The sequence below is a fragment of the Papaver somniferum genome, chromosome 2, assembly GCF_003573695.1.
Source record: "Papaver somniferum cultivar HN1 chromosome 2, ASM357369v1, whole genome shotgun sequence".
NCBI lineage: Eukaryota > Viridiplantae > Streptophyta > Magnoliopsida > Ranunculales > Papaveraceae > Papaver > Papaver somniferum.
Window position 1 is genome coordinate 90360981 of NC_039359.1, and position 72089 is coordinate 90433069.

At 34.7% G+C, this 72089-nt stretch overlaps 3 protein-coding genes and 3 long non-coding RNA genes across 10 annotated transcripts in view; all 6 read left to right on the forward strand.

Annotated features, from left to right (window-relative positions):
- The first annotated feature begins 10643 nt into the window (after positions 1-10643).
- LOC113353701 lies at positions 10644-12419 on the forward strand. The gene is made up of 5 exons (XR_003361469.1): positions 10644-10772; positions 10890-11051; positions 11669-11776; positions 11882-11985; positions 12107-12419. It is a non-coding gene; the product is annotated as an uncharacterized LOC113353701 (long non-coding RNA).
- Positions 12420-21886: 9467 nt separating this feature from the next.
- LOC113353702 lies at positions 21887-24440 on the forward strand. Of its 2 annotated transcripts, XR_003361471.1 has the most exons (7): positions 21887-22103; positions 22390-22462; positions 22666-22794; positions 22912-23073; positions 23691-23798; positions 23903-24006; positions 24128-24438. It is a non-coding gene; the product is annotated as an uncharacterized LOC113353702 (long non-coding RNA). The 2 variants fall into 2 exon arrangements; XR_003361470.1 differs by lacking the exons at positions 21887-22103; positions 22390-22462 and having other exon boundaries at positions 22473-22794; positions 24128-24440.
- Positions 24441-28085: 3645 nt separating this feature from the next.
- Positions 28086-30129, forward strand: LOC113351597. Its single transcript, XM_026595550.1, has 3 exons — positions 28086-28585; positions 29013-29279; positions 29550-30129. The coding sequence occupies exons 1-3, from the start codon at positions 28086-28088 to the stop codon at positions 30127-30129; spliced, it is 1347 nt and encodes a 448-aa protein (XP_026451335.1).
- A 4352-nt stretch (positions 30130-34481) lies between these two features.
- Positions 34482-36186, forward strand: LOC113353703. The gene is made up of 4 exons (XR_003361472.1): positions 34482-34803; positions 35695-35802; positions 35908-36011; positions 36132-36186. It is a non-coding gene; the product is annotated as an uncharacterized LOC113353703 (long non-coding RNA).
- Positions 36187-40713: 4527 nt separating this feature from the next.
- On the forward strand, positions 40714-44821 carry LOC113348369 (histone acetyltransferase of the MYST family 2-like). 4 transcript variants are annotated; one of them, XR_003359597.1, is made up of 7 exons: positions 40714-41261; positions 41497-42857; positions 42958-43026; positions 43114-43275; positions 43359-43452; positions 43555-44252; positions 44407-44821. XR_003359597.1 is itself a non-coding variant. In XM_026592094.1 (7 exons), the coding sequence occupies exons 2-6, from the start codon at positions 42510-42512 to the stop codon at positions 43683-43685; spliced, it is 804 nt and encodes a 267-aa protein (XP_026447879.1). In that variant the 5' UTR covers positions 40714-41261; positions 41497-42509; the 3' UTR covers positions 43686-43727; positions 44407-44821. The 4 variants fall into 4 exon arrangements, 3 of the variants coding, with proteins under 3 accessions (XP_026447879.1, XP_026447880.1, XP_026447878.1); XM_026592094.1 differs by having other exon boundaries at positions 43555-43727; XM_026592095.1 differs by having other exon boundaries at positions 41497-41694; positions 42604-42857; positions 43555-44821.
- A 21017-nt stretch (positions 44822-65838) lies between these two features.
- The window catches only part of LOC113348370 (protein TOPLESS-like), an 8318-nt gene continuing 2067 nt past the window's right edge, over positions 65839-72089 (forward strand). The window contains exons 1-20 of the mRNA XM_026592096.1: positions 65839-66224; positions 66316-66495; positions 66646-66759; positions 66875-67033; positions 67499-67676; positions 67763-67886; positions 68410-68516; positions 68665-68833; positions 68959-69068; positions 69155-69224; positions 69373-69446; positions 69626-69721; positions 69823-69918; positions 70024-70151; positions 70284-70518; positions 70616-70762; positions 70837-70935; positions 71055-71201; positions 71748-71858; positions 71938-72089. The exon at positions 71938-72089 is cut by the window's right edge and continues 28 nt beyond it. Coding sequence (XP_026447881.1) covers positions 66145-66224; positions 66316-66495; positions 66646-66759; positions 66875-67033; positions 67499-67676; positions 67763-67886; positions 68410-68516; positions 68665-68833; positions 68959-69068; positions 69155-69224; positions 69373-69446; positions 69626-69721; positions 69823-69918; positions 70024-70151; positions 70284-70518; positions 70616-70762; positions 70837-70935; positions 71055-71201; positions 71748-71858; positions 71938-72089 — 2576 coding nt within the window. The 5' untranslated portion in view covers positions 65839-66144. The remainder of the gene's footprint in view (positions 66225-66315; positions 66496-66645; positions 66760-66874; positions 67034-67498; positions 67677-67762; positions 67887-68409; positions 68517-68664; positions 68834-68958; positions 69069-69154; positions 69225-69372; positions 69447-69625; positions 69722-69822; positions 69919-70023; positions 70152-70283; positions 70519-70615; positions 70763-70836; positions 70936-71054; positions 71202-71747; positions 71859-71937) is intronic.

Here is a 72089-nt window from a genome sequence, read left to right on the forward strand (position 1 = left end):
TTAAATTCGAGATAAATATCATATGATTATCTCACTTCTAATGGGACGATGAAAATTAGTTTAATATAAGGATTAAGTAACAAATAAAATTAAATTTTGGGATTTAGAAAGATAATAAAAAAGTTAAAATAATTTGAAAAAATTACATTGGGATACGTGCATCTCTAAGATATAATATCTAATTGTGAGAAAGTGCACCCTTACGGATGTTGCCACGAGGGTGACCCCGTCATAATAGGACTCTTTACCATTTGGTGAGTTACCTAGATTAAGGGATATAAAAGGATTTTCAATGAAAAATATCAAATTTTGGAGATACTAATTGATGATGTCAAAATATTCATCTATAATTGGTGTGTAGCTAATGACGTCTTTAAATATGATTTAAACTGTGTACACCAACTGCATATCGGTGTTATTTTATCGGGAAAGTACACTTTGCGAATCGGAGAAAATTGAGTTAACTCAGTTTTTCCAAAAGTTTCAATTTCCTCGTTCCCAAATGCAACAGTGCCATTCCAATCTTTTATGTTACTTCACTTCTTTAGACATTGATTTGATTTAGTTTTTTGATCTGTTTTAAGAATTTTCTCTTCTTGATTTTGCTAATGTCTAACTAAATCTAATTTCTCCTCTTTATGTTTACAGATTGTCTTGTCCTAAAATATGGGGTTTGCCGGGTATCCGGTGTTGATTATAGTGTTTGATGCTGTTGTTTTGATGCTTGTTAAAGCAAAAGTTTCTCTTGTGATTCTCATTGCTGTTGGTTTCTTCAAAGGAAAAGTTGTGTTCTTAGCCGATTCAATTAAGAAGGAATTAACACATAGATTCTGCACGTGTGGTAAAACAAAAGTCCGCTACAAAATTAAACTGTTTGTATTCCTAGTCTTTCTTTGGTCAATTACAGCTCATTTTCTTGCCATTTCTGTTTCAACCAATCCCAAATATCTCATATCCAATCTATTCAGGGTAACCCTAATTCGTATGATTATAAGATAAACCCTAAATTTTCAAAAGTCATTCAACCTAAAAACTTTGAGAAGAAGAGAAATCAGATGGCGGAAAATCATACAAACAATGAGATTGTCCAGCAAACTAGCAGTGCAGTTTCTGAGTTGGCAATGAGGTTTAGAAAAGCAACTTTGGAACTACAATCCGGTGATGATCTACTGATTCTTAATCATGAGGAAACTGAAGCTAATGAAAATACCAGTGATGGAGAATGAGATTTTTTCTTGATTGGGAAGATAATAATGGAAGGAAAAATGTCATATGGGATGGTGGAAAGCAATATCCAATTTATTTGGCCTTTCATCCCTACAAAGGAAGGAAGTTAGGATTGTTGAAATTGATATTAATGTAATGATTTTAAAGTTCAAGAATCAATACTTACTAGATAAAATCATTGAATAAGGACCATGGAACATTGATGGGAAGTTATACATTCTGTATGACTATTATCAAGGTTTGATTCATCAAAACCTTGACTGGAACAATCAGGTGTATTGGATTGAGCTTAAGCATCTACAACTAGAGCATATGAATGCCAAAGTTGTGGAGGAGATAGGGAAACTGTTAGGAGAAGTCTTGGATATTCAACCAGTTAATGTCATTCCAGTGGATGGAGTTCCAGTAAAGATCTGTGTCAAAATCGAGCTCACTACACCACTAAGAAGAGGCGTCTTAGCAATCACTGTTGTTGGATCCATAAAATGGGTTAGGTTTTTCTATGAAAAGAAACCAAATAAAATATGTAGAGAATGTTATATCATAAACTACTGTAAGGATGCTTGTAAAGATGCAGTTGTGTACCTGAAGGCAGCTCATGACAAACCTCTCCCCTTTGGAGGTGTTGGAAGGCTTAAAAAGAGTATCATTATTAGATCAACTACAAGTACTACTACTAAGCCAATTAGTAGGAAGAGCATCAAGCCTGCACCATTTGTTCCTCCTAAAGATGGAAAATTGTGAAGATGCAAACTGCAGATGAAACAGAGGATGTGGCAGCCAGACTGGGCAAGAGACAAATATTCTTGAAGGAAAGAGAAACCCATGACAGCAATGATGTTGAAGCAGAGAAACTAACAACAGCTAGAATCACACCAAAGGGAAAGAAATCTGGAGGCACTACTGGGGAGAATGAGGTAAAGTTTGATCAAAAAATTCTTTATTTTTACATATATAATCTGCATTGCAAACTGTTTTACAATTCTTTCTTTCTTGCCTATTGTTGGTTTGATTTCTCTAAGATGAAGATTTTTTCTTGGAATGTGTGTGGTTTTGGGAATAAAGACACTAGACAACATCTGAGAGACTTGGTTAGATCCCATGATCTTGACATAATTTTCTTAATAGAAACAAAAAAACAAATCCAGAAAAATGATCCAATACATTAATCCTCTTTGTTTCCCAAATTACTCTCTTATTGAACCTACTGGGCTTTCTGGGGGTTTATGTCTCTTATGGAAAGATGGTATTGATATTACGATTACTGAAGCCAAGTTTAATACTTTTCAATGCAAAATTAGACTTGATGCCAGAACAGGTTACTCTCTTGTCAGTTATATCTATGGTTCTTTAGATGATTTTGCTAGAAAAATCAATGGGATTTTATGCATAATATTGATATCCAGCTGAATCTACCATGGCTTGTGGTTGGAGATTTGAATTTTATCTTATCTCAAGATGAAAAACAGGGAGGTAATCTCGTCTCTCAGTCTCAATTAGATACTTTTCAAGGATATTGTGGATAGTAATAATTTACACACCATAAATTTCATTGGAAATCCCTATACTTGGACTAATAGAAGACAAGGTCAAGAGCTTATTCTGGAGAGACTTGATAGAGATGTAGCTGACTTAGAATGGTTAAATAGCTATCCATCTGCCATTACTTATCACTTAATTCCTTTGGCTAGTGATCACTGTCCCATCCTATTATCTACTGCTAGAATGGATTCCAAGACTCAAAAACCTTTTAGGGTGAATAAAATGTGGTTTAGAGATCCATCTTGTAGGGACTTAATTGCTTATAACTGGAATGATAATATTCAAGGTTCTGCTGCTTTTAGGTTTACAAAAACCCTGTTTTATACTAAGCAAATTCTAAGAGATTGGAACTATAACCACTTTGGAGTTATAAGTACTGAAATCAACAAGATTAAAGCTCAAATTGATATTTTGAACTCTCAAAATACTAATCCTATGGTTTCTGAATTTGTTAGCTTGAATTACTGGTATGATGTGGAAGCTGACTACTGGAAACAAAGAGGTAAGGATGATGAACTTATGCTAGGAAATAGAAATACTGCCTATTTTCATCATAAAGCTAATTTTTGGAGGAAAAGATCTCAAATAGACTCCTTGCAAAATGAAATGGGTATTTGGCTTACTGAGAGAAGTGAAATCGCAAATAATTTAAAATCCCATTTCTTTAACATGAGTAGAACTTCCATACCTCCTTCCCCTAATGGTTATCATAGCTCTATTACTCCTTGAATTAACCATGATGATAATAAGGATATGATTGATATTCCTACTTTAGATGAAATAGAAAATATTGTTTTTGGTATGAAACCTTGAACTTCCCCTGGTCCAGATGGTTTGCCTCCTGGGTTTTATCAAACCATGTGGGATACTGTTGGAGAATACTTAGTTAAAATGGTTCAATCCTTATTTTATTCTAAACATCTTTTGAAGCAAATGAATCATAATTTTATCTCCCTCATACCAAAAAACAATTGTCCTAAGCATGCAGTTGACTTTAGACATATATCTTTGTGTAACACTTCTTATAAAGTGATATCTAAAGTTTTAGCTTCCAGAGTTAAAAAAGTTCGTGAGAAAACCATAACCCCTTACCAGACAGCTTTTGTTACTGGAAGATGTATCACTGATAATATAGTTATATCTCATGAACTTGTAGATTCCATGAAGAAAATTAAAGCTAAAAAAGGTTGGATGGCTATCAAACTAGACATGTCAAAAGCTTTTGACAAAATAGAATGACCTTTCTTAATTAGTACTTTGCAAAATCTTGGTTTATGTAATGAGTTTTTTCAGATGATTGAGCAATGTGTTGGTACTATCTCTACTTGTATCATGCTAAATGGTTCTCCAGGTGATGTTTTCTCTCCTCAAAGAGGACTCAGACAAGGATATCCCTTGTCTCCTTATCTGTTTATTCTTTGTATGAAAACTTTCTCTAGGTCCTTACTTCAAGCTGAACATAATAATCTGATTCATGATATCAAAATAAATGAGTATTGTCCTGCAATTTCTCACTTGTTTTTTGCAGATGACTGTCTGATATTTGCAAAAGCATATAATAAAGAAGCTAGGAACCTTATGAACATCATTGATAAATTTAGCACCTTCTCTGGTCAGTCTATCAATTATCAAAAATCAGGTATTGCATTTAGCAAGGGTGTGCCTAATCAGCTAAAAAATGAGATCTCTAACATCCTTAATATTAAGAAATTAGCTATAAATGATAACTACTTGGGTGTTCCCTTACTGTTACAGAGAAACAAAACCCAGTCTTTTAGGCCTCTTTTAGACATGTATGGAGATAGATTATCTTGTTGGCAAACCAAATTCCTAAATTATCCTGGTAGAACTGTCCTGGTCCAATCTGTGCTTAGTAGTCTCCCCTCTCACCATTTGTCTGTGTTCCCTATTCCTAAAACCATTACAGATAAGATGGATTTTATCCAAATGAGATTTTGGTGGAACAAGAAGCAAGGAAAAAAAGGTTGTTATTTCAAAAAAATGGAAAGGAATAGCTCAGCCTAGAGATTTGGGTGTTTTGAACATTAAACAATCTGAGATTATGAACTTAACTTTACTTGCTAAACTGGCTTGGAGATTACTCCACTCTCTATGCTTTATGGTTTAAAATTATGAAAAGGAAATATTTTCCTCTGTCTAATACTCTTAATGATTCTCTTTCTGTGCATGGTTCTTGGATTTGGAATGGTATTTGTAGGGGTATAAAAATCATTAAGAAATATGTTGTGTGGGATGTTGGAGATGGCTCTGATATTCAAATATGGAAACATATATGGATACCCTCTATTTCTAGCAATGTTCCAAGTCATTTTAGCTCCACTAATATGATAACTGTTTCCCAACTTATTGATGATGATACTAAGTCCTGGAATTTACAGACTCTAAATGCTCTATTTGATAATCATACTGTGAATGCCATTATTAGTATCAGGATTCCATTTAGTGGAAAGGACTGTCTTAGATGGTAACCTAATGGGAGTTTTTCTGTGAAATCAACTTATAGTAGAAATCAAGAAGAAGGAATTAGTAACACTGTCCCTATCTCCTGGAAACATTTCTGGAAAACAAGACTCCCTAAAAATGTCCTCCATTTCCTGTGGAGATGTTTACAGCACTGTCTCCCCCTAGGAGTAAATCTGTCTAGACACTGTAACAATGTGAAATCTAGTTGTCCTTTCTGTAGCCAACACATTGAAAGCATGAAACATTTATTCATTGATTGTACTTTCTCTAGGATTGTGTGGAGTTCTGCTAACCCTGCTCTCATGAGTACTATCAGTAATGTGGTTTCGTTTCAGGATTGGATAATCTCTCTATTCCAGGTAAGTAATACAACTAATAATGATATTGTTCTTCAATTGTCTGCTTTTATTATGTGGCACATCTGGAAATGTAGGTGTAAGAAGGTTTTTGAGGCCTATCAAGAAACCCAAAGTGAAGTAGTTTACTTGATCAAGTCAGAATATAGTACATGGAACAATTTTCTTAGTACTAATTCTACTCCTGTTGTTTCAAATATAAGACCAGCTATGTCAAGATGGAAAAAGCCTGATAATCCCTATATGAAAATCAATTGGGATGCCGCATTTGATGAAGTAACTAAAAATGTAGGCATTGGACTAATCAGTAGGTCTTTTGCAAGTGTCACAGATGGAGCTAGATACTGCAGGGATAAAGCATTAGACCCAGAACAGGCTGAAGCAAAGGCGCAACTCGATGCTGCATTGTGGGGTGGATCAAAAGGATACCAGAATGTGCACTTGGAGGGAGTCTGCTTAAATGTTGTTAATGCTTTAAATGGTAGTTTAGATTAGGGCTGAACAACGGGTAGGGTGGGTAGGATATGGCCCATTTCTCCACCCTACCCGTTGAATGGCGGGTAAGAAAAAGTTACCCGCCACCCTACCCGCCATTAAACAGGTAAGACCCTACCCTGCCCATTTAATAGCGGGTCGGATGACGGGTATAATCGTCTTTTTTTCCTTTTTGGTCTGGCTTGATTATGTACAATAAAACTTCAAAATGAAGAAAAATCTTGCACGAAAGCTAGTCTAGCTAAATATGTACCCAATGGTACTGCCAATCTAACTAGGTAAAAATGAATAAACAAAAGCATCCTGCTAGGCACAAAGCCATTTGTACTCTCAAGAAACAAGAGTTCTATTCTGTTCAGAAGCGACCATGAATCCCATCATAACTCCATGTTCTTCACGTAACTTTGTTCTTCATATAACAGTATCATCACCAAAAGCTCTTCATATGAAATTCTTCTTCAATCATCATCTACGATGATGGAATCACCAAATAAATCTGCATAACAACAAATAAAGTGAGAACAATAAACAGAAAAAAGACATTAAATTGGAAAATTAGGAGAAAGGGAATGATTTTCTTGTAAAATGTAGATTTATTCTCATTACAAAAATAGCAAGTTGACATCATTACTTAATATTCTTATTGTCCTACAGAGTCATATTTAACTAATATAATTAGAGAACTAAACCAAGTAAGTGTTATGCAGTGAGCATGAAGCTAGTAGAACTGGACCATAGTAGATGTTGACATCATTACTATAGTCAATGGTTCTAATTATACTTCAAGTCCTTGATGAAACTTCCTCTTGGCAGAGAATAACATATTGAATACTGGAAGTTGACTTCATTTCTTCCTCCTCGGGACTAATCTATTTTACTATGTAGGATGTCCCGATCTAATAGTGGGTCATCCAAATCGGTATCAAAGATATACAATGAGAACAACTACTGATCTTGATTTGTGTTTTTCTTATATATAATTTGTCTTTCTTTCTTTCTTTCTTTCTTTCTTACACTAAGCCTGCACAACTAAACCATGTTTAGTGACTTTTCCTGATGTGAAGACCAGTCTCAAAAGAAATAGAATGACATCAATATTCTTCAAACATGGAAGCTATCATAGCAGGACTTTGTAAATAAATGTACTCATGGGAATGAAGATTAAAAAGGTAAGAAGAACAAGACAACTTTACATTTTCAAGAAGAAACAAAAACAAAAAAATCACAGATGATTAATTAAAATACTAATGCCCCATGGACAAGCACTACATTGGATAAGGTACACGAAAACAATGTGCTTAAACAGTGTAAATGGGGGGGGGGGAGTTTTACTACTCGCAAAGGACAGCAGAACGACGCTACCTAAAATTCTAAGTCAAAAACTGATTCCAATTCATTGCTACTACAAAACTAAGTTAAAAGCATATCCTGATCATAGACCATGTTTTCTAATTACTACAACTTTCTGGCTTCTACATTGCAATTAAATGACTTTCCCAAAAAAACACGCCATCAAATTGAATATCAAAATGGAAACTCTGGGTAAATATCAATCATTCAGTTGTCTATACCAATTCATCAGTTCATTCGTATGAGCAAGCCAAAGCAATTATTTATAAAACTTAAACTTGTGCTTATGTACGTTGCAGGGAAATCGAGTTCATGTGTCATCTAGGGTGGTGAGTGACATACCTCTATTGTCTTTATATACCTCTACTCCTTCAAAAGACAACAACCTACAAATACAAACTACTTGTAACACATTCAGTCTTACAACATATTTTTCCCTTGCAGAATTATAACAAGTTATCATGCGTTGCATTAGGAGGATTGACAGCAGAGTGCCTTTCATTCTGATACTCTGAAGGAATCTTTAACGATGTGGAACAGATAGAAACATTATTCAAATCTTTGGGTTTCACATGGGCTGAAACGGATCTTCAAATTAAATGGTATGTATTGAATACTCTTTCAATGTTAAGTCGGCATTACAATAAAACACTAAAACTAGCATCTGCTATGCCTTATGGAAATGATATTTACCTCAGCAGTCAATTTTCTTCCATTCTTCTTTTCGCTTTGTTCTTCCAGATAAGTTCTTTTTGCTGCTGCTGCTGCTGCGATCAACAATTGAATGAAAAAAATTCTTAGTTCTTTCTAGAAACCACTAAAAATTGCAAGACAACTCTTAATTAGTTTTATCTGAAACGAAACAGAATTCAATCTACTCTTTCAAATCCTAAACAAAGAAGTAGCTGATAATTGAAACAAACCTTAAAATAGGGTGTATGAACAAAGAGTAAAATCATGAGAACGAGTTAATGATTCAAAATACTCCGTCTTCCCTTTCGAAAATCAAACATGCAGATTATGAAATTAGTAGATAAATCAATCGAAATTCTCACAAGTTCACAACAAAATCAAACCTCAATTTACTCGTTAGGTGGAGACGGAGCTGAGTTTTAAGACGACTTTTGATGAAGATGGTATTGTTAGAAGAAAGAGTTTCGTTGAAAATTTCAATTGAGTGATTCTCCTGCTATATTTGGAGCAGAGTTTGATTTGGTAACAGGGAGAAAGGATTTCGACTTTGCTTCGATTTGGTTTTGAATCTTTTGATTTGGAAAAGAAAAGAGATATGGAAGTGAAAAAACCAACCTCACTTTTTACTCATGATATGTTTCAAAATTACGAACAAAATAGGCATGAGATGAAAACAATGCGAGGGTTACTCGGTCATTTGAGTATATTCGCGGGTAGGCGGGTAGGAAAGGATAATTTCGGGTTTCACCCGTCACCCTATCTATTTAATAGCGGGTAAGAAATCTCTAACCGTCGCCCTACCCGTTCAATGGCGGGTAGGATATGATACGGTTAAATCAGTGATAAGTAGGATAGAAATAACAGATATGGGTAGGGTATGTGCATCCCTAGTTTAGATGGAATAAAGTGGACCACAAGAACCTTAATTACTGACTGTGGCATTATTTTGAACTCTTTTCTCAGTTAGAAACAGGACCGTCGCTGAGCATAGGCCAACTAGGCGACATCCTAGGGCCCCCAAATCATAGGGGCCCCAAAATCCTATCTGTTTCCCATTAAGTAATCGACTTTTTTGTTCATTCTTTCCCTTTTTTATCTTTATGATATGATTTCCCATCTAGTTCACTATAATGTTTCTATGTCCTTATACTCAGGGGCGGAGCTGAGTGAGGACTAGGGAGGACAACTACAATGTGACTATTTTAGGCTTAGAAATTTTAGGATTTTCATAATTGTCTCTCTGGATTTTACAAATTTACTATAATATGCTTCATTTGTGTAACTATTTGCATACATTTTAAAGTTTCCTATAATAAATTCTAGCACTAGGCTTACATACTATAAGGTTCTATGAAGTATTGATTATATTTTGTGGAGTCTTGAAGTAAGTTTTGTTCCTTTTATCGCAAAAGACCCTAAAGTTTTCGGGCGGCTTCCGACCGCCATTAGTGTTATCTTCCCTTTTATATTTGTCCCCCCAAGTTGGAAAGTCTGGATCCGCCACTGCTTATCTATCTTACAAAAACAAATAATTTTTGTCAAATCCGACGGTTACAATTGGGATTTTTATTGCGACACAGCCCCATTTGCTCTCAAAGTCTCCCGGATTCGAAAGACAAATCATGGCCGAAATGAAGCCGCCTTTTAAGCCCTCATCCAACGTTCCATAATTTTTCATGCGCTTAAATTTCTCTTCCGTTACAAATCCTCATCGCACCAATAAATTAGGGTTTTCTTCTCAAACCCATTTCGCTCTTTGGACTTTATCTCCTCATGCAGCCAAGCTAACGAAATTTCAGGGCGAATATTCTCTAATCGTTTGGCCGTTATAGAAACCATTAACAACAACATTATTATTTGCTCTATTCAATCCTATTTACCCGGCTAATTAATAAATTTGATGCGTTACGTTTCTCTATTTCTTCAAGACTACTAAGTGAGTAGTAGCTTAGTTTGAATTAATTTATCTTTAATTTTTTATTTGATCAGTTTTTATTTTTTTTTTATCGGAATTCTGCTTCTTCCATATTTTCAAATTCTTGAACCTGCCTATATTTGGATTCGTATCATTTTGATATTTCATTGTGGCCGACTTTTTCGATGCATATCATCTGTATATGTTCTTTCAGTTGTAGATCAATTGTATTGTAATCATTTTTATTTAGATTCCTGCCTATGTTTTGACCACTGAAAGAACATATACAAATGATGTTGTACCATAGAAAATCATCTGGAAGTTCGATCTGTCGCTAAGCCTTGGTGGAATATTCCCCGAACAAGTTCACAATTCTTGGTGAGAAAATATCTTTAGCCCTGCTATCACTTCTCTGTTATTCCAATTGCGAATCCTAAGCATTTTGATGGCATCGGTTTCAATTTAGTCTCTTGGTTAACTTGATGTCACAGCAGTTTCATTTTCTTGGGGATCAATGATTCAATAAAAATGAAGCTCTAATTTCTTCTTAACCCAGGTATATGACTCTGTGTATTTTTCAGTTGAGAGAATATTTCTAGATTTGAAAGCACGTGTGATCCCGAAGCAAGTTCATCATAGATTTATGATCTTTAAAAACTGAGCTTGATAGCATTACAGTTCCATGGTGGGAAGAGCTTCCTACACATTGGGTAATCGGATTTATGTTTCTTAGCTTATTTTTGTGTAATATGTATTGATTTAGTAAATAGAATTTGTGATTTGAGAAATGAATTTTTTTTTTTTTTTGTTTTCTTGGGGATTGGCAGGTAAATGTAAGCATTGCTATCTTTCCCATGTCGACGAAGTATAATGACGGGTTCTCTTCCACTGTTGTATTAACTAATTCAATCTTCTTTTTTCCGAGTTCACCTTTTCACATAGGTTAAATCTAAGTTTGTGGGCATCTAATTCTATATCAATCAATTGTAGTAAGTAGAATGGCTCTTCACTGGGAATTGTATTTACGAAGCGCAAAATTTCAAATTTGTACTAAGCTGTTAATGTCTTTTTGGTGCTATCATTTTACATATGGAGAATGGTAGACTGGTAGTATGACCATTGCCGTATTTGGAAATGTAATTTGCGTCTTCCAAAAGGAATTAAATTTGTAGGGTAATTTTGTTACGGTAGATTGTCTTGCAAAAAACCTTGAAACTAATGCTTATGGTAAAGAAATTTTCTTAGAGTTTTGTTTTTTTGGATCTTTAAATTTGTAGCTCTGCTAAAACAGCTCAGAATCTGCCAAAAATATGAATGCATACACTCAAATTAGGATCACAGTTCACATATTATTATGTGAAGTATATGTTTATTGTCGGCTTGATCTCCCGTAAAATGGCATGGAGCATATATCAGTTATAATTGATCACTGTCCTAATTTAATTCAATAACAATTTAATGAAGATTTTTGATGACTTTGTGCGACTTCATGCCCTGTGAAAAATTAGAGAATCATATTCAAGAGAAAGTTCTTCATGCATTGGTTGCTTTTCATTTGAAACTACTTCTGTTTTACCATTTCACTGATGAGCTATTTTGCATGTAGGAGGATCCTACTTCGAACCACTTTTGTGGAATTTGTATTTCTTCACGGTACAGAGACACAAGTTATTTATTAAGACTTTATAAAAATTGAAATATCCTGCTTGACTCGGTATGTAACTCCTCAATAATGTAAAGTCAACTGTCACACCTATGGTGATACTTTTGTGTTTTGATTCGTATTATGATTTCTCTATGTCAATGTTAAAATTCACAGACTTACAACGCAAAGCGTTTTGATTTTGGATTAGCAAAAGGTGGTCCTATTGCCAATTTCTCTACAGCAAGAGAGAGTACTGGCTTTGACAAACAATTTTGAAGGTCCGTCGGACAAAAAATACGACATATAAGTATTCATACATAATCCCAATGCCATCCATGATTTTTAAGTACACTTGCATATAAATAATCTAAAACTACTATATTCCGTTTGGTTATGCAGCACTGAGTTGCTATGATGAAGCAGAATTACAACAGCACGTGACAAATCTGCTGCAGTAGAAGCTACAACAATTAGATATGTCCTCGGTTCCTCTTGCTACCGGGCATTCGAATGAAATTTCTAACAACGATACACCTTTAAGATTTTGACAATGGCATACAACAATATATGACAAGTATCATGTTAAGATGAAAGCTAGATCTTATATTGTATCGATTCATCCCACAATTCTGTTGTAGAATTGTGGGAACACTGTGATTAACAATTCACAATCTAAAGGACCTGAGATGTTATGTGTGAATCTACTGTTGTCTTGAATTGGTGCCGGAAGTTATAGACTTTGTTTGAGGTGGCATTTTCAACTCGATAAATAAGACTTAGCCCTTCCTGTGCATTTTCTGTGAAATACTCCAGTATTAGTATGGCACTACAAACCTATGATCACACGAAAATGCTCGGGCTAAATTTTAAAATAGAATCGACCTTTAGTCATGGTAACTATGATAATATCTAATAGAGTATATAAAATGTGCAGTATGTCGTGGATCAGTTTTAGTATGTAATTTACCATTTTGTATAATCAAATGAAGCCCACTTTCCCAAGGCTGCTAACGAGGGTATCATTTTTCTTGGATGTACCAATCCAAAGGCAAATGCTTTTCCATCCTATATGCATATCGGTATACCCAAACAAAACGGTACCCCATTAGCAGTCTTGATAATTATTTTCCCGTCATGAATCATGACTAAAACTTATCAATTTGAAAATTTTACAACCATAACTGTTACCGATCGTTCGGTTTCACCATTTTCGATTCACCTAGGGCACCTTAAAAGCCCACATACACTACCAACAAGAAACCCCAGAACTTTGGTATTGATGAGAAGAGCAGAAAAAAGATACTTGATTACGACAATATACCAAGTTTTGAAGGGAATCCAAGATGAATTGGATACCCTCATATTTTGTTCCCAAAGGAAAGCCACTGATTAAGCTAAACAAAAAAACAAAAATCAGAACACGGGGATTTTAAATAAAGTATAGGTGGGACGACAAAGTTACAAAATCGGAGAATAAACACATTGTGAAACAGGCTGGAGATACCAGTTTGCATGAACAAAAAGTGATGTAAGTTTTCAAAACCCTTCTTTGATTTAAATAGCTGTAATCATCTTCAGTGAAATCAAAGCGTATGTAATATCAGCAGTGCCGGAAGCAGGATTGAAAATCTAGGTGGGCTAAATCAATATATTAGGCTAAAAATCAAATTTTAGAGTGGGCTAAAAAAAATTCCAACCAAATTTGCCTTTCAAAATATAAAAAATGGGTTGTATTTAGAATTTTTGGGATGGCTGGAGCACCCCCAATTCCGTCACTGAATATCAGTAACAACCAATGACTATTTTATCGCGTGGTATATGCAATGACCATTACTATAAAATGTGTGTCTCAGCTAAGGAAAGGACAATGAATGGCAGTGGATGTTCTGAAACTCATACAACCCAAATGTCCAAAAGGTGAGAAGGAAGTTAGCAGAAAACAAATAAGAAATCGCCGCGACGACAAATATACAACCCTAATTTATGCAATGAACTACGATACTTACTCACACTTGGAAACCATCAACTGCTATGAGTGCAAACACAAAAATCTCTTGCCGAAATTTTGACCGGGACACCCTCCGGGAAGGTCTAAGTCAAAAGCCGACAAATCTATAGCCATACTGATCAAGGACGTTGAAGAATATAGTGAAGAAATGAGATGACGATGTCCTCGAGAGAATATCCACGTTCCCGTGAGGATGAAAATGATGGAAAAGCCATGTTTCGTACATCACCTATATGCGTAACTAGTGATAATTCTTGGGGAAAAAAATATGAAAGAATGAATTTGAGGCTTCAACAAAATCTTGCGACGAAAATGACATGGAAAATTATTGGAATGGATCACTGGATCATATGGATAATGAACACAAGACGATAATATCAGCGATCAAGGAAGAATTTTGGGAGCGTATAATACATATATTGCTCATCTGGTGAAGATTCATGATAGTAGCGTGACTACAACATATATTACTATAAAAGACTATAAATCTTTTGAAACCACCAAAAAAAAAAAATTAGATGGCATTAGGTTCAGTAATTACTCTCTTTATTACTTCTAATTTAAAATAAGTTTCTAATTATTTTACTTCGTACTGTGTATCAACAAGTTATTGATCGGCAACATTTTCATAATAGTGTTGCATGGACATATTGTATTACCAACAGATTAAATTTTTGGTCCCCATCTAAACTTAGGTGTGTTATCAATGCACAACACAGGAAAAAAATTACCGGACCAATTAATACATGCAACGAACAAACACCCGGGCCGTTACGGCACGGGTCATATCCTAATACTTACTACAATTTACAAGTGTTAGGGTTTCTCCTTCTATAATTAAAAAACAAGAACAAAGATTTTCGCCAATGAAATCAAAGTAAATTTTATCATTTGACTTTTGAATTCTTCTATCTGGATTCCACTTCCAAACTTTTAATTCAAAAATCCGCTGCCTCAAAAAAGAAAGAAATCAACAATTCAATTTAGTTGTTGTGTATGAATATGGTGCAAGTGCTTCAGAAAAAACAAAAGTTAAGTTAGGTGATCGGCAAACAACCAATTTTACAGTTTCTTATATCAACTTGAAAATTATCTAAGGCATAATATGGGTCCTGATATATTAACGGGCATGACTTATATGCAGAATAGAAACCTTTTGAAGAAATGTAAAAAAATTGTTGATTACTTAAAAGATATGGAAAACTGCTATCTCAATGTATGTCATGCAAAATTTTATTGAACATTCTAGCAACAATTGGCTTGTCCAAACACAGTTTTGAAATTGATAGTGGATAAAGTTATTTTGTATGATTTCGATTCGAAAAGGACAGGAATATCGATCTTTGTAAGATAAGGTGTTTTTCGATTTTTTTAGACATCTTTTCGGGGCCAATTTTATCATTTAATTATCAAAGGAGAGAAAAAAAAATTTGTCTTACAGAGGCCCCGTTTCTCTAACTTCCCCTAGAACTTCCATATAGTTTGCTACGACCCTGGATGGAAATTCACTCATGTGCCTAGGAGTGTAAACCATGTTGCACACAAACTTGCAAAACATGGAATAGAGTCTCATTCTCTAGAGGAATGGTCTTCCCCTCTCCCTGCTTGGGTATTACCGTGTACCCAAATGGATGAATCTCTGTAATTCTCCTCTTTTTTAATAAAATTTTCACCTTTCGTATTAGAAAAAAAAACTGCATACCGGTAAATTAATACTTTTCTAAAGTATCTTGTTATAAGGGCGGTATGGTTTATTAGAGGGACGGCAGTGTGATAATAGTGTCCCTCTAGTTGGTTAGGAGGTGTCCAAATGGTTTTGTAATTTGTCTAGATTATTTTTCCCATGTTTTAACCTAAATCAATGCTAAATTGAAAATCTGTTTTCTTTCTTCTTCTCTTCTCCTCCCATCAACCGTAACCTCCATTAAAACTCAAAATTTCATCGTCCTCGATTAATCAGCGATTCAAAAATTAATCAAGTATAATGACTTATATGAGGTATGTTATGAAAAACCCAGTTAGGGTTTAGTTTATTTTGTTCGGTTTAAGTTTAATTTCTATCAGAAATTAGGGTTTTAGGTGAAAATTGAAATTTAAATTTCTGGGTTTATGTGAGTTACGGTTGATTTTAACTCTGTTACGAACCGTAACTGGAGAATTTGATGTTGTTACGGTTGGTAATAGTTCAATTACCAACCATATGTTCTTATATCTGAGAATTTTTTCAGTTACGGTTGGTAACCATTTTTATTTACCAACCGTAACTGGTTTTACAATTGGGTTTTCCCCAAATTTAACCAGTTACGGTTGGTAGTTCATCTTTACGAACCGTAACTATGAATTACGGTTGGTAATTTTTTCAGATGATTGAGCAATGTGTTGGTACTATCTCTACTTGTATCATGCTAAATGGTTCTCCAGGTGATGTTTTCTCTCCTCAAAGAGGACTCAGACAAGGATATCCCTTGTCTCCTTATCTGTTTATTCTTTGTATGAAAACTTTCTCTAGGTCCTTACTTCAAGCTGAACATAATAATCTGATTCATATATCAAAATAAATGAGTATTGTCCTGCAATTTCTCACTTGTTTTTTGCAGATGACTGTCTGATATTTGCAAAAGCATATAATAAAGAAGCTAGGAACCTTATGAACATCATTGATAAATTTAGCACCTTCTCTGGTCAGTCTATCAATTATCAAAAATCAGGTATTGCATTTAGCAAGGGTGTGCCTAATCAGCTAAAAAATGAGATCTCTAACATCCTTAATATTAAGAAATTAGCTATAAATGATAACTACTTGGGTGTTCCCTTACTGTTACAGAGAAACAAAACCCAGTCTTTTAGGCCTCTTTTAGACATGTATGGAGATAGATTATCTTGTTGGCAAACCAAATTCCTAAATTATCCTGGTAGAACTGTCCTGGTCCAATCTGTGCTTAGTAGTCTCCCCTCTCACCATTTGTCTGTGTTCCCTATTCCTAAAACCATTACAGATAAGATGGATTTTATCCAAATGAGATTTTGGTGGAACAAGAACAAGGAAAAAAAGGTTGTTATTTCAAAAAAATGGAAAGGAATAGCTCAGCCTAGAGATTTGGGTGTTTTGAACATTAAACAATCTGAGATTATGAACTTAACTTTACTTGCTAAACTGGCTTGGAGATTACTCCACTCTCAATATGCTTTATGGTTTAAAATTATGAAAAGGAAATATTTTCCTCTGTCTAATACTCTTAATGATTCTCTTTCTGTGCATGGTTCTTGGATTTGGAATGGTATTTGTAGGGGTATAAAAATCATTAAGAAATATGTTGTGTGGGATGTTGGAGATGGCTCTGATATTCAAATATGGAAACATATATGGATACCCTCTATTTCTAGCAATGTTCCAAGTCATTTTAGCTCCACTAATATGATAACTGTTTCCCAACTTATTGATGATGATACTAAGTCCTGGAATTTACAGACTCTAAATGCTCTATTTGATAATCATACTGTGAATGCCATTATTAGTATCAGGATTCCATTTAGTGGAAAGGACTGTCTTAGATGGTAACCTAATGGGAGTTTTTCTGTGAAATCAACTTATAGTAGAAATCAAGAAGAAGGAATTAGTAACACTGTCCCTATCTCCTGGAAACATTTCTGGAAAACAAGACTCCCTAAAAATGTCCTCCATTTCCTGTGGAGATGTTTACAGCACTGTCTCCCCCTAGGAGTAAATCTGTCTAGACACTGTAACAATGTGAAATCTAGTTGTCCTTTCTGTAGCCAACACATTGAAAGCATGAAACATTTATTCATTGATTGTACTTTCTCTAGGATTGTGTGGAGTTCTGCTAACCCTCTCTCATGAGTACTATCAGTAATGTGGTTTCGTTTCAGGATTGGATAATCTCTCTATTCCAGGTAAGTAATACAACTAATAATGATATTGTTCTTCAATTGTCTGCTTTTATTATGTGGCACATCTGGAAATGTAGGTGTAAGAAGGTTTTTGAGGCCTATCAAGAAACCCAAAGTGAAGTAGTTTACTTGATCAAGTCAGAATATAGTACATGGAACAATTTTCTAGTACTAATTCTACTCCTGTTGTTTCAAATATAAGACCAGCTATGTCAAGATGGAAAAAGCCTGATAATCCCTATATGAAAATCAATTGGGATGCCGCATTTGATGAAGTAACTAAAAATGTAGGCATTGGACTAATCAGTAGGTCTTTTGCAAGTGTCACAGATGGAGCTAGATACTGCAGGGATAAAGCATTAGACCCAGAACAGGCTGAAGCAAAGGCGCAACTCGATGCTGCATTGTGGGGTGGATCAAAAGGATACCAGAATGTGCACTTGGAGGGAGTCTGCTTAAATGTTGTTAATGCTTTAAATGGTAGTTTAGATTAGGGCTGAACAACGGGTAGGGTGGGTAGGATATGGCCCATTTCTCCACCCTACCCGTTGAATGGCGGGTAAGAAAAAGTTACCCGCCACCCTACCCGCCATTAAACAGGTAAGACCCTACCCTGCCCATTTAATAGCGGGTCGGATGACGGGTATAATCGTCTTTTTTTCCTTTTTGGTCTGGCTTGATTATGTACAATAAAACTTCAAAATGAAGAAAAATCTTGCACGAAAGCTAGTCTAGCTAAATATGTACCCAATGGTACTGCCAATCTAACTAGGTAAAAATGAATAAACAAAAGCATCCTGCTAGGCACAAAGCCATTTGTACTCTCAAGAAACAAGAGTTCTATTCTGTTCAGAAGCGACCATGAATCCCATCATAACTCCATGTTCTTCACGTAACTTTGTTCTTCATATAACAGTATCATCACCAAAAGCTCTTCATATGAAATTCTTCTTCAATCATCATCTACGATGATGGAATCACCAAATAAATCTGCATAACAACAAATAAAGTGAGAACAATAAACAGAAAAAAAGACATTAAATTGGAAAATTAGGAGAAAGGGAATGATTTTCTTGTAAAATGTAGATTTATTCTCATTACAAAAATAGCAAGTTGACATCATTACTTAATATTCTTATTGTCCTACAGAGTCATATTTAACTAATATAATTAGAGAACTAAACCAAGTAAGTGTTATGCAGTGAGCATGAAGCTAGTAGAACTGGACCATAGTAGATGTTGACATCATTACTATAGTCAATGGTTCTAATTATACTTCAAGTCCTTGATGAAACTTCCTCTTGGCAGAGAATAACATATTGAATACTGGAAGTTGACTTCATTTCTTCCTCCTCGGGACTAATCTATTTTACTATGTAGGATGTCCCGATCTAATAGTGGGTCATCCAAATCGGTATCAAAGATATACAATGAGAACAACTACTGATCTTGATTTGTGTTTTTCTTTATATAATTTGTCTTTCTTTCTTTCTTTCTTTCTTTCTTACACTAAGCCTGCACAACTAAACCATGTTTAGTGACTTTTCCTGATGTGAAGACCAGTCTCAAAAGAAATAGAATGACATCAATATTCTTCAAACATGGAAGCTATCATAGCAGGACTTTGTAAATAAATGTACTCATGGGAATGAAGATTAAAAAGGTAAGAAGAACAGAAGACAACTTTACATTTTCAAGAAGAAACAAAAACAAAAAAATCACAGATGATTAATTAAAATACTAATGCCCCATGGACAAGCACTACATTGGATAAGGTACACGAAGAACAATGTGCTTAAACAGTGTAAATGGGGGGGGGGAGTTTTACTACTCGCAAAGGACAGCAGAACGACGCTACCTAAAATTCTAAGTCAAAAACTGATTCCAATTCATTGCTACTACAAAACTAAGTTAAAAGCATATCCTGATCATAGACCATGTTTTCTAATTACTCAAACTTTCTGGCTTCTACATTGCAATTAAATGACTTTCCCAAAAAAACACGCCATCAAATTGAATATCAAAATGGAAACTCTGGGTAAATATCAATCATTCAGTTGTCTATACCAATTCATCAGTTCATTCGTATGAGCAAGCCAAAGCAATTATTTATAAAACTTAAACTTGTGCTTATGTACGTTGCAGGGAAATCGAGTTCATGTGTCATCTAGGGTGGTGAGTGACATACCTCTATTGTCTTTATATACCTCTACTCCTTCAAAAGACAACAACCTACAAATACAAACTACTTGTAACACATTCAGTCTTACAACATATTTTTCCCTTGCAGAATTATAACAAGTTATCATGCGTTGCATTAGGAGGATTGACAGCAGAGTGCCTTTCATTCTGATACTCTGAAGGAATCTTTAACGATGTGGAACAGATAGAAACATTATTCAAATCTTTGGGTTTCACATGGGCTGAAACGGATCTTCAAATTAAATGGTATGTATTGAATACTCTTTCAATGTTAAGTCGGCATTACAATAAAACACTAAAACTAGCATCTGCTATGCCTTATGGAAATGATATTTACCTCAGCAGTCAATTTTCTTCCATTCTTCTTTTCGCTTTGTTCTTCCAGATAAGTTCTTTTTGCTGCTGCTGCTGCTGCGATCAACAATTGAATGAAAAAAATTCTTAGTTCTTTCTAGAAACCACTAAAAATTGCAAGACAACTCTTAATTAGTTTTATCTGAAACGAAACAGAATTCAATCTACTCTTTCAAATCCTAAACAAAGAAGTAGCTGATAATTGAAACAAACCTTAAAATAGGGTGTATGAACAAAGAGTAAAATCATGAGAACGAGTTAATGATTCAAAATACTCCGTCTTCCCTTTCGAAAATCAAACATGCAGATTATGAAATTAGTAGATAAATCAATCGAAATTCTCACAAGTTCACAACAAAATCAAACCTCAATTTACTCGTTAGGTGGAGACGGAGCTGAGTTTTAAGACGACTTTTGATGAAGATGGTATTGTTAGAAGAAAGAGTTTCGTTGAAAATTTCAATTGAGTGATTCTCCTGCTATATTTGGAGCAGAGTTTGATTTGGTAACAGGGAGAAAGGATTTCGACTTTGCTTCGATTTGGTTTTGAATCTTTTGATTTGGAAAAGAAAAGAGATATGGAAGTGAAAAAACCAACCTCACTTTTTACTCATGATATGTTTCAAAATTACGAACAAAATAGGCATGAGATGAAAACAATGCGAGGGTTACTCGGTCATTTGAGTATATTCGCGGGTAGGCGGGTAGGAAAGGATAATTTCGGGTTTCACCCGTCACCCTATCTATTTAATAGCGGGTAAGAAATCTCTAACCGTCGCCCTACCCGTTCAATGGCGGGTAGGATATGATACGGTTAAATCAGTGATAAGTAGGATAGAAATAACAGATATGGGTAGGGTATGTGCATCCCTAGTTTAGATGGAATAAAGTGGACCACAAGAACCTTAATTACTGACTGTGGCATTATTTTGAACTCTTTTCTCAGTTAGAAACAGGACCGTCGCTGAGCATAGGCCAACTAGGCGACATCCTAGGGCCCCCAAATCATAGGGGCCCCAAAATCCTATCTGTTTCCCATTAAGTAATCGACTTTTTTGTTCATTCTTTCCCTTTTTTATCTTTATGATATGATTTCCCATCTAGTTCACTATAATGTTTCTATGTCCTTATACTCAGGGGCGGAGCTGAGTGAGGACTAGGGAGGACAACTACAATGTGACTATTTTAGGCTTAGAAATTTTAGGATTTTCATAATTGTCTCTCTGGATTTTACAAATTTACTATAATATGCTTCATTTGTGTAACTATTTGCATACATTTTAAAGTTTCCTATAATAAATTCTAGCACTAGGCTTACATACTATAAGGTTCTATGAAGTATTGATTATATTTTGTGGAGTCTTGAAGTAAGTTTTGTTCCTTTTATCGCAAAAGACCCTAAAGTTTTCGGGCGGCTTCCGACCGCCATTAGTGTTATCTTCCCTTTTATATATTTGTCCCCCCAAGTTGGAAAGTCTGGATCCGCCACTGCTTATCTATCTTACAAAAACAAATAATTTTTGTCAAATCCGACGGTTACAATTGGGATTTTTATTGCGACACAGCCACCATTTGCTCTCAAAGTCTCCCGGATTCGAAAGACAAATCATGGCCGAAAATGAAGCCGCCTTTTAAGCCCTCATCCAACGTTCCATAATTTTTCATGCGCTTAAATTTCTCTTCCGTTACAAATCCTCATCGCACCAATAAATTAGGGTTTTCTTCTCAAACCCATTTCGCTCTTTGGACTTTATCTCCTCATGCAGCCAAGCTAACGAAATTTCAGGGCGAATATTCTCTAATCGTTTGGCCGTTATAGAAACCATTAACAACAACATTATTATTTGCTCTATTCAATCCTATTTACCCGGCTAATTAATAAATTTGATGCGTTACGTTTCTCTATTTCTTCAAGACTACTAAGTGAGTAGTAGCTTAGTTTGAATTAATTTATCTTTAATTTTTATTTGATCAGTTTTTATTTTTATTTTTATCGGAATTCTGCTTCTTCCATATTTTCAAATTCTTGAACCTGCCTATATTTGGATTCGTATCATTTTGATATTTCATTGTGGCCGACTTTTTCGATGCATATCATCTGTATATGTTCTTTCAGTTGTAGATCAATTGTATTGTAATCATTTTTATTTAGATTCCTGCCTATGTTTTGACCACTGAAAGAACATATACAAATGATGTTGTACCATAGAAAATCATCTGGAAGTTCGATCTGTCGCTAAGCCTTGGTGGAATATATTCCCCGAACAAGTTCACAATTCTTGGTGAGAAAATATCTTTAGCCCTGCTATCACTTCTCTGTTATTCCAATTGCGAATCCTAAGCATTTTGATGGCATCGGTTTCAATTTAGTCTCTTGGTTAACTTGATGTCACAGCAGTTTCATTTTCTTGGGGATCAATGATTCAATAAAAATGAAGCTCTAATTTCTTCTTAACCCAGGTATATATGACTCTGTATTTTTCAGTTGAGAGAATATTTCTAGATTTGAAAGCACGTGTGATCCCGAAGCAAGTTCATCATAGATTTATGATCTTTAAAAACTGAGCTTGATAGCATTACAGTTCCATGGTGGGAAGAGCTTCCTACACATTGGGTAATCGGATTTATGTTTCTTAGCTTATTTTTGTGTAATATGTATTGATTTAGTAAATAGAATTTGTGATTTGAGAAATGAATTTTTTTTTTTTTTTGTTTTCTTGGGGATTGGCAGGTAAATGTAAGCATTGCTATCTTTCCCATGTCGACGAAGTATAATGACGGGTTCTCTTCCACTGTTGTATTAACTAATTCAATCTTCTTTTTTCCGAGTTCACCTTTTCACATAGGTTAAATCTAAGTTTGTGGGCATCTAATTCTATATCAATCAATTGTAGTAAGTAGAATGGCTCTTCACTGGGAATTGTATTTACGAAGCGCAAAATTTCAAATTTGTACTAAGCTGTTAATGTCTTTTTGGTGCTATCATTTTACATATGGAGAATGGTAGACTGGTAGTATGACCATTGCCGTATTTGGAAATGTAATTTGCGTCTTCCAAAAGGAATTAAATTTGTAGGGTAATTTTGTTACGGTAGATTGTCTTGCAAAAAACCTTGAAACTAATGCTTATGGTAAAGAAATTTTCTTAGAGTTTTGTTTTTTTGGATCTTTAAATTTGTAGCTCTGCTAAAACAGCTCAGAATCTGCCAAAAATATGAATGCATACACTCAAATTAGGATCACAGTTCACATATTATTATGTGAAGTATATGTTTATTGTCGGCTTGATCTCCCGTAAAATGGCATGGAGCATATATCAGTTATAATTGATCACTGTCCTAATTTAATTCAATAACAATTTAATGAAGATTTTTGATGACTTTGTGCGACTTCATGCCCTGTGAAAAATTAGAGAATCATATTCAAGAGAAAGTTCTTCATGCATTGGTTGCTTTTCATTTGAAACTACTTCTGTTTTACCATTTCACTGATGAGCTATTTTGCATGTAGGAGGATCCTACTTCGAACCACTTTTGTGGAATTTGTATTTCTTCACGGTACAGAGACACAAGTTATTTATTAAGACTTTATAAAAATTGAAATATCCTGCTTGACTCGGTATGTAACTCCTCAATAATGTAAAGTCAACTGTCACACCTATGGTGATACTTTTTGTTTTGATTCGTATTATGATTTCTCTATGTCAATGTTAAAATTCACAGACTTACAACGCAAAGCGTTTTGATTTTGGATTAGCAAAAGGTGGTCCTATTGCCAATTTCTCTACAGCAAGAGAGAGTACTGGCTTTGACAAACAATTTTGAAGGTCCGTCGGACAAAAAATACGACATATAAGTATTCATACATAATCCCAATGCCATCCATGATTTTTAAGTACACTTGCATATAAATAATCTAAAACTACTATATTCCGTTTGGTTATGCAGCACTGAGTTGCTATGATGAAGCAGAATTACAACAGCACGTGACAAATCTGCTGCAGTAGAAGCTACAACAATTAGATATGTCCTCGGTTCCTCTTGCTACCGGGCATTCGAATGAAATTTCTAACAACGATACACCTTTAAGATTTTGACAATGGCATACAACAATATATGACAAGTATCATGTTAAGATGAAAGCTAGATCTTATATTGTATCGATTCATCCCACAATTCTGTTGTAGAATTGTGGGAACACTGTGATTAACAATTCACAATCTAAAGGACCTGAGATGTTATGTGTGAATCTACTGTTGTCTTGAATTGGTGCCGGAAGTTATAGACTTTGTTTGAGGTGGCATTTTCAACTCGATAAATAAGACTTAGCCCTTCCTGTGCATTTTCTGTGAAATACTCCAGTATTAGTATGGCACTACAAACCTATGATCACACGAAAATGCTCGGGCTAAATTTTAAAATAGAATCGACCTTTAGTCATGGTAACTATGATAATATCTAATAGAGTATATAAATGTGCAGTATGTCGTGGATCAGTTTTAGTATGTTTTACCATTTTGTATAATCAAATGAAGCCCACTTTCCCAAGGCTGCTAACGAGGGTATCATTTTTCTTGGATGTACCAATCCAAAGGCAAATGCTTTTCCATCCTATATGCATATCGGTATACCCAAACAAAACGGTACCCCATTAGCAGTCTTGATAATTATTTTCCCGTCATGAATCATGACTAAAACTTATCAATTTGAAAATTTTACAACCATAACTGTTACCGATCGTTCGGTTTCACCATTTTCGATTCACCTAGGGCACCTTAAAAGCCCACATACACTACCAACAAGAAACCCCAGAACTTTGGTATTGATGAGAAGAGCAGAAAAAAGATACTTGATTACGACAATATACCAAGTTTTGAAGGGAATCCAAGATGAATTGGATACCCTCATATTTTGTTCCCAAAGGAAAGCCACTGATTAAGCTAAACAAAAAAACAAAAATCAGAACACGGGGATTTTAAATAAAGTATAGGTGGGACGACAAAGTTACAAAATCGGAGAATAAACACATTGTGAAACAGGCTGGAGATACCAGTTTGCATGAACAAAAAGTGATGTAAGTTTTCAAAACCCTTCTTTGATTTAAATAGCTGTAATCATCTTCAGTGAAATCAAAGCGTATGTAATATCAGCAGTGCCGGAAGCAGGATTGAAAATCTAGGTGGGCTAAATAAATATTAGGCTAAAATCAAATTTTAGAGTGGGCTAAAAAAAATTCCAACCAAATTTGCCTTTCAAAATAAAAAATGGGTTGTATTTAGAATTTTTGGGATGGCTGGAGCACCCCCAATTCCGTCACTGAATATCAGTAACAACCAATGACTATTTATCGCGTGGTATATGCAATGACCATTACTATAAAATGTGTGTCTCAGCTAAGGAAAGGACAATGAATGGCAGTGGATGTTCTGAAACTCATACAACCCAAATGTCCAAAAGGTGAGAAGGAAGTTAGCAGAAAAAAATAAGAAATCGCCGCGACGACAAATATACAACCCTAATTTATGCAATGAACTACGATACTTACTCACACTTGGAAACCATCAACTGCTATGAGTGCAAACACAAAATCTCTTGCCGAAATTTTGACCGGGACACCCTCCGGGAAGGTCTAAGTCAAAAGCCGACAAATCTATAGCCATACTGATCAAGGACGTTGAAGAATATAGTGAAGAAATGAGATGACGATGTCCTCGAGAGAATATCCACGTTCCCGTGAGGATGAAAATGATGGAAAAGCCATGTTTCGTACATCACCTATATGCGTAACTAGTGATAATTCTTGGGGAAAAAAATATGAAAGAATGAATTTGAGGCTTCAACAAAATCTTGCGACGAAAATGACATGGAAAATTATTGGAATGGATCACTGGATCATATGGATAATGAACACAAGACGATAATATCAGCGATCAAGGAAGAATTTTGGGAGCGTATAATACATATATTGCTCATCTGGTGAAGATTCATGATAGTAGCGTGACTACAACATATATTACTATAAAAGACTATAAATCTTTTGAAACCACCAAAAAAAAAAATTAGATGGCATTAGGTTCAGTAATTACTCTTTATTACTTCTAATTTAAAATAAGTTTCTAATTATTTTACTTCGTACTGTGTATCAACAAGTTATTGATCGGCAACATTTTCATAATAGTGTTGCATGGACATATTGTATTACCAACAGATTAAATTTTTGGTCCCCATCTAAACTTAGGTGTGTTATCAATGCACAACACAGGAAAAAAATTACCGGACCAATTAATACATGCAACGAACAAACACCCGGGCCGTTACGGCACGGGTCATATCCTAATACTTACTACAATTTACAAGTGTTAGGGTTTCTCCTTCTATAATTAAAAAACAAGAACAAAGATTTTCGCCAATGAAATCAAAGTAAATTTTATCATTTGACTTTTGAATTCTTCTATCTGGATTCCACTTCCAAACTTTTAATTCAAAAATCCGCTGCCTCAAAAAGAAAGAAATCAACAATTCAATTTAGTTGTTGTGTATGAATATGGTGCAAGTGCTTCAGAAAAAACAAAAGTTAAGTTAGGTGATCGGCAAACAACCAATTTTACAGTTTCTTATATCAACTTGAAAATTATCTAAGGCATAATATGGGTCCTGATATATTAACGGGCATGACTTATATGCAGAATAGAAACCTTTTGAAGAAATGTAAAAAAAATTGTTGATTACTTAAAAGATATGGAAAACTGCTATCTCAATGTATGTCATGCAAAATTTTATTGAACATTCTAGCAACAATTGGCTTGTCCAAACACAGTTTTGAAATTGATAGTGGATAAAGTTATTTTGTATGATTTCGATTCGAAAAGGACAGGAATATCGATCTTTGTAAGATAAGGTGTTTTTTCGATTTTTTTAGACATCTTTTCGGGGCCAATTTTATCATTTAATTATCAAAGGAGAGAAAAAAAAATTTGTCTTACAGAGGCCCCGTTTCTCTAACTTCCCCTAGAACTTCCATATAGTTTGCTACGACCCTGGATGGAAATTCACTCATGTGCCTAGGAGTGTAAACCATGTTGCACACAAACTTGCAAAACATGGAATAGAGTCTCATTCTCTAGAGGAATGGTCTTCCCCTCTCCCTGCTTGGGTATTACCGTGTACCCAAATGGATGAATCTCTGTAATTCTCCTCTTTTTTAATAAAATTTTCACCTTTCGTATTAGAAAAAAAACTGCATACCGGTAAATTAATACTTTTCTAAAGTATCTTGTTATAAGGGCGGTATGGTTTATTAGAGGGACGGCAGTGTGATAATAGTGTCCCTCTAGTTGGTTAGGAGGTGTCCAAATGGTTTTGTAATTTGTCTAGATTATTTTTCCCATGTTTTAACCTAAATCAATGCTAAATTGAAAATCTGTTTTCTTTCTTCTTCTCTTCTCCTCCCATCAACCGTAACCTCCATTAAAACTCAAAATTTCATCGTCCTCGATTAATCAGCGATTCAAAAATTAATCAAGTATAATGACTTTATGAGGTATGTTATGAAAAACCCAGTTAGGGTTTAGTTTATTTTGTTCGGTTTAAGTTTAATTTCTATCAGAAATTAGGGTTTTAGGTGAAAATTGAAATTTAAATTTCTGGGTTTATGTGAGTTACGGTTGATTTTAACTCTGTTACGAACCGTAACTGGAGAATTTGATGTTGTTACGGTTGGTAATAGTTCAATTACCAACCATATGTTCTTATATCTGAGAATTTTTTCAGTTACGGTTGGTAACCATTTTTATTTACCAACCGTAACTGGTTTTACAATTGGGTTTTCCCCAAATTTAACCAGTTACGGTTGGTAGTTCATCTTTTACGAACCGTAACTATGAATTACGGTTGGTAATTTTTTCAGATGATTGAGCAATGTGTTGGTACTATCTCTACTTGTATCATGCTAAATGGTTCTCCAGGTGATGTTTTCTCTCCTCAAAGAGGACTCAGACAAGGATATCCCTTGTCTCCTTATCTGTTTATTCTTTGTATGAAAACTTTCTCTAGGTCCTTACTTCAAGCTGAACATAATAATCTGATTCATTATATCAAAATAAATGAGTATTGTCCTGCAATTTCTCACTTGTTTTTTGCAGATGACTGTCTGATATTTGCAAAAGCATATAATAAAGAAGCTAGGAACCTTATGAACATCATTGATAAATTTAGCACCTTCTCTGGTCAGTCTATCAATTATCAAAAATCAGGTATTGCATTTAGCAAGGGTGTGCCTAATCAGCTAAAAAATGAGATCTCTAACATCCTTAATATTAAGAAATTAGCTATAAATGATAACTACTTGGGTGTTCCCTTACTGTTACAGAGAAACAAAACCCAGTCTTTTAGGCCTCTTTTAGACATGTATGGAGATAGATTATCTTGTTGGCAAACCAAATTCCTAAATTATCCTGGTAGAACTGTCCTGGTCCAATCTGTGCTTAGTAGTCTCCCCTCTCACCATTTGTCTGTGTTCCCTATTCCTAAAACCATTACAGATAAGATGGATTTTATCCAAATGAGATTTTGGTGGAACAAGAAACAAGGAAAAAAAGGTTGTTATTTCAAAAAAATGGAAAGGAATAGCTCAGCCTAGAGATTTGGGTGTTTTGAACATTAAACAATCTGAGATTATGAACTTAACTTTACTTGCTAAACTGGCTTGGAGATTACTCCACTCTCAATATGCTTTATGGTTTAAAATTATGAAAAGGAAATATTTTCCTCTGTCTAATACTCTTAATGATTCTCTTTCTGTGCATGGTTCTTGGATTTGGAATGGTATTTGTAGGGGTATAAAAATCATTAAGAAATATGTTGTGTGGGATGTTGGAGATGGCTCTGATATTCAAATATGGAAACATATATGGATACCCTCTATTTCTAGCAATGTTCCAAGTCATTTTAGCTCCACTAATATGATAACTGTTTCCCAACTTATTGATGATGATACTAAGTCCTGGAATTTACAGACTCTAAATGCTCTATTTGATAATCATACTGTGAATGCCATTATTAGTATCAGGATTCCATTTAGTGGAAAGGACTGTCTTAGATGGTAACCTAATGGGAGTTTTTCTGTGAAATCAACTTATAGTAGAAATCAAGAAGAAGGAATTAGTAACACTGTCCCTATCTCCTGGAAACATTTCTGGAAAACAAGACTCCCTAAAAATGTCCTCCATTTCCTGTGGAGATGTTTACAGCACTGTCTCCCCCTAGGAGTAAATCTGTCTAGACACTGTAACAATGTGAAATCTAGTTGTCCTTTCTGTAGCCAACACATTGAAAGCATGAAACATTTATTCATTGATTGTACTTTCTCTAGGATTGTGTGGAGTTCTGCTAACCCTTCTCTCATGAGTACTATCAGTAATGTGGTTTCGTTTCAGGATTGGATAATCTCTCTATTCCAGGTAAGTAATACAACTAATAATGATATTGTTCTTCAATTGTCTGCTTTTATTATGTGGCACATCTGGAAATGTAGGTGTAAGAAGGTTTTTGAGGCCTATCAAGAAACCCAAAGTGAAGTAGTTTACTTGATCAAGTCAGAATATAGTACATGGAACAATTTTCTTAGTACTAATTCTACTCCTGTTGTTTCAAATATAAGACCAGCTATGTCAAGATGGAAAAAGCCTGATAATCCCTATATGAAAATCAATTGGGATGCCGCATTTGATGAAGTAACTAAAAATGTAGGCATTGGACTAATCAGTAGGTCTTTTGCAGGTGTCACAGATGGAGCTAGATACTGCAGGGATAAAGCATTAGACCCAGAACAGGCTGAAGCAAAGGCGCAACTCGATGCTGCATTGTGGGGTGGATCAAAAGGATACCAGAATGTGCACTTGGAGGGAGTCTGCTTAAATGTTGTTAATGCTTTAAATGGTAGTTTAGATTAGGGCTGAACAACGGGTAGGGTGGGTAGGATATGGCCCATTTCTCCACCCTACCCGTTGAATGGCGGGTAAGAAAAAGTTACCCGCCACCCTACCCGCCATTAAACAGGTAAGACCCTACCCTGCCCATTTAATAGCGGGTCGGATGACGGGTATAATCGTCTTTTTTTCCTTTTTGGTCTGGCTTGATTATGTACAATAAAACTTCAAAATGAAGAAAAATCTTGCACGAAAGCTAGTCTAGCTAAATATGTACCCAATGGTACTGCCAATCTAACTAGGTAAAAATGAATAAACAAAAGCATCCTGCTAGGCACAAAGCCATTTGTACTCTCAAGAAACAAGAGTTCTATTCTGTTCAGAAGCGACCATGAATCCCATCATAACTCCATGTTCTTCACGTAACTTTGTTCTTCATATAACAGTATCATCACCAAAAGCTCTTCATATGAAATTCTTCTTCAATCATCATCTACGATGATGGAATCACCAAATAAATCTGCATAACAACAAATAAAGTGAGAACAATAAACAGAAAAAAGACATTAAATTGGAAAATTAGGAGAAAGGGAATGATTTTCTTGTAAAATGTAGATTTATTCTCATTACAAAAATAGCAAGTTGACATCATTACTTAATATTCTTATTGTCCTACAGAGTCATATTTAACTAATATAATTAGAGAACTAAACCAAGTAAGTGTTATGCAGTGAGCATGAAGCTAGTAGAACTGGACCATAGTAGATGTTGACATCATTACTATAGTCAATGGTTCTAATTATACTTCAAGTCCTTGATGAAACTTCCTCTTGGCAGAGAATAACATATTGAATACTGGAAGTTGACTTCATTTCTTCCTCCTCGGGACTAATCTATTTTACTATGTAGGATGTCCCGATCTAATAGTGGGTCATCCAAATCGGTATCAAAGATATACAATGAGAACAACTACTGATCTTGATTTGTGTTTTTCTTATATATAATTTGTCTTTCTTTCTTTCTTTCTTTCTTTCTTTCTTTCTTACACTAAGCCTGCACAACTAAACCATGTTTAGTGACTTTTCCTGATGTGAAGACCAGTCTCAAAAGAAATAGAATGACATCAATATTCTTCAAACATGGAAGCTATCATAGCAGGACTTTGTAAATAAATGTACTCATGGGAATGAAGATTAAAAAGGTAAGAAGAACAAGACAACTTTACATTTTCAAGAAGAAACAAAAACAAAAAAATCACAGATGATTAATTAAAATACTAATGCCCCATGGACAAGCACTACATTGGATAAGGTACACAAAGAACAATGTGCTTAAACAGTGTAAATGGGGGGGGGGGAGTTTTACTACTCGCAAAGGACAGCAGAACGACGCTACCTAAAATTCTAAGTCAAAAACTGATTCCAATTCGTTGCTACTACAAAACTAAGTTAAAAGCATATCCTGATCATAGACCATGTTTTCTAATTACTCAAACTTTCTGGCTTCTACATTGCAATTAAATGACTTTCCCAAAAAAACACGCCATCAAATTGAATATCAAAATGGAAACTCTGGGTAAATATCAATCATTCAGTTGTCTATACCAATTCATCAGTTCATTCGTATGAGCAAGCCAAAGCAATTATTTATAAAACTTAAACTTGTGCTTATGTACGTTGCAGGGAAATCGAGTTCATGTGTCATCTAGGGTGGTGAGTGACATACCTCTATTGTCTTTATATACCTCTACTCCTTCAAAAGACAACAACCTACAAATACAAACTACTTGTAACACATTCAGTCTTACAACATATTTTTCCCTTGCAGAATTATAACAAGTTATCATGCGTTGCATTAGGAGGATTGACAGCAGAGTGCCTTTCATTCTGATACTCTGAAGGAATCTTTAACGATGTGGAACAGATAGAAACATTATTCAAATCTTTGGGTTTCACATGGGCTGAAACGGATCTTCAAATTAAATGGTATGTATTGAATACTCTTTCAATGTTAAGTCGGCATTACAATAAAACACTAAAAACTAGCATCTGCTATGCCTTATGGAAATGATATTTACCTCAGCAGTCAATTTTCTTCCATTCTTCTTTTCGCTTTGTTCTTCCAGATAAGTTCTTTTTGCTGCTGCTGCTGCTGCGATCAACAATTGAATGAAAAAAATTCTTAGTTCTTTCTAGAAACCACTAAAAATTGCAAGACAACTCTTAATTAGTTTTAGCTGAAACGAAACGACATCTACTCTTTCAATCTAAACAAGAAGTAGCTGATAATTGAACAAACCTTAAAATAGGGTGTATGAACAAAGAGTAAAATCATGAGAACGAGTTAATGATTCAAAATACTCCGTCTTCCCTTTCGAAAATCAAACATGCAGATTATGAAATTAGTAGATAAATCAATCGAAATTCTCACAAGTTCACAACAAAATCAAACCTCAATTTACTCGTTAGGTGGAGACGGAGCTGAGTTTTAAGACGACTTTTGATGAAGATGGTATTGTTAGAAGAAAGAGTTTCGTTGAAAATTTCAATTGAGTGATTCTCCTGCTATATTTGGAGCAGAGTTTGATTTGGTAACAGGGAGAAAGGATTTCGACTTTGCTTCGATTTGGTTTTGAATCTTTTGATTTGGAAAAGAAAAGAGATATGGAAGTGAAAAAACCAACCTCACTTTTTACTCATGATATGTTTCAAAATTACGAACAAAATAGGCATGAGATGAAAACAATGCGAGGGTTACTCGGTCATTTGAGTATATTCGCGGGTAGGCGGGTAGGAAAGGATAATTTCGGGTTTCACCCGTCACCCTATCTATTTAATAGCGGGTAAGAAATCTCTAACCGTCGCCCTACCCGTTCAATGGCGGGTAGGATATGATACGGTTAAATCAGTGATAAGTAGGATAGAAATAACAGATATGGGTAGGGTATGTGCATCCCTAGTTTAGATGGAATAAAGTGGACCACAAGAACCTTAATTACTGACTGTGGCATTATTTTGAACTCTTTTCTCAGTTAGAAACAGGACCGTCGCTGAGCATAGGCCAACTAGGCGACATCCTAGGGCCCCCAAATCATAGGGGCCCCAAAATCCTATCTGTTTCCCATTAAGTAATCGACTTTTTTGTTCATTCTTTCCCTTTTTTATCTTTATGATATGATTTCCCATCTAGTTCACTATAATGTTTCTATGTCCTTATACTCAGGGGCGGAGCTGAGTGAGGACTAGGGAGGACAACTACAATGTGACTATTTTAGGCTTAGAAATTTTAGGATTTTCATAATTGTCTCTCTGGATTTTACAAATTTACTATAATATGCTTCATTTGTGTAACTATTTGCATACATTTTAAAGTTTCCTATAATAAATTCTAGCACTAGGCTTACATACTATAAGGTTCTATGAAGTATTGATTATATTTTGTGGAGTCTTGAAGTAAGTTTTGTTCCTTTTATCGCAAAAGACCCTAAAGTTTTCGGGCGGCTTCCGACCGCCATTAGTGTTATCTTCCCTTTTATATATTTGTCCCCCCAAGTTGGAAAGTCTGGATCCGCCACTGCTTATCTATCTTACAAAAACAAATAATTTTTGTCAAATCCGACGGTTACAATTGGGATTTTTATTGCGACACAGCCACCATTTGCTCTCAAAGTCTCCCGGATTCGAAAGACAAATCATGGCCGAAAATGAAGCCGCCTTTTAAGCCCTCATCCAACGTTCCATAATTTTTCATGCGCTTAAATTTCTCTTCCGTTACAAATCCTCATCGCACCAATAAATTAGGGTTTTCTTCTCAAACCCATTTCGCTCTTTGGACTTTATCTCCTCATGCAGCCAAGCTAACGAAATTTCAGGGCGAATATTCTCTAATCGTTTGGCCGTTATAGAAACCATTAACAACAACATTATTATTTGCTCTATTCAATCCTATTTACCCCTAATTAATAAATTTGATGCGTTACGTTTCTCTATTTCTTCAAGACTACTAAGTGAGTAGTAGCTTAGTTTGAATTAATTTATCTTTAATTTTTTATTTGATCAGTTTTTATTTTTATTTTTATCGGAATTCTGCTTCTTCCATATTTTCAAATTCTTGAACCTGCCTATATTTGGATTCGTATCATTTTGATATTTCATTGTGGCCGACTTTTTCGATGCATATCATCTGTATATGTTCTTTCAGTTGTAGATCAATTGTATTGTAATCATTTTTATTTAGATTCCTGCCTATGTTTTGACCACTGAAAGAACATATACAAATGATGTTGTACCATAGAAAATCATCTGGAAGTTCGATCTGTCGCTAAGCCTTGGTGGAATATATTCCCCGAACAAGTTCACAATTCTTGGTGAGAAAATATCTTTAGCCCTGCTATCACTTCTCTGTTATTCCAATTGCGAATCCTAAGCATTTTGATGGCATCGGTTTCAATTTAGTCTCTTGGTTAACTTGATGTCACAGCAGTTTCATTTTCTTGGGGATCAATGATTCAATAAAAATGAAGCTCTAATTTCTTCTTAACCCAGGTATATATGACTCTGTATTTTTCAGTTGAGAGAATATTTCTAGATTTGAAAGCACGTGTGATCCCGAAGCAAGTTCATCATAGATTTATGATCTTTAAAAACTGAGCTTGATAGCATTACAGTTCCATGGTGGGAAGAGCTTCCTACACATTGGGTAATCGGATTTATGTTTCTTAGCTTATTTTTGTGTAATATGTATTGATTTAGTAAATAGAATTTGTGATTTGAGAAATGAATTTTTTTTTTTTTTTGTTTCTTGGGGATTGGCAGGTAAATGTAAGCATTGCTATCTTTCCCATGTCGACGAAGTATAATGACGGTTCTCTTCCACTGTTGTATTAACTAATTCATCTTTTTTTCCGAGTTCACCTTTTCACATAGGTTAAATCTAAGTTTGTGGGCATCTAATTCTATATCAATCAATTGTAGTAAGTAGAATGGCTCTTCACTGGGAATTGTATTTACGAAGCGCAAAATTTCAAATTTGTACTAAGCTGTTAATGTCTTTTTGGTGCTATCATTTTACATATGGAGAATGGTAGACTGGTAGTATGACCATTGCCGTATTTGGAAATGTAATTTGCGTCTTCCAAAAGGAATTAAATTTGTAGGGTAATTTTGTTACGGTAGATTGTCTTGCAAAAAACCTTGAAACTAATGCTTATGGTAAAGAAATTTTCTTAGAGTTTTGTTTTTTTGGATCTTTAAATTTGTAGCTCTGCTAAAACAGCTCAGAATCTGCCAAAAATATGAATGCATACACTCAAATTAGGATCACAGTTCACATATTATTATGTGAAGTATATGTTTATTGTCGGCTTGATCTCCCGTAAAATGGCATGGAGCATATATCAGTTATAATTGATCACTGTCCTAATTTAATTCAATAACAATTTAATGAAGATTTTTGATGACTTTGTGCGACTTCATGCCCTGTGAAAAATTAGAGAATCATATTCAAGAGAAAGTTCTTCATGCATTGGTTGCTTTTCATTTGAAACTACTTCTGTTTTACCATTTCACTGATGAGCTATTTTGCATGTAGGAGGATCCTACTTCGAACCACTTTTGTGGAATTTGTATTTCTTCACGGTACAGAGACACAAGTTATTTATTAAGACTTTATAAAAATTGAAATATCCTGCTTGACTCGGTATGTAACTCCTCAATAATGTAAAGTCAACTGTCACACCTATGGTGATACTTTTGTGTTTTGATTCGTATTATGATTTCTCTATGTCAATGTTAAAATTCACAGACTTACAACGCAAAGCGTTTTGATTTTGGATTAGCAAAAGGTGGTCCTATTGCCAATTTCTCTACAGCAAGAGAGAGTACTGGCTTTGACAAACAATTTTGAAGGTCCGTCGGACAAAAAATACGACATATAAGTATTCATACATAATCCCAATGCCATCCATGATTTTAAGTACACTTGCATATAAATAATCTAAAACTACTATATTCCGTTTGGTTATGCAGCACTGAGTTGCTATGATGAAGCAGAATTACAACAGCACGTGACAAATCTGCTGCAGTAGTAGAAGCTACAACAATTAGATATGTCCTCGGTTCCTCTTGCTACCGGGCATTCGAATGAAATTTCTAACAACGATACACCTTTAAGATTTTGACAATGGCATACAACAATATATGACAAGTATCATGTTAAGATGAAAGCTAGATCTTATATTGTATCGATTCATCCCACAATTCTGTTGTAGAATTGTGGGAACACTGTGATTAACAATTCACAATCTAAAGGACCTGAGATGTTATGTGTGAATCTACTGTTGTCTTGAATTGGTGCCGGAAGTTATAGACTTTGTTTGAGGTGGCATTTTCAACTCGATAAATAAGACTTAGCCCTTCCTGTGCATTTTCTGTGAAATACTCCAGTATTAGTATGGCACTACAAACCTATGATCACACGAAAATGCTCGGGCTAAATTTTAAAATAGAATCGACCTTTAGTCATGGTAACTATGATAATATCTAATAGAGTATATAAAATGTGCAGTATGTCGTGGATCAGTTTAGTATGTAATTTACCATTTTGTATAATCAATGAAGCCCACTTTCCCAAGGCTGCTAACGAGGGTATCATTTTTCTTGGATGTACCAATCCAAAGGCAAATGCTTTTCCATCCTATATGCATATCGGTATACCCAAACAAAACGGTACCCCATTAGCAGTCTTGATAATTATTTTCCCGTCATGAATCATGACTAAAACTTATCAATTTGAAAATTTTACAACCATAACTGTTACCGATCGTTCGGTTTCACCATTTTCGATTCACCTAGGGCACCTTAAAAGCCCACATACACTACCAACAAGAAACCCCAGAACTTTGGTATTGATGAGAAGAGCAGAAAAAAGATACTTGATTACGACAATATACCAAGTTTTGAAGGGAATCCAAGATGAATTGGATACCCTCATATTTTGTTCCCAAAGGAAAGCCACTGATTAAGCTAAACAAAAAAACAAAAATCAGAACACGGGGATTTTAAATAAAGTATAGGTGGGACGACAAAGTTACAAAATCGGAGAATAAACACATTGTGAAACAGGCTGGAGATACCAGTTTGCATGAACAAAAAGTGATGTAAGTTTTCAAAACCCTTCTTTGATTTAAATAGCTGTAATCATCTTCAGTGAAATCAAAGCGTATGTAATATCAGCAGTGCCGGAAGCAGGATTGAAAATCTAGGTGGGCTAAATCAATATATTAGGCTAAAAATCAAATTTTAGAGTGGGCTAAAAAAAATTCCAACCAAATTTGCCTTTCAAAATATAAAAAATGGGTTGTATTTAGAATTTTTGGGATGGCTGGAGCACCCCCAATTCCGTCACTGAATATCAGTAACAACCAATGACTATTTTATCGCGTGGTATATGCAATGACCATTACTATAAAATGTGTGTCTCAGCTAAGGAAAGGACAATGAATGGCAGTGGATGTTCTGAAACTCATACAACCCAAATGTCCAAAAGGTGAGAAGGAAGTTAGCAGAAAACAAATAAGAAATCGCCGCGACGACAAATATACAACCCTAATTTATGCAATGAACTACGATACTTACTCACACTTGGAAACCATCAACTGCTATGAGTGCAAACACAAAAATCTCTTGCCGAAATTTTGACCGGGACACCCTCCGGGAAGGTCTAAGTCAAAAGCCGACAAATCTATAGCCATACTGATCAAGGACGTTGAAGAATATAGTGAAGAAAATGAGATGACGATGTCCTCGAGAGAATATCCACGTTCCCGTGAGGATGAAAATGATGGAAAAGCCATGTTTCGTACATCACCTATATGCGTAACTAGTGATAATTCTTGGGGAAAAAATATGAAAGAATGAATTTGAGGCTTCAACAAAATCTTGCGACGAAAATGACATGGAAAATTATTGGAATGGATCACTGGATCATATGGATAATGAACACAAGACGATAATCAGCGATCAAGGAAGAATTTTGGGAGCGTATAATACATATATTGCTCATCTGGTGAAGATTCATGATAGTAGGTGACTACAACATATATTACTATAAAAGACTATAAATCTTTTGAAACCACCAAAAAAAAAAAATTAGATGGCATTAGGTTCAGTAATTACTCTCTTTATTACTTCTAATTTAAAATAAGTTTCTAATTATTTTACTTCGTACTGTGTATCAACGAGTTATTGATCGGCAACATTTTCATAATAGTGTTGCATGGACATATTGTATTACCAACAGATTAAATTTTTGGTCCCCATCTAAACTTAGGTGTGTTATCAATGCACAACACAGGAAAAAATTACCGGACCAATTAATACATGCAACGAACAAACACCCGGGCCGTTACGGCACGGGTCATATCCTAATACTTACTACAATTTACAAGTGTTAGGGTTTCTCCTTCTATAATTAAAAAACAAGAACAAAGATTTTCGCCAATGAAATCAAAGTAAATTTTATCATTTGACTTTTGAATTCTTCTATGTGGATTCCACTTCCAAACTTTTAATTCAAAAATCCGCTGCCTCAAAAAAGAAAGAAATCAACAATTCAATTTAGTTGTTGTGTATGAATATGGTGCAAGTGCTTCAGAAAAAACAAAAGTTAAGTTAGGTGATCGGCAAACAACCAATTTTACAGTTTCTTATATCAACTTGAAAATTATCTAAGGCATAATATGGGTCCTGATATATTAACGGGCATGACTTATATGCAGAATAGAAACCTTTTGAAGAAATGTAAAAAAAATTGTTGATTACTTAAAAGATATGGAAAACTGCTATCTCAATGTATGTCATGCAAAATTTTATTGAACATTCTAGCAACAATTGGCTTGTCCAAACACAGTTTTGAAATTGATAGTGGATAAAGTTATTTTGTATGATTTCGATTCGAAAAGGACAGGAATATCGATCTTTGTAAGATAAGGTGTTTTTTCGATTTTTTTAGACATCTTTTCGGGGCCAATTTTATCATTTAATTATCAAAGGAGAGAAAAAAAAATTTGTCTTACAGAGGCCCCGTTTCTCTAACTTCCCCTAGAACTTCCATATAGTTTGCTACGACCCTGGATGGAAATTCACTCATGTGCCTAGGAGTGTAAACCATGTTGCACACAAACTTGCAAAACATGGAATAGAGTCTCATTCTCTAGAGGAATGGTCTTCCCCTCTCCCTGCTTGGGTATTACCGTGTACCCAAATGGATGAATCTCTGTAATTCTCCTCTTTTTTAATAAAATTTTCACCTTTCGTATTAGAAAAAAAAACTGCATACCGGTAAATTAATACTTTTCTAAAGTATCTTGTTATAAGGGCGGTATGGTTTATTAGAGGGACGGCAGTGTGATAATAGTGTCCCTCTAGTTGGTTAGGAGGTGTCCAAATGGTTTTGTAATTTGTCTAGATTATTTTTCCCATGTTTTAACCTAAATCAATGCTAAATTGAAAATCTGTTTTCTTTCTTCTTCTCTTCTCCTCCCATCAACCGTAACCTCCATTAAAACTCAAAATTTCATCGTCCTCGATTAATCAGCGATTCAAAAATTAATCAAGTATAATGACTTATATGAGGTATGTTATGAAAAACCCAGTTAGGGTTTAGTTTATTTTGTTCGGTTTAAGTTTAATTTCTATCAGAAATTAGGGTTTTAGGTGAAAATTGAAATTTAAATTTCTGGGTTTATGTGAGTTACGGTTGATTTTAACTCTGTTACGAACCGTAACTGGAGAATTTGATGTTGTTACGGTTGGTAATAGTTCAATTACCAACCATATGTTCTTATATCTGAGAATTTTTTCAGTTACGGTTGGTAACCATTTTTATTTACCAACCGTAACTGGTTTTACAATTGGGTTTTCCCCAAATTTAACCAGTTACGGTTGGTAGTTCATCTTTTACGAACCGTAACTATGAATTACGGTTGGTTACGAGCAAAATGCCAACCGTAATTAGCTCTGAAAATGTAAGAAATTGAATTTTTTTTACGTATTTGAGCAACAAAAAGCTAGTTGGGACTAATTTAGAAGTATACCTGGTCATTTTCAGGCATTGGGTTTTCACTTTGTTGGTTAATTTCTTCAATTGATTGAGATTGACCTTCACCTTGGGTTAAAACTTCTCTACCATCTCCATTTTTTTTTAAATTCTAAAATCTGATTTTGTTTCGATTTTGAGTTAATATAAGTGAAATTAATCATTAACATTAAACTTGATTATCATCACTAAACTAGGTTATCAATTATGAGGATTAATTTGTCATTTCCAGTTTTTTTTTATAAAGGACACCTTGAATAATCATGTAATGACCTTTTTATCCTATTAGAATGCCACCCCTCTAATAAACCATGCCGCCCCTATAACGGGTTACTTTCTAAATTGAAACTGCATATTTGCAGCCTCAAAATTATACGTTATGGAAATTTCATGGCAAGTTTCCCAGGGAGAAAAAAATAAGCCGAAAGCACGTAAGTCTGACTATTGATTGACCCGTTGGCTTAACCAAAAGTTATTACCCTCAACTTTGCCAGCCGTCCATTAAACCCTTAACTTCCGTTCGTTTTGGAAGGCGAATAGAAATTCTTCATATCAGTGCTCAGTCGAATCTCTAAGCAAGGGTTCGATCTTTCCTTAAGTTTTCTCTAAGCACTGCTTCTACAAAAACACAGGAGGAAATCAATAAGGTTAGGGAGGATGGACGCATCAACACCGATATCAATTACGATGATTCTAGATTCACTTCTTCTGATTCAGATGGTCCTTACAGATGCAGCTTCTTCAATTGGGGATTCTGATGGGGTTAATTTCAACTACGAAAGAGATTTAATAGAGATTAGTGATTCTATGCTTTCTGATCACAACAAGCATCAGAATCTAATTCCGATCTTATCTCGTCCAGCGCTCAAAATTTTGAATCTAGTTTTCAGTCCTTAATGTCGACTCTATTGAAGACTCAAAACTTTCGATCAACACAAAGAAAATGAAATCGAGATGCAGTTTCCGTCTATCAAATCAAATCTGTGAGGCGGAATTATCAAGGTTGTTCCAGTAGGGATGACTCGGTGGATCGTTAAGCTAACCCGGATGACTCAGTCCAGGTAAGATTCCAGCTGGCTAGTTGTCCACGTGACAACCGTTTACGTCAGCATTATGATACACTTTCTTTTTTTGTTATGGGGCAGCCCTTATAAACTTAAAAATTTCCCTCCTGCTGTGTTCTTCCCTCCTCCTCCTCCGTCTTTTGATCAAGAATCTTGATCAATACTACTTTCTTTCTCTCTTTTCATTGAAGAATTACTTCTGAAATGGGTTTTATCATTTCATTATTATTAGGAAAGAAGAACTCAAAAAGAAGGTCTAAGAAGAAAACGCCTCCTCCATTGCCCATACCTCCATTACAAGCCCCTTTACCACCTGGAAGTAAGCTAAATTGCATCAAATATCAAGCTCCTCGACCAGTTAAGATCATAAGTAGTGTTGTTCTTGAAGTTGGGTCTTTTGAGTATTTTGTAATCTACGTCAATCCCAATGGTAAGACTCCTTCTCCACTTCTTGAATTTTAGAATTTTAATGGGTATTGATAATTGTGATGGGGTTCTTGAAAGGATTTACTCCTTCTCCACTTCTTGAATTGTATAGTTTTAATGGGTATTGATAATTGTGATGGGGTTCTTGAATTGATTTACTCCTTCTCCACTTCTTGAATTTTAGAGTTTTAATGGATATTGATAATTGTGATGGGTTTCTTGAATGGATTTCTTGAATTTTAGAATTTTAACGGGTATTGATAATTGGGATGGGGCTCTTGAAACACTCTTTATGTGTTTATAGTTAAGTTTCTGTATAAGCTTATGATTGGGAGGGTTGTACAGTTGGGTTTCAAGGAAATGGATTTTGATATTGGGAATTAGAGGGGTTCTTGAAAGGCTGTTAGCTGGTATGATTGGGAGTTTTTTTGTTTGAGATTGGTTGTCAAATTAAAATGGTATACATCTGGAAACAAATCTTTTTAGTTGGTATGATTATGAGTTTGTTTCCTTTATCAGCTTTCTTCTGCTCTATTGTAATATAATGCCTACAAGAAACAAAATGTGGGGGAGATATGATTATAGGCATACCAGTTATCAGTTTCGTATAAGCCTATGTTCGTGATGCCTGCATTTTCTGTAGTAATAGACTCTCCCAAGCTTGATACGCACACTGCAAACTTTGATATCGAGCATTCCAGATTATGATATGCTTGTACCAAGGAACATGTTCTTTCCTACATATTTGATGATGTTCAAGAGTCGTGATTTTAGGGTTCTTGCCAAGAAAATAATCTTACTGATGCATGTGATTTTGCTATGTTTATGCTGTTTTCGTTCTTTTCAGTAAAAACTACGATTGTTGCTTACTATGACGTCTATTTGCATCTGTTTTGCATACCATCTGTTACAGCTCATAGGAGGACTGATGAGTGGGTTCAGCTTGCACAACTAGATATAGAGACTTTAATGCCAAATGTTGAAGCTGTTACACCTGAAGAGCTATTTCGAGTAAGAACAGTGGACTTCATACAGCTGCATAGAAATGAGATTAAGACATGGTACCCCTCACCAGTCATGTCTGAATTCAAGGATTGTATAAAGCTCCATGTTTGTGAGTGTTGCCTTGCGTTTACGAACTTTAAAACTCAGCTCAAAAGGCATAAGGTAAGCTAACACTTAAATAGTTTTTTATGTTCTGTATTAAAATTGTGTATGATATTAGATGACTCCTAACTGTGCTTTCCGAAACTCTATGGTTTTGCAGAAAGAATGTCAAGGTAGAGACCCCCCTGGCCACGAGATTTATATAGATGGACAGTTATCAGTTTTTCAGGCAAGTGTTGATAAGTTTGCTTTAGTTGTAGGGGTTGAACGTTACCTAAATTACATTTGAGAACTTATAATATAGAAACATTTGCAGATAGATGGAGCTGAAAATAAGGGTTACTATGATAATCTTTGCCATCTGGGTAGCATGTTCCTTGATATTGGGATTAGTTCTGAAACAATTGAAAGCTCCATGTTCTATGTCCTAGTTGTCCGCGATGATTTAGGCTACGATCTGATAGCATATTTTTCTGAGGTGAATCTTCCAGTCCTCTAGTTTATATGAAAATATAATTACGGTGATGTGGATATAAACCCCACCATTCATTATCAATGCAGGTAAAAGAAATGATGGAACCTTACGGTAGTTCTAGGTTTTTATGTCTTCCACCTCATCAAAGACGCGGTTATGCAACTTTACTTGTTAGACTCGGTAATGTATTGTTCTTTGGGTAATTTGACTGGTTCCTCAATGTTCCTCTATTGGTTCATCTGGCTCGTAATTATTTATTTTATTTTATTTTTGTTATTCTAGCATGTGAGCTCAAAAGGGGGGAAGATGCGGGTGCGCTTTCGTATTATAGCAAGTTCTTGAAATGGATTCACTGGAGAGCAGCGAAACCCCTCCCTGGACAATCTTATGAGGAATTCATCCCCTTTTTTTAGCCCTTTGCACTCAGCTTGCTCAGCACTGTCTGCTTCTGTTAGGTAGATGCATTTTGATCCTTTGTGAGTCCCTGCAAAATTACTTAGGATTAGACCTATGCCACCAGATTTAGATATATCATGATACGAACCGTCAGAATTTATAGTAAAAGCACCCCTAGGTGGAGGCTGGCAATGAATATTATTCCAATTTTGTCTAGCTACTGGCCTAGGAACAGAAACAGTCAGTTATATGTACTTCCTGCAATTGTGAGTGGTCACAGTTTGTGATTTGACGATTTGTTATATAGTATCACATCTGCTTGACCAGATGCACCAAGCCACTATGACTCTTTTAATTAGAGTCTCTTCAGTAAGCTGATTCAACTTCAGATTATCAAACCAGCCACAGATAGAGTCTTTAAGATTAAGACTGCATGATGGCTGCCAACCAATAGTTGCACTCCGAACCGCTGTTTGAGAAATTATGCTGTAAGATGACATGTGAAGCTGTTTCTGGATGTTGAGAGCAGAAAGGACACGAAGCATCCAGATTAGGAATAAAGTCTGCTAGTTTATTTCTTGTTGGTAAACTTTTTTCTCGATATACTTCCATAAGAATTGCCTGATTCTTGTCAGGATTGGGAGCTTCCATAGTCTCTTGAAAATCTGTTGCATTCTTCAACCAACTGAGTTATATTCATGTTTTTTCTCATATCATTTTATGTGGTGTTTTATGTAGTGGGTTTGATATTTCATATCCTTTTTGAGCACGACCTCAGTAGACAGATGACAATACCAACTGAAGATAATCGAACCACACTACAGGAGCTGAAGAGACTTGAGAGAGAACAACTTAAGTTCACCTATCATTTCAGTCTATTCACTGGGATCCAGGATGTTTTGCAGACAGGCATTGAACTTCGCAATACCGAGAACCTGGATGTCCTGAGTTTGATGTGGATAAGGTGATGTGGCCTCATCATCAAGGAAGGACGAAAGCTCTTTTGTTACTGTTTCTGTCTTTCCAGAACTAGAACAGAGCTGTAGAGCAATGCCTCAGTTTTCTGTTTGACTGAAAGCATTCTCTGAATTTTATATACAGTGATGTATGCTTTGTCAGACTACAATAGAATATGTATTGAAATCTTCTTTATTTGATAAGGCTTTCAAGTATATTTTAAACTAGAAGGCTGATTGATGCATATACTCCTCATCCTTCCAAGTATCTTTCTTGTGCTGGCCATATATCCTTCTAATTTTGTTGTACCGTTAGTTTTGTCTTAATACCGGCTACAATTATGATTGTAGGAACATTTAAAAGTACAGGAAAGAGCCAGAAAAGCCAGAATATCCTGGTTCAAAGACAAAACGGTACGAGATATTGAATTAACGTTTACGAACGGGGAGACTGAGATGTGCATTATTTGCCAGGTAATATGTTGTGATTATTCGTTACAATTTATTCTAGAGCAACAACGTTCAAAATTGAACACCTAACTTGTTTTTGAGTTATACACTGTAAAGAAAGAATGGGAGCGTGAGTTATAATGTGAATGTTTGTTGTTTATTCAACAAGATGAATACGAGGGCCAAGAAAAGATTTCGATTCTTCATTGCGGCCATAAATACCATACGGACTGCGTTGAGAAATGGTTGTTGGTAAAGGGTGAGTGTATGAGATAAAATTCGAGATGAGAGAAAATTATGAGATGAGAGAAGGACTTCGTCTAGCCTAGTTGTTGGTATTTTCTTTTCTCTTTTGTAATTATAATGTTTTTATCACTAAAATTAAAATTAATGAACTTTTCACTTTTACCTTTGAATTATTCATTTTTATATTTTCATCGCTTCTCCATCGTCTCAGCGATCAATCATTTATCGAACGTGAAACAAAAATCAACCTCCATCACTAGTAGAGAATAACAAAGTGAGCAAGCTTACATCTCTTTGAGGTAAGGAAGCTTGACGAGTTATGGTGGGTAATGCCGGTAGACTCTTTTGAATATCATACACAAGCCAACCCCCAATTTATAAATACTAAACTAACCACCCCAATTACCCAAAACCAACAATTGGGAATATGTAGTTACAGGATATTTGTAGCTAATCTGGATGACGGACTCCTACTTACTTACTGATCATTCTTTGCTGATGTTGATGATGAAGTTAACAACAAGACGGGAAAAAAACGCAGGCTGCTAATCGCCCTATATTGGTCACATTGAAGTTGAAAATGATAAAACTGGATTTTTACTTATAAAATGTCTGATCTCTGCAAAACCACTCACCGTTGATGTCCGACAAACATCCAAACCTTGCAGTTAAAATATTTCTATCAACTGCTTAGAATTGCTCTCCTTGGTCTCACGAGCAAAAACATAGTGGACTAGTGGCAACTTTCTTTTTTTTGACTTTTACCTTTCAAGTGAGAACTAGCCCATTTTTTCACCCTCAAACCCACTAGTGTAAAACTTAATGCGTGCACCCATTTTTGGTAGGCAAATTTCTCACACACCCATATTCAGAAAAAAAAACTGCTTTCATTTTTTTTCTTAATAACCTTCTGCATATATTCTTCTTTCTTCTCTGTTCATTTGATTTTTTAGGAACAACTGATTCTCGGCAAGGAGTAGGTAACATGGGTTTTTTTTTCAGCGGAAGAATCTATCTAGGATTTTAGGTTTCATTGTTTCTTTGTGATTTTACAATTTTCTTTGTAATTTCATTTTAATTAGGTCTGGTTTCTCAACTTTATTATCAAATCAAAACTTGACTGACAAAGAAATTATGTGTTGAAGAGCATATAGCCAGACTGCTTCAAACACATACTTACTAGGTCTTAATGTGTTTGTCTACTCTAATACCAATTGAAAACACTGGGGGTACCAAAATACACCACCAACTTTTGCGTAAGCAATCTATATGGACAAACTCAACAAACTCCGAGAGTAAAAACTTAATCAAGAAAAGTGTCTAGAGTTATATCTCCTTCTCTTGGGATTAGAACGTTTACAGAAACAAGTCCATGAACCTAATCAACACAGAGAGTACTTGAACGGTACCAAAAACCAATGTTCAAGTATCAATCAAGTCGTATCCAACAAACTAGGTCGGACGTATCTACTTTGATTGATTAACACGCAACTTGTGATATTTCAATTATAAAGATAAATAATATAATGTGGAAAAAGAAATAACACATACACCAGAAATTTGGTTAACGAAGAAACCGCAAATGCAGAAAAACTCCGAGACCTAGTCCAGATTAAACACCAAACTGTATTAAACCATTATAGACACTAGCCTACTACCAATTAACTTCTGTCTGGAATGTAGTTGAGCCCGAAAAGGAAATCCACTGATTTAGGTACAGTCGCGCTCCTTACGCCTCTTAGACCCCAGCAGGACTCTGCGTAATTGATTCCTCTTAGATGATCTCACCCACGACTAAGAGTTGCTTCAACCTCAATTGAAGACTTTAAACCAAATTTGCCTCCCACAGATTAAGACTGTGATTGATTTCCTGATTTACGATCTAAACGGATGATCAGATCAAACGAAAGATCCAGGTAATGGAAATTGATAACAACTTGATTGAATTCTGGCTATCCTCAAAATCAGGACTTATGCAACCCGAAGTGCATCCTAGATTATTGCTCACCTCACAAGTATAAAACTTGTGGAATCAACAAAGTATGAGATGAGGAGACTTTGTTGATTAATAATCCTGATCGTTGGTGCAATCTCAACAAATAATCAAGATCAGGATACTCGAGTTATCAAGATAAAAGTATAAATTGGACCTGGCTTCACGAATCCCAGTGAAGTCTTTGTAGTCGCTAAACCATAAAAGGGTTTCTGGACAAGACGACTCTAGATGCAACTAGGACATACCATAAAATAGTGTCTGGATTCAAAGATCCCAGTTTCCAAGAGTTCCCTTATACATACTTCAAAGCCTAGGTTGCTTTAGGTTTAAGCTAAGATAGCTTTGGAACCAAGCAATCAATATTCATTGTTAGATGAAAGATTTGAATCTTATTCACATATATAAGATATACAATATGGTTATGTAGAGCCGTAACCGAACCGTGTATAAATACTATGTTCAACATGGTTAGCCGACACTAGCCGATTTGAACTTTAAAAGCTTAACTCTCATTTTCATGTTCACTCAGACATTGATATTGAGTCACAATTATGTGATTAAATGAGTCTATTTTTAATTTGAGAATTGATCAAATGAAAATTACTTCATAGAAATAATTTAATCGCAATTGAATCAAAATTAATAGTGTTTGAAAATGCACAAAGTACAATTACTTGAATCGTTCGTGAGTCGGCTGAGTCACAGTATGCGGACCGGTTTGCAAACTTAAAAGCAATTACTGAGTTCCGGAGTTGACAAAACTTTTTCAGTTCATAAACTGACTTGCAAACTTTTTTTTGCAATTACCAGTTCTCGAGTCGACATAACTTTTTCAGTTCACATACCGGTTTGCAAACTTTGGTGCAACTCAAAGCTCTGGAGTCCATAGAATGTTTTTAGTTCACGTACCTGTTTGAAAACTTAAGAACTTCACCGGTTCCGGAGTTCACAAAACATATTCAGTTTGTGTACCGGTTTGCGTACTAAACTGTTTCTAGAACGTTGAACTATTTTGGCTCGCATACCGGTTTGATTATTTCAACCCGGTTCCCTTACTACAGTTCCAAAATGGTTTGTATAAAATACATACTTATACGAATCACGAAACAAACAGATTTTCCCATGATGTACATACGAATACGTATATCACATAAATCTAAAAATCGATATATAACAACTCTGCTACGTGAATGAGTACATGTAATACGGCTTCAGACATATATAACAGTTTCCCCAGTTTGTAAGACTGTTAACAATGTCTTGTATAGTAGTTCAATATTTCACTAAATCAATTTGAAACATTTCTGAATAACATCAATGATATGTATCACTTTTCCAGGCTATTTTCAATTGATAAACTTGAATCATAATTTGGTTCCGAATAATAAAATTTTCTCCACCGAATTTGATCAAGTACGAATAAATTTTTAATTAAACTTAGTCATTATATTTCGAGAAATTCGTAAACTAAATAAATAGTTCTGGACTCGAGATTCTTGTTTATGCAAGCTAGTCTAATTAGTTATGCAATAATCATCTCAAAGATAGAAAGTGAATATAACTTGAGAAATATGTGGTTCAGTCTTCACTTACCTTTTGTTAATGAAGTTCTTCAAAATCTTCAGTTGATCTTCGCCAATGGTTGGCCGAATATGAAAAAGCGTCAGTCTAACAACCTCACCCAATATTTCGTTTAGCAATCTATATGGATAAACTCCAATATACTTTCAAGAGAATCAACTAGACAGTCAGACTCAATCTTTAGAAAAGTATATCAAAGAGTTTATATCTCAATTTCTCAATTCAATCTGCAATCAAACAAATAGGAATTTGCGAGCCCGATTGAATATAAAAAATAACTTGGACGGTATCAAAAATCAATATCCAAGTGTCAATCAATTCAATCAACAACCCAAAGGTCGGATTCAAGAATTGATTGAACTTATACACAACTTGTGATATTCAATTATATAGAAAATATAATGCGTAAAAGAAATAACACAAACACTAGAATTTTGTTAACGAGGAAACCGCAAATGCAGAAAAACCCCGGGACCTAGTCCATCTTTGAAGTTTGAACACCACATTGTATTAAGCCGTTACAGACACTAGACTACTACAAGTTAACTTCGGACTGGAATGTAGTTGAGCCCTAACCAATCACACACTGATCAAGGTACAATTCCGAATCCCAGCAGGAATATATGCACTTGATTCCCTTAGATGATCTCACTCACAACTAAGAGTTGCTACGACCCAAATTCGAAGACTTGATATACAAATCTGTCTCACGAAGAAAAGTCTATTGTGATAGATAAATCTGTCTCCCACATAAGTACCTACGAGTTTTTTTCCGTCTTTTGATAAATCAAGGTGCACATGAACCAATCGATATAACAGACTTATATTCCTGAAGAACAACCTAGAAATATCAATCACCTCACAATAATCATAATCGTATGGAAACGAAACAATATATTATGGAATCACAAACGATGAGACGAAGATGTTTGTGACTACGTTTTATCTTACCTATCAAATATAAATATCGATCAAATCTTTGAGAAGATAGTACTCAATACGATAGTATACAGTAATATCAAAACAAGCAACTATAGAGAAAATAGTTGGGTCTGGCTTCAGAATCCCAATGAATTCTTCAAGTCGTTAACCTATTAGGGTTTTAGGAAAAACCTAGGTTAAAGTAGAATCGACTCTAATCGCAACTAGTATCACACAGGAGGTTGGGGATTAGGTTTCCCAATTGCTAGAGTTCTCCCTTATATAGTCTTCAAATCAGGGTTTGATAGCTTTGAAATAAAGCAATCAATATTCACTGTTATATGAACTCCTGATTAGATTCAAGCTAATATCCTTCAACCGTTAGATTGAACTTAGCTTGTTACACACAAATGAAATATACCTTCACTTAGATATGGGTAACCGTACCTAAACGTGTACACCTATTTGGCTCAACTATATTTAACCGAAGTTAGCCATATGAACACTTTAATATCAACCTTATTCATCTTAATCACAACTAGTTCAAATGAATCAAATGAAACTAGTTATAGAGTTGTTCAATTGTTTATATTCTCATAGAAGTATACAAGACACAATTGAAGCAAAATTGGTTTGATTAACTCGAATCAATTCATGAACATTATATCCACGGTTTTCAAAAGATTGCATTCCTTAATATATAAATGTGTTAATTCATGACATAACCAATTATTGAACATAAAACACTCAAGTATGCAAACAGGTACGCATACCTAAGTAGACGGACATGGACTGTGTTCTCCAGTATGCAAACGGGTACGTATATTGTCGTTCACATCCTAACTCAGGTGAATATAGTGCGTGTACGGGTACGCATACTAAAGTTCCCTGACTTCAACTGACTTCACTAGTACGCATACGGGTATGCATATTAGATTGTCGGTCTTGGACCACACATATGCAATTACGTATTTTATGCTTATATCCAATCATGGTTAATCGTTCTAAACTCCCATTTCAATCATTGAAACATTCTTAGAAGATGACAATAGCTGTCTCACACAAACTATTAGCTTCAAAGCAATTTTCAAGTGATCGAATGATCAATACGAAACATTCTGAATTTACATCAAATGACTGTCTGACACAAATCATATAAGGTGTTACCAAGAGATTTTCACATGATCATCTTTTGACTTTCATCAAGAATATAAGATGATCTTGGTTAAAGCGAAAGCTTACCAACACATATTTCGAGAAATATATAAGCGAGTTAAACTCAGCTCCAAATATCAATTGTGTATAAATTAAAGTCTATATAGTTATATGACTTTTGTCTCAAAAGGAGATAGAGTAAAATAGACCTCTGAGTGATAGATGAGTTTCAGTATCCACACCTTTTGTTGATGAAGTTCTACAAGCTCCCCTTTGTAGTTTTTCGTCTTTAATCGATGAACGTCGTGAAGTCTAAAGCTCAACTACACATTCTATCCTAGTTCGAGACATAGCTATAAGTAGACTTGAAATCAAGACTTATAGTTTTTGCAACTAAACTTGACAAACAATCTTGAGATAGCAACGCTTGCGAGTTTGACCGAGCAGTGCTCTAACAATCTCCCCCTTTGTCAATTTTAGTGACAAAACTATCAATACATATGGATTACAAAATAAATAAACTTTGTAACTTCTCATCCGAATGCTTGATCTCCTTGATTCTTCAACATTACTCGAAATTTTTTGTCACTTCTAAGTACTCCAGTGATTCTGAACGTGTTTAACTTAGCATCATATTTGTTGAAGATCCATAGCCATAACAATGAGAAAACAGTTGCTCTCAATCATTGTTATACAATGTCATAGTATTATTATACAACATCAAAGTTCAATTGTATCACAACTTTGACAACAATACTATGGTGATATGTATCACTCCCCCTTAGTCAATACTTCATCTCACAATGAACCCCCCACCCCTTACATAATGATTCATAAACCATATGTATATGTACTGTGAACTACAAAATAATTCTCCCCCTTTTTGTCAATATAAATTGAAAAAGGTGCGAAAACTAGCGGGATCATAATGAAATTCTCATAGAGATACTTCATGACTAAAAGAGAACATATCAAATTTTTTTGATGGTTTCACATAGTCGAAACTTAGTGTATTCGTCAAGGAGTTTATAAAGATACAAGATAACTCCTACAATATTCCACAGCCACACTCCCCACAAAGATTTGGCAATTGCGCACACGTTCAATTAAGAACTCTCCCCCATAAAATGTCATTCCTGAAAGAACAACAAGAGTGACCTTACTTTTACAAGAAAAGAAGGATTTTTTTGGACATTAACAAATCACATGAGACATGAATTTGTATCCAAAAATCTCAATTAAATTAACCACAAAGGAAATGATTAACTTATGTAGAAGTGCTCAACATAAGAAAACTTACGGAGCCACACAGTACTTTCACAAAGATGTGGATCAGGGAAAGACCAATACTGCGGAATATACAAAGATTCATTCTATTTTTCATCAATATTTGCATAGAGACATATAATAGACTTAACTTTTGACATATATTCAGTTGAACTTCTTACGGATTTAACACATTTAGCAGTTTAATTGAAAGATACAAATCATTCAAAGCTAAAATACCATTAAGTTATTACAACCACTAAAAGATAACAGTTTAAATAAGTTCGACATAAGAAGTTTAACAGATAAAATAAGAGAGGTCTGAAATTGACAAGCAAGAAAGAAAATACTATCCCAGATTGCGATAGATATCCTCAGCATTCTTAGATATCGATTTAGCAAGATCTAGATGAACCATCACAACATGAGTCAACTGTCTCTCTAAGCACTCATTCCTTTGTAGAATAAAAGCAACTTCAGGATTAGCATATTTCTTTATCTTGTTAATGTCAATTTGACTCAAGGGAGATGGAGTACCAATACAAGTTCTAAACTGAACAATCTTGAATTGACTACAAATTCGGCTGATGAGGCATGGAAAGCCAGGGTTTTTCTTATGTGAAACCATGTGTATCATTTGTCTAACAATTAATCCAAAGAAATCAACCTCTTCACCCAGAAACAAGATAGTAAACCAACTCAGCCAAAGTTCTGCTCCAGAGATTTTTTTCGAGCGTACTGGGAATTAAATTAACCACAGCTAGTTTACCAAAAATCTTCAAACGAAAGCTTATATTGTCCACATGAAGTTTGCTTTCGGTCCATGACACATTATTTCCTAAGAGAAGTTTAGACAACTGATTCTTATTTGGTACGCAACCTTCTGGTTGTGGAACAACAAATGAATGATGAAGAGGCAAGTTTAATAACTCAGCAATGACGCTACGATTAACCTCAAACATTGTTCCTTTAACCATATTCTTAAAACAACAATCGGCCTTGTTGGGTGCATTTAGGTTTGCATAAAACTCACAAGTCATTTCAGGAAATGATTCCCCTATCCCCTTGTGAACGTCACCCCATTCAAACTGGTACATGAAAAAGTGAAAATCTGGTTCCTGAACAGACTGATCATATGCCCTTTCCATGACAAAATGACCACTAAAGAGTTTGTCATATTTGTCCCTGGCAGAGATGTTGATAAAACCTATTTGATGTCTAGCATCATAATACAGTTGGTGAACATCGACACTGATATCATCATCATATTCATCGTCACTATCAACAACTTTCCTACTTGAACTAACACCACTGTTATACTTCCTTATAGACATGCTGATATAAGAAGAATAAAAAAATAACACTAGTTGTTTAAGAACTTACTTGGGGAACCGAACTGTTTCCAATGGTGAAGTTCCGAAACGGTGAACAAAACAAAATCCACTCTTAACCCGTAGCACGAAAGATTCTCCTGATTTCAAATGATCAAAAACTAAACAAAATATGGTTAAGAAATGATGGTATAAAAACTTTGGGTTTTCCTCATCTGCTCGTGAACTTTTTGAGAAGAGAAGGTGAAAAGAAAAAAGTGGTCTCTTTCTATTTTTATGTGCCAAACGGTGGTACATGAACCAGTTGAATACGTTCTGTAACACGGTTCAAACACGTACAGGTTCAGAGTACCTGAACCGTACGTGTTTACGCAAGGGCTCGTTTGTTTTATGGAACAACAAAATATTTAGAGCAAAACTCAACAAATATTTTCTTGAGCAATTTTTGTATAATCAAGAATATGCAATACAAAAGTGATCTTGTACACCATGACACCAAGAGAGAATTTCTTTCTAGATACTTTTACATCTTTCAGCTTTGAGAGATACCTAAGGGACTGTTTTTATAAGTTTTTAGAAGAACTTCCAGAGATCACAAATGAATCTGTGTTTCTAATTTATTATTTTAACTCTTATAAGAAACAGTCTCTGCAGATAATTTTTAGAAATGCATAGGGAAACTCTTTTGATAAAAAGAGACGTCCTAATTTTTCAGACGAAGAAACAATATTATTATCTTGGTAAGATATATCAGGATTGACCAATGAATTGATTCATGCTTAGAGGTAATGCTGTCAGACGACTTAGGCTTAATCTCTTCTTGTAATTCGTTTAGTTTGGTACAACCAATTGGATTACACAGAGGAGGAGCATTTATCTCACTGATTAATTCAATCTTTAGAAAAGTATATCAAAGAGTTTATATCTCAATTTCTCAATTCAATCTACAATCAAACAAATAGGAATTTGCGTGCCCGATTGAATATAAGAAATAACTTGGACGGTATCAAAAACCAATATCCAAGTGTCATTCAATTCAATCAACAACCCAAAGGCAGGATTCAAGAATTGATTGAACTTACGCACAACCTGTGATATTTCAATTATATAGAAAATTATAATGTGGAAAAGAAATTGAAAAGGCGAGGGTACCCAAATATACCTCAAGCTAAAATATTTTCTACCTATAAGTCCTTTCTCCGAACGTGATTGTCTATGGACTGAGTCGAGACAATGCAACAAATCGGTTCACACTTCGTGTGATCGTCTATGGATAAGAGATCGAGACAATACAACAACGAAGTATGTTTACTTGATAAAAGGTTCAGACTTAACCAAACACAATAGGATTGCTATCAAGTAAATATGAATTAACGTTTGTGTAATTTAATTTAAATTATAATAAAGACAATTATAATTGCGGAAAATAAAAGTAAATGACACAGCAAGATTTTGTTAACGAGGAAACCGCAAATGCAGAAAAACCTCGGGACCTTGTTCAGAATTTGAATACTCTCAAGATTAAGCCGCTATACAAAATAAACCAACTTCGTATAGTTGAGACCAAGCAACTAAACTTATAGTTCACCTAGTTCTGTCTGCCACGCCTCCAACTTATGAATAAGCCACGTACTTGGAATAATTCCTTTGGTTCGTGTTCCAAACAGTAAAGGAACAACAAATTTGTTTGGTAGCAACTCTCTTCAACCAAGTGATGCGAGTTCGACAAAGGCTCTTCTATTTATCTAATATAAACTCCTTCGTCAGGTTTTCAGATCTATCTTATTCTCAACTACCGAAGTAATTGTTAAGATTTTGCAACCAATACTTTTAATCACAAAGAATTGTATTGATGCTGATCTACACAACTAATCGATCTAATCCATCACAAGGATAAACCAATTATAGTTGGATCCTCTATACCTAAACAAGTATTTTGCACACCAAAGATTATGAACCCCAAATCAGAAATCTTCAATATCTTCTTTGTCTTTAAATCTTCTTAGATCTTCAATAAACATCTGCACACAACAACTTGAATCTCTTGTGATCAATCACGCACATAACGGAGTCTGTTAACAATGGATTATTACAAGACGTCTTTAGATCTACAAACAGTCTAAAGATCCTTGTCGACACTTCGATCTAGTTTGAGTGAATCTTATATCAGAAGAGAAGATTCTCAAGCATAAACAAACTAGGTGCAATCAAAGTTCAACCACCGTTAGTCAATCAAATCAATCGAAAACAAAAGATAAACCGCAATTATCTAGTTTCCCGCTAACGGTACTAATAGAGATTCTCAATCCCAAAGAAAACTTTAAACTGAGAGGCCGTAAGAGATTTCTCCTAATTAGGTTACTCTCCTCTCCGAATAGGAGGCTTCACCAGTAACAACCTAATCGAGGCACTTTGTTGTCACGAAGGATTAGTTTGCTAGAAATGCAAACTTCAAGTATTTATAGACAAGGAAGTTTGGACACCAAGGAATTTCCAAAACCTAAAATATTCTTAATATATGCAATAAAGTCCTGATTCGGTTTTCATAATTCCTGGAAATGCTCTATTCAAAATAATGACCGAAAATCTCTTTGTAAAATCTCTAACTAGTAAATACACATTACTAATTCTCATTTTCCTAAAATAAAATTAACAACCTTAATTAAAAGATTCTTAACTTATATATGTTTAAGATCCTAGGATTTTCTTCCTTTAGCTATTAAGGAATAAATTTGAACAATTAAAGATACGCGTTACTGCACATGTTCAAAGTATGTCGACATCCTTACTTTGTAAGTCCTTTTTCATACTTACAATCTTGAAACCGATTTGCCACACTTCCAAAAAAGTTTAGAATTAGTTCATCTGACTTTCAAGAACTATGTGATTGATCGAGAACACTCAATCACAAATCATGGGTTTAACGGTTCTACCAAAACAAGTTTCGGTTCTACCTCCATGTGAGTATTGTGCATAGTCACACTAGCTTTCCAAAATTCGGTTGACTAGGTACTAGGATCTGTTCCCCCCCCCCCCCCCCACACACACACACATATATATGTATGGTCTCTAACTTGAATGTGTTGCACATTTCCATAGTATCGGTTCCCCTTTGCCTAAAAATGTGTTGCACATGTCCATAGGATCGGTTCCCCTTTCTGCTATAAACTTGATGTACCTCATACCAGGATCGATTCCACTTTGTGATGTGTTGCACCTCTTAGTAGGACCGGTTACCCTTTACTCATAGTTGGTCTTACACAAATCACAAACTCGATCATACCATCTCAGGCGATTACTTAAGATCGGTTTCACTAATAAAAGTCATACCAATACATCAGTCAGGCCTTTGTGAATAGTTTTACCAAGAACACAAATAAGTCATGAGCGGTTATACTAATCACACATATTGGTTGTTCAAAATATATGCAATTAATAACAATAACAATAACGCCTGGCGATTTCCTTTTCGATTCAAAAAACAAGTTCATGAATTTACTTCCTTAAAATACATGTAAAAACATTGTTTCCTAGGATGAAATCCTCACCTCATACCCATACATAATCACAATAGCATTTAAACTATTATGCCGATGTCTTATCTACAAAGTTTAATGGTTAAGCAATAAACCTCGAATTGTATTCCTTAATACTATGTCTATCTAGAGTTCAATCATGCTTCGCAGTTTTATTTTCAATATGCACAACTTGAAAGATACGTTAGGGAATGAAACAGTTCAAGTCAAATATCACTAACCTCAAGTGGAAGGATATGTGTCTTTGTCTGTCACAATTTTTGTGCAAAAAAAATGAAAAAGAAAATCAATTTCTGGAATTTGAGAAACAGATCTAAACTATTCACAAAATTGATCATGGATTTCGGTCAAACACGGGCAAATGAACATATTTGCAGTTCAAACTTCTTTAAAAAAATCACTACATTAATCAGATGATTCGGACTCTTAATGGAAACATCTCTGTTTTTCGGAGAACCAATGTTCTTGATTGTGTCGGGTAGAGAAGATGAAGTTTAGGGTCGGGTAAAACCCATATACCACCCACACTGTATATTTTCACCCCTGTTCTTCTCTTCCTATTTCGCCCCCTTTGTTTCTGCTGATGACGATTCAGGAGAAGACCCAACATTTGATGTTCTTGAAGAAACAAGATCAAGTCTATCCAGACCTTCATTGAAGAAAACTTAATTACGGTTCCTATATTAATCTTATTCATTGACTTATTGACCTCTTTATTTGTAGTGATGGAGCTATCTTTTTGTTATTTTTTTTTACAGGATTTCAAAGGTTATTGAATCTGGGAATGATGAAGACTGGATATGGATAGCTAAAGGACCTGAACTTAATGCGAAAGATGCCAAAAGTTTTGAAACTATGGAGACGATCATTGCTGGTAAGTGTTTGATATAATCCTTCAATGAGGATGCAAGTTTGTGGATAGGGTTTTAATGTGGTTTGTGTTTTGTTGGTCAGTTGGAGAATTGAAAGTAGAACAATATAAAAAGTTTATTTGAGGAAGAATGGATTGCGATTGACCAACGTGGAAGAAATACGTTTTTATTAATCATATTAAGGAACATCTTGGGTAATAATGAATGACGTTATATGGTCTCTGATTTTGATTCTTTTTATTTGATGTTGTTTTGATCTAATTTGACAATTGTTTATGTCTTCGTGCAAGATCATCAATGGTGGTGGAGAACAAAAGTGTCCAGTATCTAGCTTTATGTATAACACAAATTAAGTTAGAATTCCTGACCATTACTAAATCCTTGTTAAGTTTTTTTTTTTCGATAGTGTCTTTTTTCATTCTTCGGTCCGTCGGCCACCCCATCGCGCGCGGTCATCTAGTTAGTGATTATGTTAAATTACTTAGAATGATTAGTGAGGTTAAATAAAAAAATATTTAGTAGAAGAATTATTGGTAGAGGAGAAAAAGAAGATGGTCTTGGAAAAAAAAACTTTTTTTGAGACGGGTGAGTATCGCTTGACTTGCCAGTTGAATGATATTTTGGGTACTTAGATAAACTTCAAAGTTATTTAATGTTGCATGATTTGGCCAAAATTTACGAAAAATTAAAAATCCGCTAAATAAATTTTGCTAGGTCAACCAAGTTCAGCTACAATTTATGAAGAACAGGAAGCCGAACTCACCTGTTGGTGTAGTTCGGTTAGTGTATCTTCCAACACAAGTAGCCAAACCCACCTTTAATAGAGTTTTGCAAGGTTCGGCTATCCAGATTCTAAGATAGGTAACCAAACTTTTAGGATGGTGTTTACAGAGTATTGTTCGGTTTATTCAATGCCATAGGTTTCATAGCCGAATTTTTGGTAGAAATATGCGAAAAAAACACAAGTGGTAAGTTCAGCATGATCGCAAAGTTTATAAAACATTGGAGAACTATTCGTTCGGTTAGCAAAAAAGTTGCTACTTAACCTAACTCATTATCTAGGTTTTCAGAGAAAAGTTTGGTTAGGATTTTTTTTTTTTTTTTTTTTTTTTTTTTTTTTTTTTTGCGATTGAACTGAACTGAACATTTAGCTTTACATAGAAGAGTTATTTTTTTAAAAAAAGAATTTGTAGGACCGAAATGTACTTATGTATGTATGGGAAAACAATTGGTTAGGGGAAAACAATTCCAACTAACCTAACCAGCCAAACTCAACTTATTAGTTTACAGTGAGGAGTTCGGTTAGAAAAAAGAAATTTTTTTTTCGAACCAACCAAACTCAGCATTTGATGTTCTATACAAGGGTTCGATTAGGGGACAAAATTTTCCAACTAACCTAACCAACCCAACAAAAAATATTGGTTTTTAGTGAGGAGTTCGGTTAGCAGAGCTTTTTTTTGCGAACCAACCGAACTCAACATTTGTTGTTCTATACAAGAGTTCGGTTACTATTTTTTTTTTCTTTTATAATAGCCGAAGTGTTCTTCATGTTCTTGGTTTCAGAATGTTCGGTTAGCAAACTAGAGTTTTTTTAAACTACTCTTAACCGAACAATGCTACTGTAACTTCCATTTAAACCATATGATTTCTACTCGATTTTTTCAATCAAAAACGAAATAACAGTGATAGGTTTTTGAATTGAACGAGAAACGTCACGGAAATATGGAAGAAGAAGAGAAGAATTTTTTTTTTTCAAAATTAATAATATCGGGGTCCTCACCTATGTTTCACATTTTTTATTTTGGTTAATGATTTTTTTGTTTTTGATTTAGGTTAATGATTTGTTTACTTAGGTGGTGATTAGGTTGGTTTTAATTTAAAATAGGATAAAGGGTAAATTAGTATTTTCCTGAAACCCCTTATATGTATTGTGCAGTTGGGTGAATCAAATCATGATCCCCAAAAAAGTCATGGTCCCCATAAAATCATTCCTTTTAAAATGTAGGAGATTCTACAGATTAGCTCAAACTAGGTCCTACTATGGCATTCCTTCACCCTCTGTTTCACTTGAAGTCTTTTTTATACACTCCTTTGGGTATGAGTGGTTGGTAATCTTCACCATACGTCAGATTGTTTGGAGGATGACTACATATCAACCAAACAACAAATAGTCTGGACTCTGGAGGATGGAAATAAAAACGCAAAAGAAAAACAAAAAACAATAATATCAACGCAAATGGCAAACAGTCTGGAGGACGGAAATAAAAACCAGAAAATAAATATTTTAGAAAAAATAAAGTTCGACGACAAACTATTTATTCATTCTTTTTAAAATTTGAATAATTACCACCACTTTTGATTTTTTTTAGTATAATGTTCTTTTTAAATATTATTATAAACAGACGATTTGTTGTATAGTTTTCTACTCCTCCTTCTTATAGTGGGATTACTCCTTCGTATAAACAAGTCCTTCTTCAAATTGAAACAGTTAGTCTTCAAATGAGACTACCCCGTAACCCATGCTCTAAGGGTAAAATATATAAAGAGATAAAGTAAAAACTCCATATATTAATATACTCGGGACCTACCAAAATTATTAACATATATAAGTTATTAATATATGGAGGTTATCCTCCATAAGATTTTACAAGTTGGGATCAAATTATTTATCATATATAAAGGTTATTAATATATGGAGTTTTTACTGCATTGTGTGTTATGAACTTGAAAACATAAGGGCAATAAATAGTATAAGGGCAAAGCCTAATATCCACCCATTTTTCATGATTTTAGTAATGTCCCTATTTGGTTTATGTTAATGTTAAAGATTAATAGTGAATGTTGGTAATTAATGTTGATTGATTAAGTTTCGTGTTGTTGGTAATTTTTGAAGAGAAATAGAATTTTTTTGAGAGATAGCCAGGGTTTTAGTTAAGGAGAAGAAATTTGTTTTTCTTAGTGTATATCACAAGGAGGTGGTTGGGAGTCGAACAACAAACTAAGTTCCTGCACCTTTCATTTTCACCATTGAATTATTTATTTTTATATTTCCATCGCTTCTCCAACGTCTCAGCAATCAATCATTCTTTGTTGATGTTGATGATGAAGTTAACAAGTCGAAAGAAAACTCAAGCTGCCAATTTACCTTTATTGGCCACATCGAAGCTGAAAATAATAAAATGTTTCATCCATATTATGCAAAACCAATCAAGTGCTTAGATTTCAATCAAGTGTTTAGAATTTCCTTCCTCGATCTCACGAATCACACAACTCTTACCCTAGCAAAAACATAGACATAACAGACAAGTGGAAACTTTTCACCCTCAAGACATACACCCCCGAGGCCTTTTCATGACTGGGTTTTGTTGTATGCACATGCATAAGTCCCATCATTTTGGGAATTGGGGCATACATCTTAATAACCCTATCATACCAATTGCATACTACATGCACGTGCAATCAAGTAATCAAGAAATCATGAAATCAATCTCCCCTTCCTTGGATGGATGCTTCTTAAATATCCACATTCCTCGCACACTCTAGGCTCTAGCTTGTATCCTTCCAAGTAAACTCCTCTTGGTGGGGGTTGGTATAACATCACATGTATCATCGACCAAAAACGGGAAAAATGAAGTGCTGCATCTGGTTCCAAGAATTGTATTTTGTAGCTTGTATGGTGATATCTTATCTCTTGTTTTGTTCTTATCTCAAGCTTGCTAATAATGGTAGTATGGTTTGATGAAAACATATTCAAATTTATGTGTTTGATTTTTATACCCCCTGCTCAAGAAGTATGGTTTTTATTTGGTTTTTTACGTTTTGGCATGTTATGTGAAAATGAAAGTTGAAACAGACATCGTCAAATGTACCTTGGATGTTGATTTTAATTTGTTGTGACTTGTGATCATACTTCATGATCACCTACTGCATTATACGCATCTGTTTCAAAAATGGAACGAACGACCAAATTCATTACCGCTCATAGTAACCTAATAGTGGGAATTGTTTGCATAATAGTGGGTTTTCTCTCTTCCTCACGTATTTCTTTTTGTAGGAATTACTGTTTAGTCCAATTTTTCATGACCTAGTTAATGGCTAGTCCACCCGTAAAAACATTTACTCCCTAATGCAAAAACATGACTCTCTAGTCCAAAAACTTCGTGGAGATTATAAAGCGTATTTTCTAAATGCCTAAAACACCTTTTCAGGTCTAATTAGTATCCACATATGTAAATATTACTAGTAGTATGTTGCTACATACTAGTAATAGCAGTACGGTGATACTACATATTAATATGTACTATACTAGTAGTAATAAAAATATCTTACTAATTTGTTATTAGTAAATTAAGTAACTACTTTACTAGTAGTAACTAGTATAGTAGTATACTATATACTACTCCCTCCGTTCTTTTTTAATAGACCAGTTTCTATAAATAAAAGTTTCAAAAAAATAGGCCAGTTTTTTAATTGGGAAAGTCGAATGTTATTTTAATTTTTTGGGATCACTTTTCTCTTAACTTCTTTTGGTGACAAGTGTCATGTGGACCACTTCACTTTACTTCTTTTATTAACAAGTGTCGCGGGGACCATTTCACTTCACTTCTTTTATTGACAAGTGTCATGAGGACCACTTTCAATGATTAGTTCTCTTAATTTCCTTAAATTTGGCTAAAAACAAAACCGGCCTATTAAAAAAGAACGGAGGGAGTAGTATACTAGTAGTAACTAGTAATAGTAGTATACTATATACTAGTATATTAGTATACTAGTAACTAGTACTAGTAGTAACATGTAGTATCAATACATAACAATTTTTTGATATGTAGTATCAATACATAAGATACTACATATCAATATATAACATACTACATATCAATATGTACTATCAATATATAACATACTACATATCAATATATAACATACTACATATTGATATGTAGTATCAATACATAACATAACAGTATTGAACATAACATATTGATACTACATATTAATATGTAGTATCAATATTAATATGTAGTAATATATAACATATTACATATTAATATGTAGTATCAATTATATAACATATTACTACTAGTACTAATTACTACTACTATACTACATATTATTACTGGTATACTAGTTGTTTCTAGTATAGTAGTTACTACATGTTACTACTAGTATACTACATGTTACTACTAATATACTAGTTACTACATATCAATATATAACATATTACTACTGGTACTAGTACTAGTATACTAGTTACTACATATTACTACTAGTATACTACATACTACATATGTTATTACTACATACTACATATATAGTAACATATGTATTTACTAATATACATAATATTATATGTTAGGGTTAGTAGAGTAATTTTACTCTTTTCAAAACTTTTTTGGACTAGCGAGTAAATATGTTTTCCCGCTGGACTAGCCATTAATCCGGGTCCGGTTTACTGGACTAAACAAGAAAGTTCTCTTTCTTTTTTTGTTTTGTTCTTGATAGTGGGTTTTTGTTCGCAACTATCAAGCGGGTGATATTGTGGACGATAATAGTGGGAATTGTCGTTTGGAGTTTTTTTAGATGGTCCCAAGTCTATTTGGTCCACCAATAAAAGATCTGTTTGGTCTTATCTATTCTATTAAAAATATTAAAATATCTAAAATACATTCTCTCTTATTTTCGCTCTTCCTCACATTTTTTTGTTTGTTTGTTTTCTCTCTTCTTTATTCTCTCTACTAATTTCTCTCTCTTCTTAACATTAATTAACAAAAAAAGTTAAAAATCAAATATCTCTCAAGATATAAGTCAGAATTAAAATATTTTACCTATTCGAAAAAGTCATGAGAAAAATCTACACAACGAATACCCATTATACTATAATTCAGAATCTTAATTTTTTTCGTTGTAATAGTAATTCGCATCTGAGAATAATGGTAGTTCCTTCTAGTTATAGCAGTTCATTTCGTAGAATAAACTCGTATATGCTAGCAATTTGTTTTGTAGAATGGGCTCATAAAGGTAGTTTATTATGAAGAATGAAATCACAATGGTAATTCATTATTATAATTCATATTGGAATGAGAGGAATAGAAGACTTTATAATAATGTCTCTAAATCTGTTGATCATTATAATTGATATTAAGTCCTTGTTATATAACTGGACACTAAGCACTGATATATTTTCAGGTTTTTCTTTTTCCACTCTCTTATGTAAATGGGATGTTGTAACTCACACATTCTTGTAACTTTTTTGGGTTTCTTTTTCACCTCTTTGGTGAATTGATTCTTTTATAAAATTTTCCTTTTTTGTGTCAAAAAAATATATTGTAGAATGAACTCGTGATAGATGTTCGTATTATCGTATAAACTCATAATGGTTGTTCATATTGTATGATTGATAATTCATGTTGTAAAACGAACTCGTAATGATAATTAAGTATGATATTTCATATTGTAGAATGAACACGTAATATGTGTTCATTATGGTAGTTCATATTATAAAATGAACTCGTAAATGGTAGTCCATACTGTGAGAAGAAAAAAATACATGAAATTTTATATCTAAGAAAATTTAGACACGATGATACATAATAAATCTTATACCCCACATTGAAATCTTTTGATATTTTTTTCATTTTCGTTTTCATTCATGTAGAAAAAGCAGGATAATTTTTGTTGTAGGGTTTCTGTTTAATGTGGGCATGTGGAATCAACCATGATATACCATGTGATAAAGTTAATCAAAATGGAATACCCTATTTTCCATAAATATGTTGAAAATGACATAAACCTAAAGTTTGGATAAGTATTTATTAATACTCCCTTCGTTCTTTTTTAATAGACTGATTTTGTTTTTAGAGAAATTTATGGAAATTAAGAGAACTAATCATTGAAAGTGGTCCTCATGACAATTGTCAATAAAAGAAGTGAAATGAAATGGTCCTCATGACACTTGTCAGCAAAAAAAAGTGAAGTGAAATGGTCCACATGACACTTGTCATCAAAAGAAGTTAAGAAAAAAATAGTCTCAAAAAATTAAAGTAACATTTGACTTTCCCAATTAGGAAACAACCTATTTTTTTTGAAACATTTATTTATAAAAACCAGTCTATTAAAAATGAACGGAGAAAATAGTTAGTAATATTTTTGTTAAATATATATAACGCATGTGAAATCATGAGCCCCACACAACCACATTAACCAACAACCCGCACTTATTTTTTGTTATAAAAATGGAAAATCCTGCACATGGGATTAAAAACAAAATGCTAAATATGGGATATAAAGCCATCCCCGCGATATATATCAAAACCTTTGTAGTTACAACTTACCTAACCGTTGCATCAATCTTACCACAGATGTCGTACGAACTACGGTACACGTGAAAAACACCGAGTAAGTATTTCAAATTCCAAACGAAAAAGTCGTCGGTCACAACTCTCACATCCACACATACTTTTTAGTAACGAGTCTTTACTCTTTACATAGAAAACACCGCACACTTCTTCACTTTCTCAATAACCGGGAATCTCGCTTTGAGATAATAAGCCAACCAACTTATCACAACGTTATGCAAAACGCAATCCTACTTATCATATAATCCAATTCCCTTATCATTTAACTTATGCACTTATCATTTCGAGAACTTTACCAATACGTCCATCTCGCTTTCGTTTGAGGTATTAATTTTCTTAGCGTCATCCTTAAGAGTACGATAAACGTTAGATCTAATTTTCTTAAATTTATACTATCCCAACCAAAGGAGTACCGTCTTCGTTAGCTAATTATTTAATTTTTTATTTTCCTTCAGAGTTCTCTGTATTTATATATAAAAAAAAAGTTAAAAGAGAAGAAGAGAAAGAAAACCACGACTCATCTTCTTCTTCATTTTTTTTCTTTCTGTCGGCAATTTTTTTTTCTTCCACTATAGATCTGTTCCCTCGTTTAGTCAATCGACTAGTGGAAGGAGAAACGGTGATTTTTTTCCTCCAGATTAGGTTTGAAATTTGAAAGATGAGAGGCTGTATCGATCGATTTGTGTGAGATTGTTAAAGTTGAAACCCTAATTCAAGTTCTTTCGGAGGTTTTGTTCATTTTTGTAAAGAAGACGAGTTATATCTGTATTTTAGGGTTTAGAGTTTGATCTTGGAGGAGGAGACTGTGAATATGTCTTCTCTTAGCAGAGAGCTTGTTTTTCTCATACTTCAGTTTCTTGATGAAGAGAAATTTAAGGAATCTGTTCACAAGTAAGTAGTAATTTCTCTTTAATTTTGTTGTTTTTTTGTGTTTTGTTGTAGTTATTAGTTTAATTTGTTTGATTTTGATATTTTTGTTTAGATTGGAGCAAGAGTCGGGGTTTTTCTTTAATATGAAGTATTTTGAGGATATTGTTAACAATGGAGAATGGGATGATGTGGAGAAGTATCTCTCTGGTTTTACTAAAGTTGATGATAATAGATACTCTATGAAGATCTTCTTTGAAATACGGAAACAGAAATATCTTGAAGCTCTTGACAAGTTAGTGTTTAATTTCATTTCATTTCATGGAATCAAATTTCATTTTGCTTAATTTTATGTTTCCTTGTTTGGTTTGCAATTAGATTATTCTTATTTTAGAAAATTGAGGTTTCAGAGGATAATGACGAGTTGTTTGTATTTATGTTTCAGACACGATCGTTCTAAAGCAGTAGAGATTTTGGTCAAGGATTTGAAAGTGTTTTCGGCTTTTAACGATGAGCTGTTCAAGGAAATTACTCAGCTGCTTACTTTAGAGAACTTCAGGTAGTGCAAAATTGGATTGGATGAATTTAGTTCATGGAATAATGTTTGTTTGTATGGGTTTTGTTTTTTTCCTTCCCCTATATGATTTGTCGATTTCCACTTTTTGTACTTTCAGGGAGAATGAGCAGCTATCTAAGTATGGTGATACCAAGTCTGCTAGGGGTATAATGCTTGCCGAACTAAAAAAGCTGATAGAGGCAAATCCCCTTTTCAGGGACAAGCTTCAGTTTCCCACTTTGAAGAACTCGAGGCTCAGGACACTGATTAATCAGAGGTAACCAACCATAGTGTAGTTATTTTAGCTTCGTTATTATCGACAAAGAGGAAATATTAAAAGGCATAGCTTCTTATGTAGAAGTATTCATTACGTGTCCGTAATAAAGCAGTGTTGACACGTCTGACTATAAGCCAACACCTATGTATGTACATATATATCCATGTCTTTCCTAACTATTCATTTGGTTCATTATACCTTGTTTACTTGAAGATATCTTCCTAATAAATTTTACATAAAAAATGTATTATTTATTTTCTCATGCTTATAGCTGATTAATAACTTGGTTTTTGCATCAGAAGTTGTTATTTCCTTGTCTGTTTCATATTGATGTATATACCTTGTTGATATCTCTGTCTTATTAAATATTTTTTTCCTTTGCTGAGTTGATAACCCCATACGATAGAATCCTCTGTCTCAGTGTTATGGTTATTAGCCTTCTTTAATTTTTAGATTTGTTTGCAGTTTGAATTGGCAGCATCAACTTTGTAAAAATCCCAGGCCAAACCCTGACATCAAGACCCTCTTTGTGGACCATACTTGTGGACAACCAAATGGCGCTCGTGCTCCTTCCCCCGTCACTAACCCGCTAATGGGTACCATTCCTAAAGCAGGGGGCTTCCCCCCACTGGGTGCACATGGTGTAAGTGAAATTAAACAAATTATCTTCCCTTGTGAATATCATTTCCACTTTTTTAATAAGATAACTGATTGGATTTCCCATTTCAGCCATTTCAGCCTGTTCAAGCACCTCTACCAACATCTATTGCAGGATGGATGGCTAATCCCTCAGTGGTGCCTCACCCTGCAGCTTCTGCTGGGCCTATGGGTTTAGGGGCTCCAAGCAATGCAGGTACTTTTGTTGGCATAAGAATATTCTTGGTGAAATAAGGCCGTTGATCGTTTGCGTTTGGAATGTGCTGTATGACTCACATGTTTACTTGTCTTTGAATTGTTGCTTTTTAATGCATGTTAAGATTTTCAATCTGAATAATGCCTTTTGAAGTGCATAGCAAAATATGGGAAAGAAGTATGCATGCTTTTGTGCGTAGAGACTCATTCTTGTAGTACATAAGAGTAGTATGTTAATGTAAATGAGATTGTTGTTTTTATTGAAAACATTGTAGCCATCATCAAAGAGATATTTTGAGCTATTCATGTGGCAATGACTGCGATCATGCTGGCAGCAATAATAAAATACTGTGGAATATACTAGACTACTTAAGTCACTGATAGGGAGAGGATGTTAGAAAATATAATTTAATAGAATTAAAGTAGAGATGAGTATGAATGTCTTCACATTTACATTTTCCTCTTGACCTTATCCTCTGGTTTATTTATGCTTTATTTGATATTTTATTAATTATTGACTACAGCGAACCTTTTAAAGCGTCCAAGGACTCCTACCAACAACCCTGCCATGGATTATCAAACTGCAGATTCTGAACATGTTTTGAAAAGAACAAGACTAGGATTAGATGAGGTATTACTTTTTGAGCGTATCCTTCAGTTTTGATTATTCTAAAGTAATCATTTGGGGATTACTACAAAGTACGTTTTTTTTTTTAGTTTTTCTCTTACATTCATTTTATTAATCTGTTTAATTGACTCCTCTTCATCTACTGCAACAGCCTAATAATTTGCCAGTTAACATACTGCCTATCCAATACCCTGGTCAAAGTCATGCTCAGAGCTTATACTCTTTGGATGAACTACCTAAAAATGTTGTTATGAGCCTGCATCAAGGCTCTGCTATCAAGAGCATGGATTTTCATCCTGTGCAACAGACTCTACTCCTTGGTTAGCTTGCAAGTTGCATTTTGTGTTTCTAGTTGTATAATTACTTTAATTGTTTTCTCTGCACATAGATGAAATAAAGGCAGCTATCATCTGTTTCTGATTTATTGGGGAATTTGAACTTTCAGTTGGAACAAATGTTGGTGATATTGCTATCTGGGAGTTGGGTAACCGCGAAAGGCTTGCTCATAGAAATTTTAAGATTTGGGACAGTAGCACATGCTCAATGCCTTTGCAGGTGTGACTTCTGCATTTTAACTAAATGTGTTTTTACTAATCTATCAAACATGAGATTAAATTCAGTTTTCTTGTTTATCTAATTAGTCCGCTTTGGCGAAGGAACCTTCTATATCCGTTAACCGTGTAATGTGGAGTCCTGATGGTGCTCTTCTTGGTATGTTCCAGATGTAAAAAAATTCTGCTAGTTTTATTTTGTATGTGTTGTAAGATTGAAATTAGAGTGCTTAAAGATTGTTAACGGCAAGCCTTGATGGATTCATGTTTAAGATTCCTTTTTACCATATTTTAAACCCATGCTCCAGGTGTTGCACACAGCAAACACATTGTGCATGTACACTCCTACCATGGTGGGGACGACGTGCGACATCACTTGGAGGTCTGTATCGTTCTTCTGATGGTTTGGTGATTAAGTACTTTTTATTAGATGAACTACCATATGGTCCATCACCCCGTCTAATTTGTATGCATTTTTACATCTGCATTATTTGGAGAATATGGATTCGCGGGTAATTATTTACGTCTGAATTGCTTGTGAAATTTGTTATACCATTTCAGATTGATGCTCATGTTGGTGCTGTTAATGATCTTGCTTTCTCTCACCCAAATAAACAATTATGTATAATCACTTGCGGTGATGATAAATCTATCAAGGTATTAATCATACTTAAGAAGTTCACCTCTGGTAATAGTGGTCGCGTATGGTGGAGTGTTGAAATTTGTGACCTGAATTGTAAGAGCATGAGTTTTTGTAGGTGTGGGATGCGGTCACCGGTGCCAAACAGTACACCTTTGAAGGTCATGAAGCACCAGTCTTCTCTGTTTGTCCTCACTACAAGGAAAACATTCAGGTGCTTTTCTCTTCATAGATGGCATAAGATATTCATTTTTCATTTCCATCCTACTTAGGGTAATCTGGAAGCTGCAGTTTTTTTTCTAACCTCTCTGTCTCGCAGTTTATATTTTCAACAGCTGTAGATGGGAAGATTAAGGCGTGGCTGTATGATAATCTTGGGTCAAGAGTCGACTACGATGCACCAGGCCAGGGTTGTACGACCATGTCCTACAGTGCGGATGGAACAAGGTTTGTAAATGGGTTCTTTCTTTCACTTCGATGACAGTACAAAGTGTCCCGTGTTCTGGTGCAAGTTTATTTGTTTAAATTATATGAACTGTTTGATTGAAACACCTGCGTCTTTGGTATATGTAAAACTAGATTATTCTCATGTGGAACTAGTAAAGATGGAGATTCATTTCTCGTGGAATGGAATGAAAGTGAAGGGGCAGTAAAGAGAACATATATAGGATTCCGGAAGCGTTCGACTGGGGTTGTGCAGTTTGATACCACTAAAAACAGGTTCTTGGCAGTTGGGGATGATTTCGTGATCAAGATTTGGGATATGGACAACCAAAACATCCTGACAACTATTGATGCAGATGGTGGATTGACGGTACTACTACATACACCCTTGATACAAAATACCTACTTTTCCTTAACTTTTCGTGTTGCATAAATAAAACAACCAATCTTCTTTATATTTTCTACAGGCCTCTCCCCGTATTCGGTTTAACAAAGAAGGGACATTGTTGGCTGTTTCTGCTAATGATAATGGTATAAAAGTATTAGCAAACTCTGATGGACTCCGCCTACTACATTCTGTTGAAGGTCCAAGAACATCTGAAGCTGCTGCAAAGGTAACCTGATCATCTCAACTTCTTAGTAGACCATAAATTGAACATGTTATGTGAAAGTGACTTTAATTTTGCAGGGACCCATGATTAATGCATTGGGAGTTGGGGGTGCAGTTGCTGGACCAAGTGCTGGACTTTCTGATCGAGGTCCTCCTATAGTGGCAATGGGTGGATTGGTAAGTTGATTTGATGCTTCTCGTGGGTTGTTTGGATCTGGATTGTTCTGTTCTTAGACACATTCTCTGTATTTGGATAATGGTATATAGAATAACTACTGTACTTTTATTTTCTGTAGAATGGAGACAGTCGAAGTTTGGCGGATGTGAAACCGAGAATTACTGAAGAATCTGTGGAGAAACCTAAGATTTGGAAGCTCACTGAAATCAGTGAACCTTCACAATGTCGCTCCTTATGCCTTCCAGATAATTTGGTAGCTCTACGGGTACGTCTTCTCTTAATTACAAATCTTGAGTGGTTTACCCATTTGCTTAGGTGTTGAAGGCGTGCCATGCATCCATTTTATAACTCTATGCTATCTTGTTTCCATCTCCGCATCGAGTTACCTTTACATCTGCCTTTAACTGGCTAAAGCTAGCTGAGCCTAATACATACAGCAGATACATAAGGAAAGAGTTGCCACACTTGCACTGTTTGGACCTAGACTGCTTAAAAGTTTGTGGTCGACTTCTTTAATTGAGGTTTGAGCTGTAGCTGAGATAAGTGTTAAACTTTTTGGCTTGAAATATATGGGATTTATTGACTTTCAACCTAGAGTATCTCTGAAACGTAATATTGGAGACATTGTTTTCACCTGCATGAAATTGGTTCCCACTATTTGTCTATTTTTCTGTTCATAAGAAGCATGTATTGTCAGATTGTTTTCCCTTTTAGTCTATTTGGATTGCCCGATCTTCTAATTATAATGGTTGTTCATTTATCTTTTTTTAGCTAAGTTGTGGTTGTTCCTTTCTCATTAATGGTTTATCAGGTTTCTAGATTGATTTACACGAATTCAGGAATTGCCTTGTTAGCTTTAGCAGCTAATGCGGTTCACAAGTTGTGGAAATGGCAGAGGAATGATCGTAACACAACAGGAAAGGTAATGATTGATGATCTGGAAACTTGGATGTGTGCAAGACTTCTTGTTGTCACTAAATTAAATGCATAACCTTTTGCAGGCAACCACCAACGTGCCACCTCAATTATGGCAACCCTCTAGTGGAATACTAATGACCAATGAGATCAGTGATACAAAGCCTGAAGATGCTGTTCCTTGCTTTGCACTTTCAAAGAATGATTCTTATGTTATGTCGGCATCAGGAGGAAAAAT

Bases quoted from the DNA above. Each gene is read 5' to 3' on its own strand.
- LOC113351597 (XM_026595550.1), top strand. From the start codon at position 28,086: ATGATTGAGCAATGTGTTGGTACTATCTCTACTTGTATCATGCTAAAT. The intron at 28,586-29,012 runs GTATGGAGATAG...TGGTATTTGTAG, and splicing joins TTTAGGCCTCTTTTAGACAT to GGGTATAAAAATCATTAAGA. The intron at 29,280-29,549 runs GTAACCTAATGG...TACTTTCTCTAG, and splicing joins GGAAAGGACTGTCTTAGATG to GATTGTGTGGAGTTCTGCTA.
- LOC113348369 (XM_026592093.1), top strand. From the start codon at position 42,510: ATGTTTATGCTGTTTTCGTTCTTTTCAGTAAAAACTACGATTGTTGCT. The intron at 42,858-42,957 runs GTAAGCTAACAC...ATGGTTTTGCAG, and splicing joins CTCAGCTCAAAAGGCATAAG to AAAGAATGTCAAGGTAGAGA. The intron at 43,276-43,358 runs GTGAATCTTCCA...TTATCAATGCAG, and splicing joins TGATAGCATATTTTTCTGAG to GTAAAAGAAATGATGGAACC.